We start from the raw sequence: 55,726 nt of genomic DNA on the forward strand, positions 1-55,726 counted from the left end.
TAAAGAGGCTCCAGGTACTTGCAGAGAGCGTCTATCCAGAATCGCAGTGTGGATTCCGAGCCAACAGGTCCACCACTGATATGGTATTCTCCCTTAGACAACTGCAGGAGAAATGCAGGGAACAACGACAGCCACTCTTTATAGCCTTCATAGATCTCACAAAGGCTTTCGACCTGGTCAGCAGAGACGGCCTCTTCAAGATTCTCCCCAAGATTGGATGTCCACCCAGGCTCCTCAGCATCATCAGATCCTTCCACAAGGACATGAAGGGCACTGTTGTCTTCGATGGCTCCACATCAGACCCTTTTGACATCCGAAGCGGAGTGAAGCAGGGCTGTGTTCTTGCACCAACCTTGTTTGGGATTTTCTTCGCTGTCCTGCTGAAGCAGGCCTTTGGAACTGCAACAGAAGGCATCTATCTCCGGACCAGATCAGACGGAAAGCTCTTCAACCTCTCCAGACTGAGAGCAAAATCCAAAGTCCAGCTGAAATGTCTGCGTGACTTCCTCTTTGCCGACGATGCAGCTGTCACTACCCACTCTGCCAAAGATCTCCAGCAGCTCATGGATCGTTTTAGCAAGGCCTGCCAAGATTTTGGACTGACAATCAGCCTGAAGAAAACACAGGTCATGGTTCAGGATGTGGACTCACCTCCCTGCATTACAATCTCTGAGCATGAACTGGAGGTTGTCCATGACTTTGTGTACCTTGGCTCAACGATCTCCGACACTCATTCTCTCGATGCCGAGCTAAACAGGCGCATCGGTAAAGCAGCTACCACGTTTTCCAGACTCACAAAGAGAGTGTGGTCCAACAAGAAGCTGACGGAACATACCAAGATCCAGGTCTACAGAGCTTGCGTCCTGAGTACACTTCTGTACTGCAGCGAGTCATGGACTCTTCGCCCACAACAGGAGAGGAAACTGAGCGCTTTCCACATGCGCTGCCTCCGACGCATCCTCGGCATCACCTGGCAGGACAAAGTTCCAAACAACACAGTCCTGGAACGTGCTGGAATCCCTAGCATGTATTCACTGCTGAAACAGAGACGCCTGCGTTGGCTTGGTCATGTCGTGAGAATGGATGATGGCCGGATCCCAAAGGATCTCCTCTATGGAGAACTCGTGCAAGGAAAGCGCCCTACAGGTAGACCACAGCTGCGATACAAGGACATCTGCAAGAGGGATCTGAAGGCCTTAGGGATGGACCTCAACAAGTGGGAAACCCTGGCCTCTGAGCGGCCCGCTTGGAGGCAGGCTGTGCAGCATGGCCTTTCCCAGTTTGAAGAGACACTTTGCCAACAGTCTGAGGCTAAGAGGCAAAGAAGGAAGGCCCATAGCCAGGGAGACAGACCAGGGACAGACTGCACTTGCTCCCGGTGTGGAAGGGATTGTCACTCCCGGATTGGCCTTTTCAGCCACACTAGACGCTGTGCCAGAACCACCTTTCAGAGCGCGATACCATAGTCTTTCGAGACTGAAGGTTGCCAATACAATATACTCACTTAATGACACCATTGACGTCACATCCTGCTCAATCACGTCACTTCCGGCCGTGACGTTATGTTATTTGTAACAAACCCTGTGCTAGTCTACTAGAAAAAGAAAGGCGGAAGTCCCGCCTACAGAAAATCGGATGAGCGCTCTAAGACTTGTATCAACTCTATGGCCTGCGTCCATTCTCCCCGGCCACCAATCTTCCAGCACAAGCCTTTGCGAGGCGTCCTCGCATTGATTGGCTCGCTTCCGGATCGTCCCGCCTCTTCTTGGGCCATGCCTGTTTGGCAATTGGTCTGTCTGACCGGAAGAGGCGGGCCAGGATAAGAAACTGATGGCGGCGGGTGCGCGCCCTGAGAAGGAGGGCGAGGAAAGCGTCCTGCGATTGGTCACTCGCGAGGCCCGTCTCCCTCAAGGGCGGGCGCGATTGGGTCGGGGAGGGGGCGGGGCCCCGCCGCGGTCAGGTTTGTTGTCAGGGGTCCGGTTGTCAGGCAGCGGCCAATTAGGGCGGGCGATGGAGGCGGCCGCGAGCGGGACCCGCGCAGTCGGAGGCGGCCGGGAGGAGGGCGAGGGGCTCCGCCAGGCGAGGGATAGTTTCGACAGGTGCCGCTTCTCCCCGGTCTCCGCCGCCTACTGAGGGGAGGCTGGCCGCGTGCACGGCGCTGCCTGGAGGTGCGCTCCGGCCGCCCTCGGCGCTCGCACGGGGGTCTCTACCCCGAGGGGCTGAAGCGCGCGCCCCTGCATGCGCAGACGCACCCACATATTGTGTGGGTATGCATGCGTGTGTTTGTGTGTATACCTATACATACACATACATGTGTACCTGAGTCTGTGTACATAGTGCGTGTGTATATTTGTATATATACATGTGTGTATTGTGTGTGTACCTGTGTCTATATATAGTGTGTGTGCCACCTCTGGGCAAAGAAAAGATTTGCCTGAGACCTTTGGCACTCTCCTGCTGGGCACTGTTGACAAGGCTGAGTTGGATCAAGGGTCTGACCAGTGATAAGGTAGCTCCCTAGATAAGTTGAGGTGTGAAATAAGTCACTGACTCAGGGTCACCCAGAGAGTTGTGGTGACTGAGTGGGGGGATCTGAACCCAGGTGTCCATCAATCCCTTAGTCATACTCTGAGACTGTTGGCTGCTACTTGTCTGTTGTGATGTGTGCTGCATGTGATAATGTGCTTAGGTTGGGCTGCGCATTAGGTTAGGCGGCACGTTAGGTGCTTAGGTTTGAATTCTTTCTCTGGATCTTAAAGCAGTTTGTTGAGGTGCTTGTTGCCTTTAGCGCCTGTGTCTTGGAGGAAACCTTTTAAGTTATGAGTGTGGCAACCTTTAGTAGAGACCAAAAAAAATGACTGTGTTGTGTTGCAGCCCTTAGGCCACACCGGCTTCTGTGATAAATGAGGCAAGATTGTCCTCTGTGGGGCTGGTGATCAGATTCATCTCGACAATGTAACTTCAGAGCAAGCTTGGCTGGGGGCAGGATATGTTCTTGCAATCTTGAGACTTAAGGGTGTCCTGGGACGTGGCTCTGTGCTTCGTTGCATACCCCTGCCCCACATTTTTTCACTCACAGCTGCTCTAGCTCTTCTTGAGCATGAGGAGTGGTAAGCAAATGTACTTGTGCTGTTCTTCCTGCATCTCCCCTCCCCCCATCAGCTGAATGCCATGTGGTGTCCTAGGAAAGAAAAGTGGTCTTTCAAATGTTTGCAGGCAGATAAAAATAGGAATGTGCTGCTGTAGCTTGGGAACATTTTTATTATACGTTCTGTGTTTCCGAATGACATTGGAAAATAGTTACTTTAATATGTTTTTGGTGAATGAATAATAACCCTGCCAGTGTATAGCAGTTCTGCTGCTCTCTTTATTCCAAACTGACTGATCCTTTCCCATTTTCTTTACTTCTAGGTTCCTCTAAGAGTTGCTTCCCAGGATTGAACTTGCTTGTGTCCCCTGAATACAGCCAGAGGCTGCTGTATAAAAACTTATTTTTAAAAGAAGAGTTGCATTGATTAGACTGCCACAGGAGCAGACCTGATATCTGCGGGGTTGAACCCCACACATGCTGATGAAAACAGAGCTGAGCAGGAGAGAAGGGTGCTACTTCTCTGTAGCTGTGTGAGAGCCACTGGGATGGCAGCTGCTGTTGCCACCAAGACTGCTTGGAAGCTGCGTGAGTGATGTTGACTTTGGTGCCCTTGTGATCTAGATCTGTCTGTCAGTAGCCCCCCTTATGCCCACTCTATCTCCAGCTCTGTTCTTCCCCATTTGTCTTTTTCTGCCTATTTTTTCTTTTTCACCTTGCCAGCGTAACCTTTTTTCTCCCATTATGCAACCCCAAAGCAGCTTTTCTAGAGATGCTTGCTTGTGGGGCATCTAAGCTAATGCTGTTGGCTACATCATCCCTGGCCCCCATGTCAGTGTTTGGTTGAGAGATGGGAGGGCCCAGGGCAAGGCGGGCTGACTTCAGTGTATTAACATGCTCAGAAGGCACAATGGACAGCTGCTTATATAGAGTTGTATATCTAAGTATTTTCAGGATGGAGTCAGGAAGCAGGTTGTGCCTCCCTGCACACCAAATGCCATATAAGCAAGTTCTGTGTTTGCCTTTCTTTGAAGGGCCGTTGCACAGGACGGGTGTCATTCCTTTCTCGCCACACTGCCCAGCAGCTTGTATTTAATTCTTTATCCTTTGTGAAATTTCTAATAGAAAGGGAGGCACCAAAATATACTGCTCCATGTGGAACTTGGAGTGTGGTGTGCAGAGTTTCAAACAGAGCTGTGCTGCAGGTGCAGATCTTTGCCCCTTGCAGTTCCAAAGTTTGACATTGGAGAGTCTTCTAAATAATCGGCAGCAATAAAATCTTTGGTCCTCTAGAAGAGTGTGGGAAACAAAAGGGAACTCTCAAGTGTCTGGTAAACATTTGTTAGAAAAGGCAGTTTGTGCTGGGAGTGCAGCGTGTTTGAAATAGTCTGATTGACTTCTGATCTGAACCAGCTTGCAAATATGCAACAACGTGACACTGGAGTTTCTGGTTTTTGTTTTATTTTAAAATGCTCATGTCAATAGTCTTTTCCTGTGTATTCAGAAGCCGTTCTTTCAGCTGGCTGTCCTAGATGCACTTTTCTTAAGAGTGCAGCCTGCATTTGTTTTAAAAATCCTATGGGACATTACGCACACAGCTAAAATAGTCCTGCTTTATCAGTAATTGCATGGAGTAGTGTGTGTAGGGAGGGAGAGTTGTGGAATTCTGAGGGATGGTGCTTATGACTGCCTTTGCTTTCTCATGCAGAGGAAATCACTGCTCACAGCAGCAATGTTTCTTCCCTTGTGCTGGGCAAAAGTTCAGGCCGGCTGCTGGCAACTGGTGGAGATGACTGTCGGGTTAATATCTGGTCAGTCAACAAGCCTAACTGCATTATGGTAAGAACTGGTTGATCTGGCTTTGCCTGTGGGCAGGATGAACCAGGAAAAATGGTTTTACCATGGAGAAATCTAGGCCAGTGTTTCTCAACTGGTGGTACGTGAGCTGCTATCCAGTGGTACACGAAGCTGATCATCATTGTGAAGCTCTGCCTTTGCTGCCGAAGCCAGTTTTGGCTAGAGGTTCAGCTTCTGTCTCAGGCAAGCTTCTGCTCATCAGATGATTGGTGGCAGCACTGCCAACTATCAGCCAGTGGGCTGCCAGCTGGTTGAAAACAAAAGTTTTCCTCCTGCCCCTGGAGCTTCCATGTGGCAGGATCAGAAGGGGTGGGGCCATGGGTTGAAGTCACTGGTATTGGTGGTACTTAAGGTAGACCATGATGCGTACAGGGGACCCTTATTATCCATGTGGGCTCTGGAAACAGAACACCTGTGGATATGGAAAACCGTGAGTATTCAAACCTGTGGTTTTTGCCCCTGCCCCATCCTCCAAATCCAACCAGAGCAGGGCTCCAATCGGGCCTGAAGGCTTTCTGAGGCCTGCAGAGCTGTGCATAGCTGCTGCAGGCCTCAAAATACCTGAAAATACTAAAAAAAACAGTGACTTGTATTTTCGGGCATTCTAAGGCCCACAGTGGCCACAGGTAGTCGTGCGCAGCCTCTGCAGGCCTCAGAAAGGATCTGGGCCTGACCGTAGCTTGGGTGTGGGGGCTGTTCAGCACCTGCAGATATAGGAGTTCCATGGATACTGAATCCGCAAATAACATGGGCTCGCTATAGTGCGTTGGGGAACAAAGGTTGAGAACCACTGATCTAGCCTCTACGTTAGCTGTAGACACTTTAATAAAAATGGGAAGGGACCTGTTGCTTACATCTGGTTAAATACAACTATTTAGGCCAATGAATAGAGGTGTTTGTTTCTGGTGAGTAAGATAGGCTGTAACCCTAAATCTTACTGAACACAATGGGCTTACCTCTGAGTAAAATGTTTTCAAACACCTCTAACAGTGGATTTTGCAGTTAAAGGAAAAGTCATTTCCTGCCTGGCCAGGAAATTCAGGTCTGTGCAAATGTCTATGACTGTCCACTCGGCTTTTCTCCAACTATTGCCCTACTTTCCTTGTGGCACAGAAGGAACAATAGTGACTATGACCAGTCTAGAAATCCTTAAAGTTGGCATCTCAGGTCTTTATTTGGAGGGGGTCTTCTTGCATTGGTTCAGTGTTGCTTTTTCATTTCTCCAGAGTTTGACGGGTCACACGACACCAGTAGAGAGTGTGAAAATAAATACCAATGAAGAGCTGATTGTTGCAGGGTCCCAGTCAGGCTCCATCCGCATCTGGGACCTGGAAGCTGCCAAAAGTAGGTTGAAAGGCGGTTTCAGCTGCATTGCAACTGCCCGCACTCTGTGAATAACATATGACAAATGGTAGAATTCTGAAAAAGACAGAGGCACTTTTCCTTTGCACCTTCAAATCCCTGCAATTGTGAGGATTACATAAGTGACCCATCACACTTTTCCCAGTTAATGCTGGGGTGCTGAGTTGACCACAGTTCAGTAAAGATCTCTGGGACTGTAGGTTTCCACTTTGCCTTAAGAAATTCTGATATGGGAAAAGTTGGGCCATTCCTCTTGTTGCTACTGAAAAGATGTAGCTCAGTGTGCTTTCCCAAGCTTCGAGAAGAGATTGAACCCTGGTGTCTTCTTCTGGAAGAGAGGTGTTTTTGCAGTTAGCATGTTCTTTGCAAAATTGCTTTTTTAATAATATTTGATCAGTCAATTAACCCAAGGGAGTGTGTGTGTTTTAATAGGTCAGATGCAAACCTGAACAGAAAGTAAAAGCAGTCTGTTTGGCACTCCTAAATGTTCATAATTGGCCATAATAAAGCACAGCCTGTTGTGGGGGAAAGAGATTCAACTTTCGAAGTTATGCACTGTAAATACAATATATAAAGTTGTATTTCTTTCCCATGTGATTTGTTGTAGAAAAACAGACTTTAAATCACATGTTTGATTGCGGATTGTGGGTTCAGTTTTAAGATGTTGTACATAAGACATAAACCAGTTTATCTTTTAAAAAAGAGGTACTTAACTGAAGTGTTAAACAAATTTGGATTTAAATTTATACCTTGATCACTAGTAGAGCTGCTGGCTATTTTTAGACCATTCCTGCTTCTCGGTTATTTTTCTCCCTTTTGCACATAGTTCTCCGTACACTAATGGGCCATAAAGCAAACATCTGCAGCTTGGATTTCCATCCTTTTGGTGGCTTCGTAGCCTCAGGATCCATGGATACCAACATTAAGGTAAGGATTCCTTCACTTTCAGCCAGGCTTCCCTTGGAGATGTTGCTAAGACATAACCTGCATATTTGTTAACGTTTATAGATTCTTCTTACACTCGTGCTTGACACTCTTTAAACTCCAGTTGCTAAATGCAGCTCCTTTAGCAAACTGGTAAAAAAATTCCTGTCTATGGTGTCTTTTTTTTTAACCCCAGTGATATGGCAGACATGATCTGTTGATAGTTTGGATGTTTCTGCAAGCCTTCTTTTTGTAGTGCAATTCATATTCTTCCAGGACCACAGAAAAGAATAAAAGTGGTTGTATAGATTTGTACTTCAGTTCATTTCGCCATTATTATGTGGGGTCAGGATGAAAGAAGATTGAAAATGTACTTGCATATGCCTTTTGTCCGTAGTTATGTAGAGCAAACAACATTTCTGTTGTTTGAGCTAGTCCGTGTCTTGTATCCTTATTCTGTGGAATCCCTGCAGCAGCACCCAGATGGCCTTAAAGTGGAAAGAAGTTTGCACATATTTTGTGGGGGGACTAATAGGAATTTTTTCATCGTATTCAGATGTGAGCCATGTTCGGAATAAGTCTGGGGGTATTACAGCACTCTTGTCTTTGATAATGCTTGCTCAGTACCAGTGATGTTTCATGTGGGGAAGAGCTTGAGAATGTGGGGCAGTGAGGTGGGATTCTTACTGCTTTTGCTTGCCCTGAAGATCAATCTTGTGCATGTGTGAAATATAATGTATGAGAACATTATCAACACAGGTTGCTAGAAGTGGTTTCAGTACAGTCTTTTGAGCTTCTGTTCCTTAAGCTATGTATATACTTTCAACCTTCCCCCACTCCCCCCAAAACGAAAATGTGTATATGATAGGATTGAATTGCAGATCATTAAGAAGTGGAATGCTTTCTTAATGTGTAGTAAGTTGGGTACAAGAGTTGCTTTCTTCCAAAATGTCACAGTTAACTTGTGTAGCTCTGCCACCAGACCCAGGGTGGATAAAAGCCTCATGACATTTCAAAAAGGGCTGGACCTTGGTGGATGCAAAAAAAACTGCTTTAGGTGAAATTAGAACTGGGGCTCATCTGTCCTAGTACTACTGTTATTGTCGACTGGCAACAGATTTACAGTGGCTTTGGTAGGAGTCCTTTCTCCACCCTTCCTTCAGTCACCCTTGAACTGGTGATGCATCTGGGATTCCATTCATCCAAAGCATGTATTCCACACTTTGACTGATGGACTTTTTGAATTGTAAATAGTTGTATACTCTTAGAAAATGTCACTCCCAATGTCAGATGAGGACTATTTAGTTTGGGATTGGTGGTTTGAGAGGGCACTTTCAGGGCACTTAAAGTACCCCCTTCTGAAAATCGCTAAACTTCTGTTCCTTTTCTCTCATGTAGCTTTGGGATGTTAGAAGAAAAGGCTGTGTCTTTAGGTACAAGGTAAGATGCTTTGTTGCCATAATGGGGAAAACATGTTTTGTCTCAGCAAGTCTTGTTGGCAGCAATCATGAACCCCTCATAAAGTGAATAAATTATACAGTGAAGCTTGTTTCATTATGGAGAGTCTATTATAAAGTGACTGCAGCTCTTTCTTCCTTTCATTGGAACTGACTGGTGGATAGTGATGAATTCTGACATTGCTTGTGTGAGCTACCTCTGGGCTCATAAAAGTGGAGTTCCTGCTGGCATTGTCCTATATTAAAGGAGACCAGCACTGCTTCTTGGCCCATTCTAAAGAGCCAAGCTATGCCAGAAATATGCAGTCTTCTCTCTCTTTTCCTTTATAGGGTCATACTCAAGCAGTCAGGTGTCTCCGTTTCAGTCCTGATGGGAAGTGGCTGGCGTCATCTGCAGATGATCACACAGTGAAGGTATGTGTGTGTCGGTGCCAAACCTTTTCATCCTTCTTCTCTGGCACTCACGTTCATTTTATAGCAGTTCAGACTCCTTGTGTTTCCTTTCCTCCTCGTGGTTAATGCCTACGTCAAGGAGGGTTCCGTTGTTCAGACGGCCTTGAAATAGGCTTGGGCAACCTTCTGGTTCTTTCTCTGTCTAGCTGTGGGACCTGGCTGCTGGGAAGATCATGTTCGAGTTCACGGGACACGCAGGGCCAGTAAACGTTGTTGAATTCCATCCCAATGAATATCTTTTGGCCTCCGGAAGCTCTGACAGGTAAACTGCTGCTGGACCTTGGCACTGCCTCCTATAAGATTAGAGCACTGCAGGAGCCTTTTCTAGAACTGCTTCTGCTCTGCTTCCTACTTTCATTGCTCAATTTGCAGAAGGTTGCAGTGGTGAAGTGTTATAAGGGTTAATGCTGAGGATTTGGGGCTCAAATTCAAAGAGAATGAACTGCTGCCCACCTCCCCTGTAGTTCTAAGACTCAAATGGGCAGTGCTTGTCTTTTCTGTGTGTGTGTGTGTGTGTGTGTGTGTTTGTAAGCAATGCTTGTTTGTAATATCAAAATCAGCCAAGGAAATCCTTCATGCACAAAGTTACCACTCCAATTTAGGGCACAATCCTATCCAGGTCTACTCAGAAGTAAGTCCTATTTTGTTCAATGGGACTTACTCTCAGGAAAGTGTGGTTAGGATTGCAGCCTCAGTTACAACAAAACAACTTGTTTCACCTTCCACCACTGTATTATCAAAACTGCATGTCCGCAAGTAATAACAGCACTCTGCTTCTTAGGATTTCATCCTTGTTCTTAACAGAAGCACAGCCTGCCCCTAAAAAGGGTGGTGGTAATGGGTGGGGTGGCTGTCATTGTTCTGCATATTCTCACTAAGACACTCTGCTCTTTTTATTGTCTTGCAGAACTGTGAGGTTCTGGGACCTGGAGAAGTTTCAGGTTGTGAGCTGCATTGAAGAAGATGTCACTCCCGTCAAGTATGTGCAGTTTGGGCAGTGGGTTGCGTAAGGAGGTGGTGCTTTGTGCTGTTTTGTTGTGTGAATCTTGACTTGCTTTGAGCTGTCATTCTTTGGCAGCATTCATTGTTAAACTCTGGTCTAGCTAAGTGGCTGTGAAGTGTCCTTCAGGAGATGAAGGATGCATGCAATTAGTCTAGCAGAGATCACAGTGGTTGCCTGGCCTGGCTGACTACATACTTATCTAAGAACTTGGTTGCCAGAAGCATTTGGAAGAGCTGCATACTCACTCCTACCCTATCTGTTCTTTGTCCCACCTCTTTTCAGGTGTGTGCTGTTTAACCCTGATGGCTGCTGCTTATATGCCGGCTGCCATGATACGCTGCGAATATATGGCTGGGAGCCTGAGCGCTGCTTTGATGTGGTCTTAGTGAATTGGGGCAAAGTGGCTGACCTGTCTATATGTAACAACCAGTTGGTGAGTGCCTGATGCAAAAGTGGTACCTTGAGTCTTCTGTCCTGCTTTTGGGCCTAGTAGCCAGCCATGCTGAGAGTTGCAAGGGGTGGTCGTCTTTGTAGCAGCAACAGTGTGGCATTCCTAATGCACAGCCTAAACTTGTATGTAAAATTAAAATTCCATAAGTTGGGGAGTGCCTGGTCAGAGAAATGTTACTGTTGTCACTGTTGTTCCAAGTCCTGTTGAATGTACCAACAGTTTTTGATTGCAATGTGATTCTCTCCCCTCATGCTCTTCACAGCTCACCTGATAGATTACTGTTGACTCCATGAATCTCTTGGAGTCATTTGGTTGCAGGTCTGATGTAAAATTTGCTGGATGGTGACAGTTTCCTTTTGCTGATTCTTGAAGATGCCCTGGAATTCCCCAAATGCTCCTCTTTCTGTTCTTCATAGATTGGTGTTTCTTTCACGCAAAGCACAGTCTCTTCATTCGTTGTGGACCTCAGCAGAGTTGCCAAATGTGGGTCTAGTCTCCATGGACCAATGAAGGAAGACGAGCCTCTTGCTCAGCCCTTGCCTGTGGGCTCCTCCCTCAGACGGATCTATGAGAGGCCATCAACCACATGCAGCAAACCCCAAAGGTGAGACTTTTTCCTGGGGCAGAGCCTAGAGCTGGTGTGGATGTCTGCATAACACTGGTGGTTTTAGGGACTGAACTGAGAGTAACTGTCTTTCTAACATGCTACACCTCTGTGACTCAATGGCAGAGTGAAACACAGCTCTGAGAGTGAGAGGCGCAGTCCAAGCAGTGACGACGACAAGGATGATAAGGAATCCACTGCAGAGATTCAAAATCCAGAGGACTACAAAGAAATCTTCCAGCCAAAGAATTCTATTAGTGAGTGCTACTGAAGTGATCAGGTTGAGCCTTGATCTGGTGCACCTGAGATGTGGTGACTTGTGGCATGTTCCACTGTGTGTGTTTTAAGTTCAGTCTTGTGTGCATCATAATGATAAATGATTTGTTTTCTTATTTTTGCCCTGCCCAATTATTTTAATTTGCTGTTGCCCCAGATGCTTCAAAAGACTCTCTAATGTCTTGCAGGGTCCTGCCTACTGGCTTGGACATCTGGAGCTACAGTAATCACATCAAAGGATGCAGGATTAAGCTGTGGAATTGCTCCTGTACATGGTAGTTGTGCCTTGATTTGGGGAAAGAGGAATGACCTCCTTCCAGTCCAGCAAGGGCATAGGAATCCAAATTGGGGCAAGCTCAAAACAACTGCCTTAATTCACAGTTCTTAATCCCTTGGGAAGAGCCACTCTGTCCAGTTTAGTTACTCTCTCACTCCAAAAATCACAACCAGGCAACTAGTCTGCTGTCAAGAGCAGAGTTGTTGGGTTCAGGCAGCATGCTCTCTCATCCTCAAACTGAAACTGAAAGGAAGAGACAAGGACAACGTCCTTAAGGCTCCCTCTCTGGAGAAGCTGAACTGATTGCAGCAGACTTCCTTTCTGAGAACCTGTCAGCCCCTTGAGGGGGTGAGATCTGCCACCCTTGACCCCTCCCACAGAAAGTCTACATCTAAGGCCAATAGGTCTTGGCAGGGTGATTGGCAAAGGTGTCCCCTCACCCCTTGGAAGGGAGCAGGGCCAGCAGCAACTAAAGAGAATGTGGCAGGAGCAGCAAAAATGTAGCCCCTCCTCTGAGTGGTCTAATCTTGGGTAGCTTCTGAACCTGAAATGGGTCCAAACCTGGGCTTCTTCCTCTTGCAGCTCGAACACCACCCCGCAAGAACGAGCCTTTTCCTGCACCTCCAGAGGACGGTGAGTCAGAACTTGTTTTTTCAGTGAAGTGGCAGGTGGGCCTGGCAGAAAGTCAAATAACAGTGTCATGCATCAATTGCATTCCTAACCACGTGGATGTGTGGAATGTCCAGATCTTTAGAGAAGGTTTGACTCCGTTTTATCTTGACTTTGACTTGACCTACAAACAGGTAGGCCTGGCATTCTTTGCTACCAAGGAGCAGAGGATTGCATCTGCTGAAAGGGGCAGAGACTTTCATCCAGTGGACAGTGCAGAGTAATGGGTCTTCTGTACCTTCCATTTCCTCACACAAGGTGGCCTTTGATTTGCAGGGAAGGGCTCACACCAGCCTTCATTTGAGCAACCTTGATACTAAGAGAATATAGTTTTTTTCTCCTTCCCTCCAGAACCCACGCCTGCAAAAGAAGTATCGAAACCCAAGCAAGCTGTGGAAATCCAGACCCCGTTGTCGAGCCAAGAGAATGTAAGTGCCTTACAGCCATCAGTTTCAAGCCCCCTTCCTGTTCTCCTCCTCCCCTGCCAACTACTGCCTTCCGCTTTCCCAGCAAAAATGCAGGGAGTGTAGAGCGAATGGCGGTTGTGTTCTAAGCAGGGCAGGCCACTCTCTGCTTAAGTCTGCTGCCCAGTCTCGGTTCTGATGGATGCAAATGCTGTTAACTGATGTCTGTTTCTGAAAGAAAGTGAGGGGATGTTGGGGGTTCTTCGAACAGAACCACAATTGTATTCAAGCTTTCCTTCACTTGGAGAGTTGCAGATACCGCTGGGCTGGCTGCTGCCTTAGTTTCTAATGCTGCTAGTTCCTAATGAGTTATGAACAGAGAAGGAAGAGCGTCAGAACTTCTGCCAACCAATTAACTGAGCCTTATAGCAGCAACACAGTGACAGGAGTGGTGATCCTCTGTTGTGTCAGGAAGCTGTGAATCTCAAAGCCTACAGGATAGGTCTGCTCTGATCTTCTCCACTCCCACTACAGCCTGATCCTGTTCAGAAGCCACCAGTAGCTTCCTCGACCCCCTTGCCCATTGTGGAGCCATCAGTGATCCCTGCTGCCAGGAATGAGCCTATTGGACTGAAGGCCTCTGACTTCTTGCCGGTAAGTCGTTTGCCAATACGACAAGTAATTGGCTGTTTAGGCAGAAGAGAGGATCTGATAATTACACGACACTCCTTGTCTGCTTCAGAGGTGGAGGGTGTTCTAGATTTTAACCTGCAAACCACTCTTACCTTCACAATCTCTGAAGGAAGACATCTGTTTCTAGAGAGAGGTCCGTATCTGAGAAACGCTTATGGGTAATGCAAAAATGTTGAGGATTTAAGGTCTCTGGATGACTGACAGGATAAAGTTGGAAAGAACAGCTATAGAGCTTCTCTGGGCAAGAGCCCAAGAGCAATGATTTGTGTAATGGAAAAGGAGAATTTTGCCAAGCAGTCAGAGTACAGGGTAGACTGGTCTAACAAAAGCCAGACTGTTTCTCCACTGGTTCTGGAGTGCGCCAGGCTTGTATGAGAGGAGGAGATCACCCTTCCTCCCAGATGGTATCTGCAACCAGAGAAACCCCACTATATTCCATGCTGTTATACAAGACCTGTCTGGATCCACAGAGAAAAGGAAGCTCACATGCTTCCCTGTTGGTGTGTCCTTCAGAGTAAGATTGGTTTCTCTCTTCCCCTGCTAATGGTGAAGAAGCCACCTCACCTTCTCACTGGATAACTCCTGGAGAGCCTGGTTTCTTAGGGAGTTTCCATAAGGACGGCTTTGCTCTGAGAGGAGGGAAAAACAGGACCAAGGTAGGGAGCTGCCACAATCCAGTTCCCAGTGTTCCTCCATCACCACCACAGAGTTGGCAAGGATCATTTTGCTTCAAGGGGAGGAGAGAGGAGACGAAGCAGCTGCTCTGATAACCTTATTGAAGAGTACAACTTGGAAAGGTCTGACTCTTCACAAGTTTTTCAGCTGCTTCTCTTTGCCAATTTGATGTTTTTATGCATACTGCTTTGTGAGGCTTGTCAGAAAAACAGCCTCTAAATACCTTCAGTAAACAAAGCAGCTTCTAAGGGTAGAGTTTGAAAGTCACCATCCCAGAGTGTCTGTCTAATTACAGCTGTCCTGCCTGCAGCTGCCTGATTCCTCTGCAGTTTTTACTCTCTCTGGGGGAGAGGAATGTGTTGGACGAACAGGAGAATTATCTGGGAATGAACGTGGGCATGGCTGGAAAGCCCATTTTGCCCTGGATGGCCCACTTGTGGCTCAGCTGGTTCATCTGTATTTAGGATTCCCAGGGTCTGCACCTTTTTGAGAAACAACTTTCTGCCCATGTTGGCAATCTGCTGGCTCCCATGATCAGGTCAGATGCCCTTTGGGTGCTCCCTCTTTGCCTGTGCTGCTGTGTTGTGTACACCTCCTGATGGTCTTGAGGAATTTGATTGAGCCAGCCTTGGGAGGCGTGGGGGAGGCTTAGTGTCTTCCCACAGATGCTCTGCTGGCCTACAGGAGACTGACAACAGGTGAGTCTGCAGAGGAAGGAGCAAGGCTACCAAGCTGGTCCTCATAAGAACAGCCCCACTGGATCAGGCCACAGACCCATCTAGTCCAGCTTCCTGTATCTCACAGCGGCCCCACCAAATGCCCCAGGAAGCACACATAACGAGAGACCTGCATCCTGGTGCCCTCCCTTGCATCTGACATAGCCCATTTCTAAAATCAGGAGGTTGCACATACACATCATGGCTTGTAATGGATTTTTCCCGTTATTGATTTTTCCTCCAGAAACTTGTCCAATCCCCTTTTAAAGGCATCCAGGCCAGATGCCGTCACCACATCCTGTGGCAAGGAGTTCCACAGACTGACCACGCGCTGAGTAAAGAAATATTTTCTTTTGTCTGTCCTAATCCTCCCAACACTCAATTTTAGTGGATTTCCCCTGGTTCTGGTGTTATGTAAGAGTGTAAAGAGCATCTTTCTATCCACTCTGTCCTTCCCGTGCATAATTTTGTATGTCTCAATCATGTCCCCCTCAGGCATCTCTTTTCTAGGCTGAAGAGGCCCAAACGCCATAGCCTTCCCTCATAAGGAAGGTGCCCCAGCCCCGTAATCATCTTAGTCGCTCTCTTTTGCACCTTTTCCATTTCCACTATATCCTTTTTGGGATGTGGCAACCAGAACTGGACACAATACTCCAGGTGTGGCCTTACCATCGATTTGTACAACAGCATTATAATATTAGCCGTTTTGTTCTCCATACCTTTTCTAATGACTCCAAGCATAGAATTGGCCTTCTTTACTGCTGCCGCAAACTGGGTCAACACTTTCATCGACCTGTCCACCACCCCAAGATCTCTCTCCTGATCTGTCACAGACAACTCAGAACCCATCAGCCTATATCTAAAGTTTTGATTTTTTGCCCCAATGTGCATGACTTTACACTTACATTGAAACGCATCTGCTGTTTTGCTGCCCATTCTGCCAGTTTGGAGAGATCCTTCCGGAGCTCCTCACAATCACTTCTGGTCTTCACCACTTGGAAAAGTTTGATGTCTTCTGCAAACTTAGCCACCTCACTGCTCAACCCTGTCTCCAGGTCATTTATGAAGAGGTTGAAAAGCACTGGTCCCAGGACAGATCCTTGGGGCACACCGCTTTCCACCTCTCTCCATTGTGAAAATTGCCCTCTCACTGTTTCCTGGTCTTCAACCAGTTCTCAATTCATGAGAGGACCTGCCCTCTAATTCCCTGACTATGGAGTTTTTTCAGTAGCCTTTGGTGAGGGACCGTGTCAAACGCCTTCTGAAAGTCCAGATATATAATGTCCACGGGTTCTCCTGCATCCACATGCCTGTTGATCTTTTCAAAGAATTCTAAAAGGTTTGTGAGGCAAGACTTACCCTTACAGAAGCCATGCTGATTCTCCCTCAGCAAGGCTTGTTCATCTATGTATATAATCTTGATGCAGTTCATGTAGGCACCTTCACGCCTAGAGCTGGACAATCCCCATGACCCACAGCTTGATGTATGTCCTTGGGTCTCTGTACTTGCAGGCTATGAAGAACCAAAACCTAATGGAAATTGTTGACGAGGAAGCCATGTCCCAGATTCGGAAGGGCCACGATACCATGTGTGTGGTGCTGACCAGCCGCCACAAGAGCTTGGATACAGTGAGAGCAGTGTGGAGCACTGGAGACATCAAGGCAAGCCATTTGTTTGACTTGACTTTTTTTTTTGGTATTTTTAATTATTGTTGTGAGCTGCCTTGGGTCCCTTTGGGGAGAAAGGTGGGATATAAATGTAGTAAATAAATAAATAAATTATCCAACCAGTGTGAGGAGCTGGGTGGGTGCCTGTCCATTGTTCTACCACTGCACATTTTTATGCAGAAAGGGCAACATACTGAGTTCCCCCAGCTGTTCATATTGGTTATGTCTTGTCTCCTTTGGTTTAAGCATCGCATCAGTGGATGTTTCTTGCTACTCAGTTACTGTCATAAAGATCAGAACTTTTATTTCTATTGGGGGGGGGGCGGCAATATGACTATCCATAATTGAAGGAGCAAGTTATTCTTTGTGTCATTTGCCCAACAAGGATTATAGTAATTCTGTCCTTATTGTGAGATACATGGGAAAATGTGCAGAAGGTGCATTCTGAAAGCTAGGAAACCAAAAGAGTATTGAGAGGAGCAGGACATCTGCCTTGAAGAAGCCTCCTGTTCTTTCTTCACTTTCCTGGCCTTGGTCAGCCCTTGCGTTGCCTGCCTGGCCAAAGTGCGGGGAATTCTGGACAAACACAAATTGTGCAAGGGATAGAATACTTCAGTGGTTCTCACACATTTAGCACTGGGAACCACTTTTTAGAATGAGAATCTGTAAGGACCCACCGGAAGTGATGCCATGAGCAGAAGTGACATCATCAAGCAGGAAAATTTTTAACTATCCTATCCACACTTACCCAGGAGTAAGTCCAATTGACTATCGTTAAAAGAGTATACATAGTAGCTTGTTAAAAGTACAGGTCTGTAACATTTCCCCAAATGCAGTCACATACCATGGTAGTATCAAGTCTAATATATTAAAAATAAAACATTGAAATGAATGGGGACCCACCTGAAATTGGCTCATGACCCACCTAGTGGGTCCTGACCCACAGTTTGAGAAACACTGGAATATCTCATGCATATTGGTTCCCATGATATGATTGCATAATAAACAGCAGTTCCCCTATCCCCTGGAAGGTGAGAGCCTTACTCCAGACTTTGGCTTAAGAGTTGAGTTTACAGTGGGCTGTTTCCATACTCTGTTGTGGGGGATTCCTGGTTGGGGGTGGAAACTGAAGAACACAAGAGCATCCTGGAGGCCAAGATGGTACCTAAAAGCCCCTTTTAGGCTTGAATGTTCTCCTCATGGACGCTATTCCTGCTATAGGAGGCTCTCATTTCTGCTCTAGGTCCTATTCCCATATGTCTTCATACTGCATTGATGAGGAATGGGGGAAGGAACCATGCAGTTGTAGATGGCACTAAGAGAGGGAGACTGGCTTCTGGATAGAGAAGGAAGGATTGTTGATCCACTCAGTAGACAGGCACCCAAAGGCCTCCCCTTCCCATCTCAGCTGCCCAAGCATTGCTCCTGGGCCAGGCAATTCATGACCATAATTGCTCAAGAATACTCCCCTCAAAGAGAGCAGAGTAATAACTCTGACATCCTTTGGCTGCCTCACCTCCAAGGAGCACAGCAATTCCATTCAGGTCCAAAGTGCTTTGCAAATGTTTCCAGTCATTCCTATGCCTTTCACTGTGTAGACTGTCCACTGGGTCCCAAAATATGGGTATTGAGCCATACTGACAATAGAGAATGTCTCCAGAATATTGTCGTCATTTTCTGTCACCTTGCGCTTTGCTAGGGCAGCCAAGTACTCAGCTCAGAGATGCTCCTTGGCAGAGATGCTGCCAAGAGGGCAGCTTCCTTATCCTACCCATGGCAGAATTGAGAACCACCAAGTCCCTTGTTCAGACATGGGGGGGGGGCAGCAGCTGTGGCAGATTTCTCAAGGTACTTGGCAAACTCTTTAGCCAAGTATTAATGTCTGAACTAAGTGTGACCTGGATGGAAAAAGAACTGCTTGCCTTTAGAATGTTATGGTGCTTGCATAGTTGGGTCACTTCCTTCACCTCTACCTATATTGCCCTAGGACCTGAACACTTCCTTTATATTATGTGTGTGATCCTAAAGAGGGGAGAGAGAGCAACACTTGCTGATAGGTCTTGAGGGCTCAGTTTCTCATAGATGGACCAGATCCTGTAATCTAGCAGAGGAGAACTGCTTTTGTGCGCCAAAGGCCAAGCTAGCCCTTGAGTTGGGGAGTCAATGTATGTGCCTGAACTACCTCATACCTAGAAGTCCCTTAGTGGCTCTCTGTTGCTGTTAGACTGAGTACCTCTGTGGGCTTCAGAGCATACTGCCAGCTGCCTCTGCTAACAGAACATGGCAGCCATTGTTTCTGTCTGTGGTCTGTCACTGTTGCAAGTTTTTGTTCTGTGAATTTGGCTGGAAGAGTTCCCTCCTTCACAGGGACATGGCTCTTTACCCTTCCTTCCTGCTCCAGAGACCAGATCTTCCCTGGAGTTGGTTGCTTCCCCAGCAACTTGCTGTGCATTTGAACGTGGGCAGTTGAATGAGAGCGGCAACTTACTCAGCAGTTGAATGTGGTACTCTTGGCTTGACAGAGGACAGACAGCTCTTCTCTGCCACTAGGGCTGACACATGCTGACGTGACACACCAAAGTCAGTAGCCATTGCTTGAGTCCCCACTCTGGGCATTCCGCTTCACTTGGGGTTATGTGTTTTCTTGTTCCTGCGAGACAGTCATGATGTCAGCCTATGAACCTCCCCATAACTCTGCTTTGCCACTCTCGCTTTTTCTTAGACATCTGTGGATTCTGCTGTGGCCATCAATGACCTCTCAGTTGTTGTGGACCTTCTGAACATTGTCAACCAGAAGGCGTGAGTTTTCAAAGTGTGTTCCTTCTACAATGAATGTTTGCTGAGCAGACTTGTCCTTTTGTTTGCTAACCATCATAATCCATTTGCCTCCCACTAGCTGCTTAGTTGCATCCGTTCAGACTCACCTTTTGCTTGGCAGTGTTGTTGTGGCAGGTGGGGGGAATGTTCATTGAGGGCAAGTCTGTTTCTGGCTGCTAGTCTTGATGGATGTGTGCTACCTCCGGGGTGAGAGGCAGTGTGCTTCTTAATGGCAGTTTCAGAGGAGGAGTTTCAGAGGACAGGGGCATATAGCTGGCCAAGACAACATAGGTCACTGCATTCTATGCTAGTTGCAGTTTCCAGACTAGTTGCAATTTGAAGACAGAATCTTCAGGGGCAGCCCCATGTAGAGCACATTACAATAGTCAGGTGTGACTAGGTCACACTTCTAGTGCGCTACCAGCAACAGCTCTCATGTGTCTCCCACCACTGCTACTCAAATCCTTTCTAGCAGAGAGACAAGCAGCTGTGCCTAGAATCCACTGCACAGAGACAGGACCCAATCCTATCCAACTTTCCAGTGTCAATGGAGCTACAATTGAGGAAGCCTCCATGACTGTCTCCTCCCTCAATTGGCACAGCTGCATCAGTGCTGGAAAGTTGGATAGGATTGGGCCTAAAGTTTGCAGGTTCATGTCCACATTCTTGTCCTGCTCTGAGAGTGCAACAGGCTGAGGCATGTGGCAGTTCTCTGGAGCTCACCTCCTTTTTTCCAGGTCCCTCTGGAAGCTGGATCTGTGCACTATCATCTTGCCTCAGATAGAAAAACTTCTGCAAAGCAAATATGAAAGGTGAGTCTTCTGAAAAAGCTCCAGTCCTTGAGGGTTCAGGGAGTCCTGCATTGCGCAGCTGGTGGCCTTCTCTGGATGTAAGAGTTCTTTAGCACTGCTTGTATGATGGTCCTGCTGACATAGGAGTTGGCTGTCTCCATTGGTTCAAGCCAACCTCCTGGGAACTGTTTTTTCTCAAAGGGAATGGAACAGATCAACTTATCCAAGTGGAATGAGACTCCTGAGCCTGTTGGGACCAGCAGGGGAGGAAATGTGTACACTTTGGGCAGCCCCTATAGCATTGGGGAGCATCTTGCTAAAGCATCCGTCGGCTTTGCAGGTTGTTCAGGGGTGTCTTTCTGCTACAGTTGCTTTCTTTCTACAGTTGCTGTAGTATTAGTTCACATTGAGGTGATTCTTCTTTGATCAGTCTGTTTGAAGCTCAAATTGTGGGCACATGTAGGGAATTGTTCAGAAGTTGGATTTATGTAGAGGCTATTCTCAGTGCAGACTATTCCCCAGTCTTGGAGTCCTTAATGTTTAATTTGTGTCTTTCTGTGCTGCAGAACAGATGTTCCCAGATTGTGACTGGGTCAGAGCTAGCCCCATCAGCATGTGTTTGCATCTTTTTGCACTTTGAACCTAGCCTGCCTGTGAGGTTCAGGGGTCCTGCATTGCTTGTTTGTGAAGTGAGTCCTTATCTCAATCAGTGTCCCTTTAATGGGGCCTCAGACTTTGCAACAAAGGGAGAGAGTTCACAAGCACTCAGTTGACCCTCCTCTTTCCTGAGGTCCCTCTTCCCAAGTCAGGAACAAGTTTTTTCAGGGACAGCAGTCCTTCTGTGCATGCTTTGTTGGGTAAGGCTGATTGCTTACACCTGTTTGAATGAGACTAGGCTGATCACTTGTACCTGAAGCCAGGTTGAGATTTTCATTCTGTGGGGAATATTCTGGTTGTCCCATCAATGGAGCATTTGTTCAGAGACAGCTGATGGTGCCTGCTCCTTAGTTGCTTGTTGGAGGGTTCTGGCAAGGTCTTTGAGGCTGAGAGCAGTGGCCAGACCGACTGGGAGAGCCCATCTCAACAGGCGTGTCAAGACACTGCCATCTGGTTGCCCTTTCACCTGATTGCAAAGAGCTCCAAAGGAATCCCTCTGGTCTGTTTGGGATTTCACCATCCTGAAGAACTGGATGTTATCCATAAGCTTAGCCATCTCACAGCTCACTCCTAACTCCTGATAATGTATAAGTTAGTAAAATAGCACCAGTGCTGGCAGAGAGCCTTTGGGACCCCACTGCTTGTTTCCCTCATAGCGACTTCTGTCTGTTTGTTCCTCCCACCTTCTGCTTCCTGATCTAACTAGCTACTAACCAGCTAGAGGTCCTGCCCTCTAGCCTGTTTCCTGGCAGCCTTTGAAGAGACTTTTGTCCAAAGCTGTTTGAAAGGTGTTAACGAGTGTAGAAGAATGACTCATTTTTGGCACTCCAATTCTTAAAGATTGAAGTTTTTGATACAGTCCTTTCCTAAGTGGCCACATTGAGCTTTTCCTTCACGGTGATGGGGGATTTTCCACAAATTTTCAGTGCAGTATAGAGGCACATGTGGCCTGTTCTCTGCAGTGGAAGGAACTATGGACAAACTTTGGTGCAGCTCTTCAGAAGCTGTGGAAGTGGCATGGCTGCTTCCAGAGCTGGGGCAGGTCAGCATTCTGTATGAGCAGACTCTCCATGTAGCTCAGGTTGCCTTTAACAGCTGCATTGTTCAGGGGACTTTTTCTGCCATCTGTCTCCTTGCGGAGGGGAGTGCTTCCTGCTGAATGTGTGCTATTTGGGCCAAGGGGCTAAAGCAAGTAGCTGTCTTATCCGAGGGGATCAGATGAGTGCACAGAAGTTGCATCTGTGATGGTAAGAACAGCGACTTCTGTGTTCAGAGACGTCTTGCCAGATGCTGAAGACAAAGGGCAGGAACAACTGTAATCCTATGCCTCTGAATGTTCTGACTGTGTCCTGTCAGCCACTATTGGCCAACAGGGTGTTAAGCCCACAGTGTTGCAGTTCTTTAGGGAGCAGTGCGGTATGCTCAGAATAATGCTGCCTTCACAGTTCCACAGTAGCAGAATGTCCTCGAAGGTGACACTCCTGCACTTGGCCATGGACTTGCAAGAGCCACTTGTCTGGCCACCTGAACAGTAGCCTGTGGCTCTGTGGTTGCTCTGCCTCCCCCCTGATGTTTTGAGAAAATGTGTGCCTTCTCTGTCTTTCTGCCAGTTATGTCCAGACCGGCTGCACTTCGCTGAAGCTGATTCTCCAGAGGTTTCTTCCTCTAATCACAGACATACTTGCTGCTCCCCCATCTGTGGGCGTAGACATCTCCAGAGAGGAGAGGTAATTGGGCAGATGACCTTTTGACACTTTCAGGCTTCCACAGTTGTTACATTGCTCTCAAAAGAAGGTACATCCTTTATTGGCTCTCCTTGAGCATGTATATGCCCACACTCCACAGCTGTCCAACAGTGATGGGCAGCACCTTGCTTGGTCCGGCTTGCCTCACAGGATCCTGACATGCTCAGCATCTCACCTTTTCTCTCCTTTATTGCGACAATAGCAACATTGATGACTGAAAAACAATTAAGTGTCCTGCACTGCCCATACTAGTCTAGTCTATCTGTAGCAGGAGGGGAAGAGAGGCACAGTTCTGTAGAAGGGAAAGTTCTGGTCAGCCAGGCTCACTGCAAGAGCTGAAGACCCATTGATGGACTTTGGAAGCATAGCTCCTTCACCACCTCTTTTATCCACCCCACATCACACTGGAGGATCTTAGCCCTTTGCAGATTCTTCTGAATTGCTCTGTAGTGCTCTGCCCTTTGCATGCCCTGCATTCCTTGCTGGAGGGATACACATGTTTGCAGTCTGTCTGTCTTTTCTCTGCAGGCTCCACAAGTGCCGTCTCTGTTACAAGCAGCTGAAGAACATCAGCAACATCATCAAGAACAAATCTGGACTCAGTGGCCGTCATGGCAGTGCCTTCCGTGAGCTACATCTCCTGATGGCTGTCCTTGAGTGACAGCTGCTGCCTCCTCCACCCACTCAAACACACCACAAGGCCAGCCGTTTCATGGCTCCCACTCCAGTTAGCTTTGGGTATTCTTCTTTGGCGTTCCCCTCGCCACACATACTCCAGGAGGTGGCAAGGGCTGGCTGGCTGGCTGCTGCATCTCCAGTGCCTTAGTAGCTGAATTGCAAGGCAGGTGGTTCTGTTCTACCATAGCCACACATGCTTCTTTGTGTGCTGGGGGGGCTGGGAAAGCAGTGGCAGAATCTGTGGCCAAAAGACCTTTGGTGGACAGTTCCCCCTGTCCCTGGTGGCCAGCTGTGCCTGGACTCTACCCCTTAAATTGGTGAGCCCTGCTTCCTTGCCAGTCTTGCTGCTGTGACTCCAGACGGACCCATCTCTAGCTGTTCCGTTTGCACTTGAGCCATGGCTTCTTTACATTTGCCTCTTGAACTGCAGGAGTTGGGCACGGAAGGACCAGCCCCTTCTGGCACCCAGGAGGTCTGCCCCTTCTCACATTTTTCCTGTGGTGGACATCTCAGTGCCGGGGAATGGGGTGTTCATTCCCCTACATCTCTTGTCATAAGCTGGAGCTCATTGTTCGTAAAATTGTAACTTATGTTGACTTTTATTAAATGCGTTTGTAACTGTCATTTTGGAAAGCTGTGTGGAATTGTTTGTGAATATATCCTGCCCTTGTCTTGACCAAACTCAAGGTGTTGAAGGTTTGTGTAAATGCAGCTATGAAATCTGTAGCAAAATGTGTCAATGGCTCAAACATTGTTGGAGATCTGTAAATAAAAGCAGCCTTGGTGGAGATGCTGCTGCCATCATTTCCTGAATTCAGCTCTCTATATTAAAGGTCATGTTTGGAGACAGGCCGAGAGCCCATTTTCAATGCCTTGAGTGTAACACTACAACCAAGGCTAAGGGCGCAATCCCAACCCCTTATGTCAGTGCTTTCCAGCTCTGGCGTAGTGGTGCCAGTGGGCAGGTGCTGCATCCTGCAGTTGGGTGTTACTCACGGAGGCCTCCTCAGACTAAGGGAATGTTTTCTTACTTCAGAGCTGCATTGCCCTTATGTCAGTGCTGGAAAGCACTGACATAAGGGGTTAGGATTGCGCCTAAGGTACCAACCAAGTACAGGTTGATGAGCAAGGCCATCATGCTGCTCAAGCAAGGAGCAGGATTAGCTCAACAGTTGTATAGTGCCAGCCAGGCCAGGTTCTTGAGATTATTCAAGCCTACTGAGCCAAGGAGAATCAGGACTGACAGCCCAAGGCTGCAGTATAGGCAGGTCAGGCTAGACACTGGTAGCCTTAAGAGGATTTCCACAGTGTACTGTGCTCTTCTGTTCAGTTGGGGGGCCTTGTGAAGAATGTCTTGCTTTTAAGCATGCTTGTTAAGTTTAAATTGGCACTTAAACTGGCCCCCCACTGTGTCAGGGAGAGAGGATGGAAAGCAGTGGGAACTGGGAATAAGATTGGGGTGTGTGTAGCATGAGGCATCCCCCATCTCTGATCTGCTATCTTCCCCAAGTCCAAAATGCAGAAAACTTTTTGGGGTGCTCACTGTTTTGAAACTAACAAAATATTGGGTGGACACTTGGGTGGAGATTTTCTCTGATCCTCATTGCACCAGGCCTCTTGAGCTGTGAAGGGGGAATGTCCAAGAGAAATGAAATTATGTGGCTCTACATACACTGTAAGACACTCTTCTCACTCCAGTTGTTTTCCTATCTCCCTGTTCTCCCATGCATATCTGGAAGGAAAATATACCTCCCACACACACACACACACACCCCTTTTGCTCTATCTCTGCTCAGGACTGTTTGAGCTGTTTCTCAGCAGTGCAGGCAGTGACACAGCAGCCCTCAATGGGTGGGGGTTTGAGGTTCGGGAGAGTGGCAGACTACTTGCCTTGCCCTAAAACTCCAAAGTCTTGTACTATTATGCTGTGTGTGGTGGTGAGAAGAATTTCCCAATAATTCCATCCATTGGCATCCTTCAGTCTCGAAAGACTATGGTATTGCACTCTGAAAAGTGGTTCTGGAACAGCGTCTAGTGTGGCTGAAAAGGCCAATCCGGGAGTGACAATCGCTTCCACACTGGGAGCAAGTGCAGTCTGTCTCTGGTGTGTCTCCCTGGCTAGGGGCCTTCCTTCTTCCCAATAATTGAACACACACATTTCCACCCACCCCCACCCCCCACATATGTACACTCTTGCAAGTTCTCACCATATTATTTCTATGGTTCTATAACTAGATGTTTGTAGCTGAATAAGGCCACCAGCTGGCACCATAATGGGTCACCTGAAGGATAGGAGAGATGAGTTTGATGTTGACAAGTGAGCTATTTGTGGCATTAGATCCAACTGAGACCAGGCTTATCTTCCCTGGCTGGTGTCCCTGTGGGGATAGAAATGGTGTCACTGCTCAGTAAAGGCCTTTGTTCCTCTGGCCAATGGCCCAAGAGTTCTGCTGGGGGGTGGGCAGCGAACTGCTGCTACTTCTCTGACCAATGCCAGTCCTTTGCTTGCTGTGCTATCCTTGCTGGTTGGGTGGTGGTGAAGTGCAAACACCTCCTGGACTTTGAGTTCAGTTCTTTCACACAACTATCTTTGTGTGAGTTCAAGGAAAGCTTCACAGTCTGCTGAGTTGCACGCACTGGACTGTTGGGGAAGGTGTTGGGCATCTGATTTGCTTAATCATGCCAGCAGGACAGAAGATGCTTCTGGCTGTCTTGATTCTCCTGGTTTGTACTCCAGATTTGTCAGCTCATGGTGAGAGCTAAACATCTTGCATTTCCTTCTTGTTCCTTAGAAAAAGGGACATGGGCTATTGAGGGGTCAGGTGGAACAGAACATGCTTGCTGTTTCTTTCAGAACATATGGAAGATAAAATCCTAATATTGTTACAGGGGCAGACTGAAAAAGGTGGGCTGCATCTTGAAAAAGCTCCAGTGTTGCAGAGCAGCACTATGTGTTTCCCTTCATCCTTCAATCAGGGTCCCAAATCACAATTCTCTTCCCATATATTCAACTTGCCATTGTTTTCTCCAAGATCTACATGACCATGTCTGCAAAAATTTGGATGCGTGTTGAGGGGCCTGAGTCATATGCCTGTCAGTGGGCCTACCTGGTTAGAGTGACTCTTGAACCTGGACTACTAGCAGCAGTGCTCAATGTACAGGGTGGGGCAGTGCGGGACTCTCGGGAATCTATCATCAGATTCCTGTCATTGTAATTCCAGCACTGGATGGGATTGTGCAATATATTGGCATACAACGGCTATTCTTGTTTTAATGTCTTTTCTTGCACACTAACAGTAACAAGCAAAACAGTTGCGACTGCCTCAAGAGGAACAGTGCATTTCAGTGGTCATTCTCTGACCTTTTTAGTATATAAACGCAGCTCTTCTCTGCTCCAGGAATGTGAAGCAAGAAGGACAAGTGCGTTCTGGCATAGCTGTTGCACAAATGCTGCCCTTCTGCAGGTTATCCCATGCAGCTGTGAGCAAAGATGGAATGAAATGTGTGCTCAGATGAGGGGGGAATCCACAAGCTGAGCCAAGTGCCCCCCTTAACCAAAGCGTGGCCTCCCTATAGCTTGTAGTGGTTAATGAGCTTGTTGCGGAAGGTCCTTGTAATCCCAGCACTGGATAGGATCTGATTATGGTGCAGGAACATGCTGGTGTGTCAAGGAATAACGCTCTGGAGCAGTGTTTCTCAAATTGGGTTGGGACCCACTAGGTGGATCGTGAACCAATTTCAGGTGGGTCCCCATTCATTTCAATATTTTATTTTTAATATATTAGACTTGATGCTACCATGGTCTGTGGTTGCATTTGGGGAAATGTTACAGACCTGTACTTTTAACAAGCTGCTATGTGTATTCTTTTAACAATGATAGTACATGGGACTTACTCCTAGGTAAGTGTGGGTAGGACTGCAGCCTAGGATTGTAAAAAATGTTTCTGCTTGATGATGTCACTTCCGGACATGACATCGCTTCCAGTAGGTCCTGACAGATTCTCATTCTAAAAAGTGGGTCCTGGTGCTAAATGTGTGAGAACCACTGCTCTAGGAACACGCATTTGCTCAACCTTGTGCCACTCCTAGAACAGGGTGGCTGTGGCTTTAAATATGCTTGAACAAGCGCAGTGCAAAAGTTTCAAGCTTGGTATTTGAGGTGTTGTGTTGTGCTGTTCAGGGCACAATCCTGCTTCACCCGAAGTGGTTACCAAACATGGGAGGCTCCGGGGCCAGCAGATCTACATTGGTGAGGCTGAGAGAAACGTCAGTGTGTTCCTTGGAGTTCCCTTTGCAAAGCCGCCCATTGGGCCTCTGCGGTTTTCCCCACCTGAGCCGCCTGAGCCGTGGAGCAGTCTCAGAAATGCAACATCCTACCCACCCATGTAAGTTGACGTCAGCAGAATGGTTGGGGTCTCTCTTCTCCCAAGATGCTTTGCTGCCCCAGGCAGTGAGGGAAGTGCAGCCCATGACCTTTTTCAGTGTTCCAAGGCTATTGGGGCTCAGGCTACACCCAAAACAGCTGTTTCAGCTGTCTCATTCAAGTGGGAATATGATGCAATTGATGATGCAAAGCCAAGTACAGTCACAGGTAATCTGGTTATCAGTAAATGGCTGGTCTCCAGCAGTTTTATTTTTAAAAAGTGAATTTCAGCTATAGCATTTATCTTTATTCCACACAATGAGCATTGCCCTTTGCAGCCTTAAATATACGAGAGCCCTGTCCTCCTTTGCATCAAGTCACCACTCTTCATTTCGCAGCCTTGTGCAAGTCAAAATTGCCATCTGTAAGTTGGTGCAAAAGTGACCTTCTTGCAAGGATGTCGTGAGAAGGCACGGAAGAGAGAAAAGTCACTGCCTGCCCTGAGCCATAGGGCCAGGAAGGACTTTAAACCATTGTGCGTGGGCACTGGCACACACGGGTTAATACCTTGGTATAATCAATAACCTCCGATACTTTCAAATTAAGGTGCCTGCAGGATCGAGCAACGGGGCAGCAACTATCAGATGATTTTACGAACAGAAAGGAAAAACTCTCTTGGACAATGTCTGAAAATTGTCTGTATCTGAATATCTACACACCTGCCACTTCAGATATGAAGGAAAAATTACCTGTAAGCCAAAAAAAATTTTTTTAAGAACTAAAATTGACAAATTTATTTCGCCGTAGTTTGAGATGATGCCAAGAGGTGCGTGAAAACTCTCCTCTAAATTTATCTGCAGCAAAACTCACGATGTGGAAAAACAGTAAACGTGTCCCTTCTTTCTTATCATGTATGTGTGTTGGATATGTGAATTTTTTGTGTGTGAACCCCCATAGGCTGTTGTCTCATAGGGCTTCCCTGATTCAAGTCACACCTCATTCAATGGTCTTGGGCAAGCCACACCCTCTCAACCTCACTCTTCCCCATCTGCAGTATGCGAATAATAATATTATTTACTATACAGCATGGGTCTCTGGAGGGCCACATTTTATATTTTACACATTTTTGTGGGCCTAAAAAAACAAATAAATTTGTTTTGTTTGATAAATAAATGAATGAAATTTGAATGAATGAATAAGTTTTACTTGGCTCTTTTTTGTAATCAGCATGATATGATTCAGAGCAAAAGAGGAATGTGACAATTACAAAGAAACAATGCCATGCTTAGACTGAGACATAATATATAATATGTACAAACAAACATATATGGTTTGTCACTGCTTTGTCACTACATATAATATGTACAAACAAACATTTGCAAATACTGTGGCGAGAAATGAGTGCTATACAAAAGGTTGTTCATTATTATTACAAGTGTTCAAATGAAATATTTAAAAAAAGGAAAATGATTACAAAATGGTGTGTTCTTGAGTAGATTTTATTTTTCTTTCATAAAATCATTTACTACCAAGCTCATTCCTAATGTACTTTGAACATGCATTTTTTCCTGGGAGAAAATCAGAGTAGGAAGTAACCTTCTAGAACAGGGGTGCTCAAAAGCCGGCCCTGGGGCCACTTGTGGCCCTTGAGGACTCCCAATCTGGTCCTCAGGGAGCGCCCAGTCTCCAATGAGCCTCTGGCCCTCCAGAGACTTGCTGGAGCCCACACTGGCCTGATGCAACTGCTCTCAGCGTGACAGCCAACTGTTCAACCTCAGCGTGAGCTGTGGGACGAGGGCTCCCTCCACTGCTTGCTGTTTCACATCTGTGATGCTGCAGCAGCAGCAGCAAAGGAAAGGCTGGCCTTGCTTTGTGCAAGGGCTTTCATAGGCCTTGAACTATTGCAAGACCTTCATTCATTCATTCATTCATTCAAGGTCCATCTCTAATATGTTCATTTATGTTAATTTATTCAAATTTGAAATGTAAATTAATTCTTTTTCCCCCCAGCCCCTGACACAGTGTCAGAGAGATGGTGTGGCCCTCCTGCCAAAAAGTTCGGACACCCCTGGTCTAGAATGATTCGCTTTCTTTTAAACCATGTCAGAATAAGTGGACTTTAAACAAATATGTTGACAACATATCAAAATTGCAAGAATGTATTCCTCCCTCTGCATTTACCATCAGGTGATGGTGTGGATCCACGGAGGTGGACTGGCAGTTGGCGCAGCCTCTACTTACGATGGATCCGCCTTGGCAGCCTTTGAGAACGTGATTGTCATAACACTTCAGTACAGGCTTAACATCTTTGGCTTTTTCAGGTAGGGCTTAAGGCTTAATGTTTCCTAAGGTTGCTTCTGCAAATTTTGCACAGAGAAACCTCAGCCAGGAAATTCATACAGATATTACTACCCTCGTACCTTTGATTGCCCCCACCAAATTCCAGCCCAGTTTTAGAGCCTGGGTTTACCCTTTGATTTCAATCTTATTGTAAAGGGACCTGTAGGCTGCTTTCTGTGCTGCTGCTAAAGTACTCAGATGTACAAGTCCCAGTACTTGCACTACTGTAGCAGGATGAAACTACCTAGGTGTTTGCAAATACATGGAATAGTACCCTAACAACTGCAAAAATCTAGGAAAAGTTTGAGAAGGGCAATGCAGAGAAACAGTGGCAAATGTTTGCTAACTTTTGCTTTCCTGCCATTTCTCTGCTCCAGAGAGAGAGAGAGAGTGTATGTTCTAGAGACTGATCTTAATTAATTTCCAGACTTGGGGTGGGGGAAGAGTGGGTGTTTCAGAGACTGAGCTTAAGGGGGGAAGTGGGGGCGAGAATGAGTTTGTCTTGCCTCCCAGGCCTGGACCTCACTGCACATCACTGGACTCATGTGCATCTTGCTTTCCTTTCAGTACTGGTGATGAATTTGCTCGTGGAAACTGGGGTCTTTTGGATCAAGTGGCTGCTCTGCGGTGGATCCAGGAGAACATTGCAGATTTTGGAGGAGATCCGAAATCAGTTACTATATTTGGAGAGTCATCAGGGGGATCAAGTGTCTCTTTACTTGTACGTTCTTTAAAGTTTTTAAAAAAAAAAACAATTTATATTCTTCCACTTATTTTGCTCTTCAGGGTGAATGGCTAATCCGAAACCCTGAGATGAGGGCCCAAGTCTCCCTTGCTTGCATTTTCAGATGCTGAGAAGCTGACTCTGGGGAGCAGCTGAGATGCATCTCTACCATTCTCTACCTGTGGTGGGGTGTTGGCAGGGTCTTGCGTGACTACAGAAAGTGTGAATAGTGTAATCGTCAAAGTATTCCGAAAGCCAAATCTAGTCCGTATAAGGTCCATCAACTGTAAACACAAATCTCTTATTTACTATTAATATGAATACAAGTCCATTCCACAGCTTAATGACGTATACAACATATACATATACACTGTTGCATATACAACAGTGGTCAAAGCACAACAAAGAGGCTCTCAATGAGGCAATCAGGTCTCCCATAGCCTGCAGCAGAGCGTCTGTTTACACAACAAAGAGGCTCTTCATGTAAAGAAGAGACAATCAGTCTCCAGTAGTCTGCTCAGCCGGCCAGTGTCTGGTAGGGAGTGTATGTTTACACAACAAAGGTGCTAGATTGTGTTGAATGTTTGCTTTATGACCTGATCACGTAACAGGGATAGGAGAACATATCCCCATCCTTAAGTGGCGCACACTTGTACTTGCAAATCAGCTTTCAGTCAATAGTAAATGCAGGAGAAATGATTACAACCAAAGCAACAGGTGCAAAACCACAGATCAAAGTGCCTGATGAAATGCGCGAGGCCTCCCAAGGCCAGAGAGTGCTACTGTACAGCCATTGTACTTCATAGTGTCCAGAGGCTTCTATGGGCCATTCTGAGGCCTTGGAGGCCTGACACAAGCTGAATGAGTCCTCCTAAGGACACCATCAACACTAAGGTAGAGTTTCAACTGCTTTTTCTGAGTAAACCAACAACTGACCATTGTATATGTGATCCGTCGTTGGTCGGAACATCACTAAGCGATGCACACCTGTATAGAAACTTTTTTTGAGATTCCAGAAAATTTTCAGCTCCCTTTTTTTGACCCTGGGCCCAGGTACAATGTATCCCCTGCATTCCCTTTCATGGGCTCTGGTGAGACTGAAAAATGTCAAAGCCCAGGAAATTTGGGGGCACTTTCCTTTGGCTCCAGGATCCTCTTTTGGACCTTGGGCCTGGGTACAATTTACCCCCTGGACCCCATCTCATGGACCCTAATTCAAGCCAATTTATTTAAATGATTTAATTTAATAATTTAAATTAAATTTAACTTGTATGTGGATGTGCTCTTGCAGGAACATACACTGAAAAAGACACATCCTGCTATTCCAGAGCACACTGTGGCTCTTTCAGCAGTGAGTGTATATTATGATGATCTCTTAGAATCTCTTCCTGTTCTCAGGTTCTGTCTCCACTAGCAAACGGCTTGTTCCACAAGGCCATCTCAGAGAGTGGAGTCGCGTTCATAGAACCTTCAACTTTCCATCCTGCAGAAACAGCAAAGGTGAAATCCTTTTCTACTAACATTGATATAACTTTAAAAAAATAACCCTAAACAAGTTTTTCTCAAACTGTGGGTTGGGACCTACTAAGTGGATCGTGAGTCAATTCCAGGTGGATCCCCATTCATGTCAATATTTTATTTGAATATATTAGACTTGATGCTACCATGATATGTGACTGCATTTGGGGATATGTTACAGATCTGTACTTTTAATCAGCTACGATGTACAGGTCCAGCCTATTTATACACGGATTTGACTCAACATGAATTGCCCCTGCAAATGAGAAGGAATGTGCTGATCCCTGGAGAAGGGGAAAATGCACCCCTTTAAAATCAGTTTAAAAAGCCTCCTTAATGAGAGAGAGAGAGGGCAGCTGGCTGACAATCCATCAATCCTTCTCTCTCCAGGCGACCCCTCCCTTCCCCCTGAAAGAAAGATACTTTGCATTGGTGAAGGGAGGGGTCCGAGTGAAGCCTTTCTAAGCACTTTGAGAGAGACTGATTGTTGGATTATCCTCTTAATGACTCAATCTTAACATCACAAAGGTCGGCAAGGCTGTTTTTAAATTACTGGAGCAAAGAAACTTTGTTTTTTAAATTGATTTGCTATAGTGAATTTTTTGCCATCCATGTGAGTGCTTGGAACAGAACCCACAAGAATAATGAGGCTCAACCTGTATATGCTTTTAACAAGGATAGTAAATGGGACTTCCTCCTGGGTAAGTGTGGGTAGTATTACAGGCTAGGATTGTTAAAAAAAATTTCCTGCTTGATAATGTCACTTCCGCTTCTGCTGGGTCCTGACAGATTCTCATTCTAAAAAATGAGTCCCAATGCTAAAACTGCCCTAAACAGTTTGTTTCTTTTGCCTGACTTCATACCAGAGCAGAGATGGCTTGATCAAAAGAACCTCCCCTCTGGCCAAAAGCCGATTTTACTATAAAAGAAAAATGTGATAAAACTTGTAATGAAAGCCCCTGTCCTGCTTTTCAGGGGACAAAAGCTGATTAATTGAGGGGATTCCTCATTGATTCCCCTGACATACTGATCAGGAAGCAGTAAACGTTGCTACAGCAGGTTTATGCAGTGTGTTTTGGGAGACATCTGTGCAGAAGATCACTGGCCAGGCTTGTGGTTATAAAGAGAGAAAACTTTATTGAGGAAACTACATAACTGGATAGGAGAGTGAGCCTAACTGGCTTGCTGAGCATATTGGAAGAGAGAAAGACAGAAGTCAGCTTGAGAATGGCAGTCTGCACACTGAAGGAGACTCACAGGAAAAGCAAAAACTAGAGACATAACCCCTCCAGCTAGCTCACTAGCTCTGTTGCTCCCTTTTGAGCAGGATGTTTGTGCAGGGCAGTTGTACCCACTTCCACACTAAGTAGGCAGAACCTGCAAAGATGAAGTTTTTAATTAACATGTTCTTGGCCATTCCAATCCGCTTGTTGCCTCTGCCTGCGGCTACTCAGCCTGGCCCCGCCCCTCCTCTGATACTGCCTCTATCTTACGGTTTCCATGGCCCGTCCTTGGATCCTGCATCCATCTGCTGGTCCTTCCTCCAACCTGTTGTCAACTGCTCTTGCTCCAACCCACCCCTCAACCCAATCCTGCGAAGATTCATCAGTCTTGATCCCTTATTATAGTACTTAATTGTGTTTTTGCTGACTGTAGAAAACAGCGGCATTGGCTGGATGTGACCCTGCCGTCACCACTGCTGAGATGGTTCATTGTCTCAGAGAAAAGACTGGGGAAGAGATTCTAAATGTGACTTTGAAACTGGTGAGTGGTGCAGCGAAAGATTCTGTCTCTCTTTTTTAGACTGCAGCTTGTTCACCCCCAAATTTACAGTACTGCTACTAGATTAGGTTAAAGCTGCCAGCAACTAATGCTTTTGTCACACAGGTTACTGATGGAGGGCCCAGAGATTTAAGTAAGGAGCTGACCGATCCCCTCATAGCAGTGGCGTAGCTAGGGGGTGCGGGCTGCACCGGGTGACGCACATGGGGGGATAATGCGCACTGGGGGGGTGACATGTTAAAATTGCAGTGGTTAGGAGTAACATCATCATGTTATATACTGTTGGATGTGGAATTTCCAGCAGAATGCAATGCAAAAAACCAGAGTGAAATATCTCCTTTCTATGAAAAGTTATGGCCAAAAACCCAGAGAATAAAAATGCATGGAGCCCTTTGGAAAGTGAAACTGAGCCATATCCCGTTATTACTCATGAGTAATCAAACTTGCCTTAGTCGGTCAGAAAGGGCAGGCTGAGAGGAATCCAACAACACCAGAATAGTCCTGATCCAATGAATGCAGCCCCCAAAAACATCTGAGAAGGAAGTCCTTGCCTCCAAGCAGGTGAATGTATTGAGCCCTATGGAAAGCGAAACTAAGCCTCATGGTTGCGTTTACTTGCAAGTAAGCAAATGTGCCTTGGCTGGTGGTCAGGCCAGGCAAAGGGGAATGTGAAGCCACCAGAATGGTCCTGATCTGATGGAACTGGAGCTCAACAAATGTGCCAGAAGGCAGCCTCCCCGCCCCCCCCCCCCACTAAAAAGGATCAAAACAGAGGCTTTAGCTGATAAGGTGAACTTTTTTTGAGACTTGCAAAGCCAGGTGGATCCTGACAGTGATCTGGTTTAAACAGAAGTTCTTAAATTGAACTAGGCACTGAGTTTTCTCAAACTTTTTCTCAGTATTGAGAAACAATCCAATAAACTTTCTCAGTATTGAGAAAAGTTTGAGAACTGCTGCAAGTTGACACCCTGGGTGTGTGTGTGTCACCTCTAGTGACCAAAATTACTAAAATCACAGTTTGGAGGAATAATACCAACATGTTATATATCAATCAATGCATAATTTCATGCAGAATGTGTTCTATCTTTGTTCTATCAAGAGGTACAGCCAAAAAACCAATGGGGGCAGAGTGATGGTACATCACCACGCCCACCACCTGGAGTGTTGCCCCGCCCACTGCTTGGGGGGTGACGCACTGGCATCCCGCTCTGGGTGACATGAACCCTAGTGACACCACTGCCTCATAGACCAGGATGCTTCCTTCATGGGGGGGGGGCATGGAAAGCTGGTCAGATCCCACATACCTGAGAGGAGGGGCTGACGTGAGAGTGTCAAGTGATTCATTCTCCCCCTCCTCCTCCATTAAGTGCAGGCAGGCAGGCAGAGAAATTTGATCTGACTCCCTGGAATGGAAGCTAAGAGAAGGAACTGGGAGCTGGCAGTGCCACAGGCCCATCCATGTGGACACATGATGTGGGTGCCATCAGTGGCAAACTGAGAGGTGACTTAGGGGGGCAGTGAATTTCACCTGAGTTTGCTGCTGCCCCTTTCTTCCAAGCCAGTGCAAGCTGCAATCTGCTTCCCACTTTCTCATTCCTCTCCTTGCCATGCTCCTTGTGCACTGCTATGAAAGCCAGAAGTGTGGGACTTCTGGCTTCAATTACAGGGACCGCACATTTGCTTTGTCCCTGTACATAAAACCAGAAGTCCCACAAGTCCAGATGTCACAGCAGTGAGCAAGGAACACCGTAAGAGTTTGGGGAGGGGTTGGGGGGTTTGCAGCACAGTGGTGGCAGACCCGAGGCTGCATCAGACAGCATTCTGGGTCGTGCCACCTCTTGCCTAGGAGCATCTTTTAGCATGCAGAAATGCCAAAAGAAATGGTCATGTTTTGTTGTTTGTAAGAAGTTCCCTGCTGTCTACGTCTAGCCATGCTCAACCTAAGGCAAATATTGCTAAGATTCCTTAAGTATCAAGTGATCTCCCCTTCAAGAGGCACCAGAATCCAGGCAGTGAGCCCCTGGAACTTACTTATTTTTAACATTTCTATACTGCCCTTCCGAGGAGCGCAGGGTTTGGTTCCTTCCCTCCTTTATCCACACAATAACCCTGTGAGGTAGGTGGGCCTGAGAGATAGTGACTGGCTCAAGTTCACCTAGGAAGCTTCATGGATGCATGGGGACTTGAACCTGCCTCTTCTAGGTCCAAGTCCAAAACTCATCACCGGCTGCAATTATCCTTAGGAAAATGTTCTTTTCTGCTGCACGGACTCTCCACTTCCATGTTGCTGGATCAGAGCTGGAGCCAACATAGCAGCAAGGGAGAAGCCACTCTCCTTGCTCTGCTCTCTATTCAGAAGGCCTTTATCTAGTTTTGGAGAATGGCTCAGAAAAGCTTTTCTAAATATTTAGCATATTGCCCCACTAGAGGGTCCCAGGTCTGTTCTGCAGTGCTGCCTTCCTAATTAAATGTCCAAAGTGAAGCAGTAAATAGAGGAACCCCTCATGAACTTCTCTGTTAACATTTCAGGGTTTCCTGAAACTGGATCTGACGGGGGAACAGGTACTGCTTTTTTGCCTTTCAGCTGTGCACATACCAATTCTGGACTCCTGTTGCTTGATTTGCTATTGCCAGACCATGCGAAAATAGTTGTTTTGGGTGCTCTCAGTTGTATACTGGAGTGCACATCAGGAAATACCCCATGGAAAGCCAGGGACCTGTTCCATGCTCGATGCAGGAAGCCGGTTGTGCAGAAAGCATAGCCCTCTGCTGTTTATCACGCTGTCGTGTGGACCCTGTGCAAGAACTCACAGAGTCACCCCCAAGAGACCCCTTCTTGCAATTTGTCATCCATGTGGCCAAAGAGTGCTAGGGACTCCCCATCCTCTAGCTTTCTGAAAATTAGACAACGCCATATATTTGTGACTAGTGGAAGCACAACCCAGGACACCGCCTGATGCTACCCTGAGTCCACTGCATTTGCACTACAAAAAAATGAAAAAAATCACAAACCCTTTTGTGCTGCTGCAAAACCTGGAAATGCATTTACAGAATGTGCTGTTCCTGAAAATTAAACCAGAAGTCCTGCACTACCAGGTTTCACAGCAGCACATGAGGAACATGTTAAGAAAGGGAATTATCTGCTTCTCGCCTGAGCAAGTGGGAAGCAGATCATTATGACTTGCATTGATGGCAGGTTTGAGGGAGGTGGTGATGGCAGCAGATTTGGGGCACCTCAAATCTTCCACCACTTCAGATCCCTCACAATCTGCCACTGATACAACATGCATCGGGTGGCCTCATGTTTTGGCTGGCAGTGTACATTATATATGTATGCCTACTGGTTCATGCAGTAGCGCAAACTTCAATGGAAGTTGAAGAACACAGTGGCAGGGCTCTCTATCCCTCCTGCCCACCCATTATAACCATCTCATTTATTGTGGTGGTGACAATATGTCTGGTGGTGGTGACAATATGTGGTGGTGACAGAATGTCTGATGCAGAAGTCACTAGCTTGCACTCTGATTTGCACAGATGTGTGAACACTCCAGAATGGGCAACAAGTGTCTTTAAGTCATAGACACTTGGATAAGTGGATAAGTGATGTGTCTTACTTGCTTGTGGCATCTTGGATCATAAGAAGAGCCCAAATTTGGACTGCGCCCAAAGCACATCAAGGCCAGCATCCTGTTTCCTACAGTGGCCCACCAGATGCTTTGTGGAACCCAACAGGCAGACAGCCTTTGCCTGCTTGTTGCTCCCTTGTAGCTGAATTTTAAAAACATCACCTTACCTTGTTGCAATAAATTTAATGACAGTTTCACATTTTCTGGGTTATAACTTGGTGATGGGCCTGAAACCTGCTTGCTTGATCTTTCATCAGTAACTTTCATCAGTAACCCCTGCTAATTGGGTAAGAGGCACTTTTTCAAGTGGGTGCTCCTTTTTTTAACAGGGAGAGAGTAACTGGCCCACCTCACCCCAGCACTGTCTGTTCTAGTGGCTGTCTGCTGGTATTCCTTTGCATCTTTTTAGATTGTGAGCCCTTTTGGGACAGGGAGCCATTTAGTTATTTGATTTTTCTCTGTAAACCGCTTTGTGAACTTTTAGTTGAAAAGCGGTATATAAATACTGTTGTTAATAATAATAATAATAACTGAGGATATCGTTCCTTCTCAGAGCATAATAATGATGCCTCCAGTTGTGGATGGTGTGTTTCTTCCGAAGAGCGGCCTGGAACTGTATACAGCAAAGGAGATCAATGAGGTCCCTTATATGATTGGAGTCAATAATCACGAGTTTGGCAGGCTGCTGCCTATTGTAAGTTGCTGTTTAGAGCTTTCTGCTACAATCCAAATCTCAGCAAACACTGGTGTGGTGACCGTTGTGCCAGCCTAGGGTGCTGCAAATGTGCCATAAAACACATTTGTGGCACTTGGAGGGTAGGCAGTGCTGACAGGATGGCTTGCGCCTTCCCACCAGCACTGAATTTTGCCAGCACCTGACAGAGTAGGTAAGCTCCTGCTGGATGGTGCAGGGGTGGGGGAGGAGGCTGGACAGGGTAGGGAGGGGTGTAACAGGGTTGGGTGGTGGATCTGGCTGGGCCTGTATGGGATCAGCAGCAGCAGCAGTATATGCCATATCCTATTCCCCCTCCCAGGCTTAAAAGCCTGACATGGGGCTTCTCGAACTTGTGCCAGTGAATTTGGTGGCACAGATCTGTGTAGCCCCATTGCGCAGGCTGGGACTCTACCCAGGAAAAGGGGGCAAATGCCCCTTACTCTGATGAGACCTCCAACCTACTCCTAAGCAGTGTAGAATATGTGCACAGTGTGGACTGTGCAGCCCAGCTGCACCAGTGCGGGTTAGGATTGATCTGATAGAGATCCAGGGCTAAAGGGATGGCAACAAGGTGCAGAGCCTTCTCTGTTGTGGCAGTGAGTCTATGGACTAAGCTTCCACAAAACCTCAGCACAACTCCCTCTCTGTATATTTGGTAAACCCAGGTGGATTTTGAAAACAAACCTATTTCACTTAGCCTTTGAGGAGGGATGATCCCCCTGGTTGTCCTTTTTAGTCTATGAGTTTTTGTGTTAATGCTGCTTTTATAGTTTTTATTCTATTATTATTATCAGCTACCCCTGATAATAATAATAGATTATTATTTTATTCTATTTATTATTTTATTCTATTATTATTATCAGCTACCCCTGGGGGCTGGGGGCTAAGAATAGGCCCTCAGTTTGGCTGTACTTGTCGTAAGAGGCGACTAAACAGCCACCGGGTAGATGGGACTCGTCAGCCTAGGAAGGCAGCTCATCTAAGAGAAGGAAACTCTGACCTCAAACCTCCACTGCCTTGTGGCTACATCCAGTTCTGGAAAAGGCTTCAGGAGTCAACCTCGAGGCAAAATCAGGAGCCGGAGACCCTGAGGCAGTTCATGGCTGAACACAGTCACGTTCTGGCAACTCCTGCGACGCCGCTGGAACCAACCGTATTGGCTTCTGCCTTTCCATTGGACCATTCCAGCGACGTGGAGAGGGGGGATTTGCTGCATGGGTAACAGCCTATCCTCCATACCTTCTTTACCCAGGCTTCGCGCACTGGAGAGGACACTCCAACTTCGCCATACGGCGTCGGCACAACACGGGAAGCAGCAGTTTACCGGTTATAAGTCTTTGCTCGATTGGCGTAGAGCATGACGCCAGGGGCTGCTTCCGACGGTGGGAGAGATCATTGCATCTCATTGGGCAGCTACCGCCCGCCTTAAGCTGGGCAGTCCCCAGCCAGTAAGGTGTTGCCTCGCCACGGTCCGTTAACCTCATGGGGTGCGTGGGGTTTAGGGTGAAAACCGACAAGCGGATCGACAACTCTGCACCATGCAATAGAAAACAGAAAACTCCTGCCCTAAAGCTGGGCACCTGGAACGTTAGGACAATGACACCTGGCTTCTCTGATGACCTGCAAGAAATAGACGACGCACGCAAAACAGCTGTCATCGACATGGAGCTGAGCAGACTGCAGATGGACATCGTCGCCCTTCAAGAGACTAGGCTGCCAGATTCCGGATCTGTCAAGGAGAGAAATTTCTCATTTTTCTGGCAGGGAAAACCACCAAACGAAACCAGGGAACATGGCGTTGGCTTTGCGGTCAGAAATACCCTGCTGAAATCCATCATCCCACCTACTGTGGGAAGTGAAAGAATTTTGTCCCTGCAGCTCCAGTCATCAGCAGGACCTATCACTCTCATCAGTGCTTATGCACCGACTCTGTCGTCTCCAGCAGAAGCCAAAGACAAATTCTATGATGACCTGGCCACCACTGTCAAGAAAATCCCTGTAAAAGAGCCATTGTTCATCCTCGGCGATTTCAATGCTAGAGTTGGTGCTGATAACAGTTCATGGCCCACTTGCTTAGGTCAGTTTGGCACTGGGAGGATGAACGAAAATGGCCAACGCCTGCTAGAGTTTTGCTGTCATCACGGTCTCTGTGTCAGCAACACGTTCTTCAACACAAAGCCCCAACATAGAGTCTCTTGGAGACATCCAAGATCAAAGCACTGGCACCAGCTCGACCTGATCCTCACCAGACGCTCCAGCCTTCCCAGCATCAAGATCACACGCAGTTATCATGGTGCTGCCTGCGACACTGACCACTCCCTGGTGTGCAGCAGAGTGAAACTGCAAACAAAGCGACTGTATCACACGAAAAAGGAAGGAAGACCTCGCATTGATACCAGCAAGACCCGGGATCAGAGAAAAGTGGAGGAATTTGCACAAGCGCTTGAGGAATCTCTTCCAGGCCCGGCCGACGCAAACGCATCCAACAGATGGGAACATTTCAAGAATACCGTTTACAACACCGCCTTGTCCATATTCGGCAAGAAGACCAACAAGGCGGCAGACTGGTTTGAAGCCCACTCTGAGGAGTTGACACCAGTCATTGAGGAAAAGAGGAGAGCTCAAGCAGCATACAAGGCCTGTCCCAGTGAGCGCAACCTGCAGGTCCTCCGAACTGCTCGCAGCAAAGTCCAACAGACTGCCAGGAGATGTGCTAACGACTACTGGCTCCAGCTCTGTTCCGAGATACAGATAGCAGCTGACACGGGCAACATCAAGGGGATGTATGATGGTATCAAGCAGGCCCTAGGTCCAACACAGAAGAAAATTGCCCCTCTGAAGTCTGCCACAGGCGAGGTCATCCAGGATCGGGCGCAGCAGATGGAACGCTGGGTGCAGCACTACTCTGAGCTATATTCCAGAGAAAATGTAGTCACCGAAGAAGCACTGAACAACATTGAGTGCCTGCCTGTGCTGGAAGAGCTTGACAGTGAACCAACCCTAGAAGAACTTCACGTGGCCCTGGACTCCCTTGCCTTTGGCAAGGCACCTGGAAAAGACAGCATCCCTGCTGAAGTCCTAAAATGCTGCAAAGAGATCATAGTCACTGAGCTGCATGAAATCCTCTGTCTCTGCTGGAGAGAAGGTGGAGTACCTCAAGACATGAGGGATGCAAACATCATCACGCTGTACAAGAACAAAGGTGACAGGGGTGACTGCAACAACTACCGCGGCATCTCTCTCCTTAGCGTTGTAGGAAAGCTGTTTGCCCGAGTTGTACTAAAGAGGCTCCAGGTACTTGCAGAGAGCGTCTATCCAGAATCGCAGTGTGGATTCCGAGCCAACAGGTCCACCACTGATATGGTATTCTCCCTTAGACAACTGCAGGAGAAATGCAGGGAACAACGACAGCCACTCTTTATAGCCTTCATAGATCTCACAAAGGCTTTCGACCTGGTCAGCAGAGACGGCCTCTTCAAGATTCTACCCAAGATTGGATGTCCACCCAGGCTCCTCAGCATCATCAGATCTTTCCACAAGGACATGAAGGGCACTGTTGTCTTCGATGGCTCCACATCAGACCCTTTTGACATCCGAAGCGGAGTGAAGCAGGGCTGTGTTCTTGCACCAACCTTGTTTGGGATTTTCTTCGCTGTCCTGCTGAAGCAGGCCTTTGGAACTGCAACAGAAGGCATCTATCTCCGGACCAGATCAGACGGAAAGCTCTTCAACCTCTCCAGACTGAGAGCAAAATCCAAAGTCCAGCTGAAATGTCTGCGTGACTTCCTCTTTGCCGACGATGCAGCTGTCACTACCCACTCTGCCAAAGATCTCCAGCAGCTCATGGATCGTTTTAGCAAGGCCTGCCAAGATTTTGGTCTGACAATCAGCCTGAAGAAAACACAGGTCATGGTTCAGGATGTGGACTCACCTCCCTGCATTACAATCTCTGAGCATGAACTGGAGGTTGTCCATGACTTTGTGTACCTTGGCTCAACGATCTCCGACACACATTCTCTCGATACCGAGCTAAACAAGCGCATCGGTAAAGCAGCTACCACGTTTTCCAGACTCACAAAGAGAGTCTGGTCCAACAAGAAGCTGACGGAACATACCAAGATCCAGGTCTACAGAGCTTGCGTCCTGAGTACACTTCTGTACTGCAGCGAGTCATGGACTCTTCGCTCACAACAGGAGAGGAAACTGAGCGCTTTCCACATGCGCTGCCTCCGACGCATTCTCGGCATCACCTGGCAGGACAAAGTTCCAAACAACACAGTCCTGGAACATGCTGGAATCCCTAGCATGTATTCACTGCTGAAACAGAGACGCCTGCGTTGGCTTGGTCATGTCGTGAGAATGGATGATGGCCGGATCCCAAAGGATCTCCTCTATGGAGAACTCGTGCAAGGAAAGCGCCCTACAGGTAGACCACAGCTGCGATACAAGGACATCTGCAAGAGGGATCTGAAGGCCTTAGGGATGGACCTCAACAAGTGGGAAACCCTGGCCTCTGAGCGGCCCGCTTGGAGGCAGGCTGTGCAGCATGGCCTTTCCCAGTTTGAAGAGACACTTTGCCAACAGTCTGAGGCTAAGAGGCAAAGAAGGAAGGCCCATAGCCAGGGAGACAGACCAGGGACAGACTGCACTTGCTCCCGGTGTGGAAGGGATTGTCACTCCCGGATTGGCCTTTTCAGCCACACTAGACGCTGTGCCAGAACCACCTTTCAGAGCGCGATACCATAGTCTTTCGAGACTGAAGGTTGCCAATACAATACAATTATTATCAGCTCATATGATTATGTTGTTAGTTGGTTTAAAGTATGTCATGTTATTGTTGTTATACAACGATAGATAGATATGTATTTGTTAGACATTTATATATTTGTATCAGTTATTTGAAATTATGTTTTTATGATATTGTTAGCCAGTTTGAGCTAAGGAAAAGCAGCATAAAAATCATTTAAGTAAATACAAAGGTAAATGTATTTTTCTGCCTTTGGAGGTGGGGCAGCACATGTTTTGTGACTGCAATGTTCTGTTTAATAATCTCTCTCTCTAGTTGTTAAAGTTTCCTGATCTCACCGAGGGATTGGACAAAGAAATGGTCATTTCTGTCATAAAAGCCATGAAGCATATGACGGTAAGAGACTGCTGTGAATGCTGCCGGCTCATCCATGAGGCCACCTGATTTGGTTTTTATCGGTGGCAGACTGAGAGGGGTCTGAGGAGGTGGGAGATTTCAGGGTACCGTTCACACGGAATCTGCTGCTGCCAGCACCAACCTGCAGCCAATGCATTCTTTGGAACTGCTTTCCAGTTTCTTGAGGGTGAAACAGCTCAGTCTTCTTGCACACTGCCGTGAAACCCAGCAGTGTGGGACTTCTGTTTCATTCAGTGAATGCACTGTCCCTGAAAATAAAACCAGAAGTTCTGCACTTCTGGGTTTCATGGTAGTGCACAAGGAACACAATAATGGCTTGTGTTTTTTTTAAATAGCACAGAGGTGGTGGTCCCCAAGGCAGCATCAGCTGGCGTTCGGGGTCATGCTGTCCCTTGCTCCAAAAAGGAATTCTGCAGCTCAGAATAAGAACTTGTGCACTATAGCTTTGAGTAGAGTTGCTCCCCCTCCAAAACTATCCTGGAGTCTTCAGGAATCAATCTCCAGGTGACGACTGAAAGTACTGCTGGAGAGTTGATGGCCTCCAGGAGTATCCAGTATGACCTTATGTTGGAAAGGAAAAAAAAGGCCTCTAGGAATATCTTTAGTCAGAGTAGGCAACCCCAACTTTCAGCAATTAATCGTTGAGTGGAAAAAGGCCCTGCCTGCTAAAGGTGGAGCAGAGACATTGCCGTCAGGGAAATTTAACATACCTTAAACACTGGAATGTGCAATAAATGAGCAACTTGTATTAATCAGCATTGTAGCCATAACCCTGTCTTGCAACATGGGACTGGCTCCAGACATCTCACTTTCCATCACATCAGCCGTCTGTGACTTTTAAAAATAAGAACATAAGAACAGCCCCATTGGATCAGGCATAGGCCCATCTAGTCCAGCTTCCTGTATCTCACAGTAGCCCACCAAATGCCCCAGGGAGCACACCAGATAACAAGAGACCTCATCCTGGTGCCCTCACTTGCATCTGGCCTTCTGACATAGCCCATTTCTAAAATCAGGAGGTTGCACATACACATCATGGCTTGTACCCCGTAATGGATTACGCAAAATGTATGATTGCTATTTTTTTTGCGTAATGATTGCTATTTGATTGCGTAATGGATTACGCAAAATGTATGATTAGCGCAAAAATGTATGATTGCTATTTTTTTTGCCATTAATGGCATGGACTTCAGTTCAAATGACATTAACCTAACATGTTTACATTCTATATTGCTGGACACAATATTTTTTTATTAAAAGATTTATATCCCACTTTTCCTAAAAAATTAAAACAGCTTTCAATTATTATTGCACTCTCATTCTAATAGAATCCTCAGCACTTGTTATTTCAGCAGAGCAAATTCCAGTTTGGCTTCACCCATCAGACAGAGAAGCGGCAGAGTTTGCTTCTCGGTCCCCAAGTCCCAGCCAGGAAGAACCCACCACCGCCTGTAGTGTGTCTGTGTTGCTATATCTGTTTTTAGCCACCTTGGGGATCCTTTTGATCAAGAGGGAGGGTATACATCTTCAAAACAAATACATAGTTACAAAAAGACCTTGTGTTATCACATCTGCCATGTATACTCTTCCTTCTAGGGTGTGCCCCCTGAGCATGTTCACATCTTGGAGGAAGAATATCTGGTGGGAACAGAGGACCCTTCCCAGCTCCGAGACCAATTAGCCGACTTGTTAGGAGATTGCATGTTTGTTGTTCCCTCTATCAAGATCGCCAAGCTCCATAGAGGTAAGATATCTACTATTGAGAGCCAAACCACATGTGATTGCAGGAAATCTGTGGTCTGAACTGATTCTTTTTCTAACAAGACATTGCTATGGGCTCCAGAAACAACAGGGCTGGGGAAGGGGGGGGTTTAACCCTTCCCCATGCAACTTCCGTGATTTATAGAACTTCCCCGATTTTAAAGAATATTATCCACACATTAAACAAGTAAATGCGTTATATGCAGATACCTGCGTTTTTCCCAATGTAACCAAACAACAGTTTGGTGGATGAATAAGAGCCATGAAACCATGCATGGGGGGAAGAGCTAAACACTCCTTCCACAGTGTTTCCATAGTACCACTGCTTTGGTCAAAATCAGATCTCCCAGTAGCTGCTTTAAAATCAGGTATAAAAGCTGGACAATCCAGTTCATGGATCTTGTTTGTCCTCTGTGATTTGACCCTAATTTTGTTAGTCAATCAGATCACCTTCAGTTCTGACAGCCCAATCCTATGCCGGCTATAGCTGGCAGGATAAGCACGCACACTGTCGCAAAAGTGCCATTGCGGCTGTGCAAAGGATTTTCATGCCAGTGGTGATAGCCGCAACCAGTTGGAGGCCAGCACTCGCTGGAACACGTAGGTGGTCCATTGGCTGGCAGGAGGTAGGGGTGGGCAGGGAGTGGGTAGAAACAGTGGCCCTGGCTACCAAAGTATCCTATCTGACTTCCCAGGTTGGAAGTCCAACATGGGGTGGCTCAGATTTGCACCAGCAATTTTATGGCACACATCCAAGTAGCTCCATTGCAGCTGTTGCAGTTTTATCTGGGGTCAGTGGACAAATGTCCCCTTACCCTGAGGAGACCTCCAGCAACCACAATTCTTGTGCTGGATGTGGTGGAGGCTGCACCGGTGCCACTGCATTGCAACACAAGTCTTTTGTTAGGATTGGGCTGCCTGTTGCTACTTCACAGTTAAGTTCCACACTTAACAAAAACTCAGTGGACTGCATTTCCCTGTGAATACTGTTGGGAGTGGTACACAAGATTCCCCTGGGGGCTGGGGATAAGAATAGGCCCTCAGTTTGGCTGTACTTGTCGTAAGAGGCGACTAAACAGCCACCGGGTAGATGGGACTCGTCAGCCTGGGAAGGCAGCTCATCTGAGAGAAGGAAAACTCTGATCCCAAACCTCCACTGCCTTGTGGCTACATCCAGTTATGGAAAAGGCTTCAGGAGTCAACCTCGAGGCAAAATCCGGAGCCGGAGTCCCTGAGGCAGTTCATGGCTGAACACAGTCATGTTCTGGCAACTCCTGCGACGCCGCTGGAACCAACCGTATTGGCCTCTGCCTTTCCATTGGACAATTTCAGCGACGTGGAGAGGGGGGATTTGCTGCATGGGTAACAGCCTATCCTCCATACCTACTTTATCCAGGCTTCGCGCACTGGAGAGGACGCTCTGTTCCAGAACCACCATTCAGAGCGTGACACCATAGTCTTCCGAGACTGAAGGATGCCAACTACTGGTACACAAGACTACTTCTCCAAGAAAATTTTTTCTACCCGTTCTGCTGGTGCTCTCAGTTTTTCAGCACCTGTTTTTACATGATCTCAATCCAACCCTCTTGAGCAGCCAGCGCAAGGCTCCTTAGAATGCTTGGGATGGGGACACAGAAGCCTGCTGGGGCAGTGGCTACTTACCTATTTAATACAACAAACACCCTTTGCTCACTTCACTTTCCAGCCAGTGTGGTGGCCTAACTAACTTTGTTCCTAGCAATGGAGTGTCTCCTCCAAACTTGGATTGCTACAGTACCTCTGTGGATGAGGGCTAGGATGACGGTTCCCAGCCTGCCCACTGGATTCTGTTCCCCTGACTCCAGGCACGGTCATAATATCGCCTTACAGCAGCATTTCTCACTGCTCCCCTGACATATCACTTGATCCAATGCTCTCCGCAGAAGTACCACTGGAAGAAACTGGTGGTGACTTCACAATGGGAGCTTCCAACTGTAGTAACAGGCTCAGGGCGGGTTTTTTTTAAGTGTGCAAAAACCATGCACTGGAGCACTGCCTGCTGGGCCGAGCCTTCTTCCGCTGTTTGAAGCTCACATTGCAGTCTCCCTGCTGGGCAGCATGTACCACCCAACACCACCTGCCCTAACGCTGGTGGCATATGTACCACTGTTTTCCAAGATGTCACCCTTTTGGAACATTCTTTTCCTGCCTCCCTTTGACGTAGATGCTGGCTATCCGGTTTACTTCTATGAATTCCAGCACCAGCCAAGTGCATATGCAGGCGTCAGACCAGATTATGTTCGATCAGACCACGGTGATGAAATTGGCTTTGTCTTTGGAAAGCCCTTCTTAGCAGGTAAGGTTGTTGCGCCTCCTTAAGGGGCCTGACAAGCAGCGCAGGCATGGAGACAAGCCATCTCTCAGGAGGGTATGTGGGCTGCCGTAAGGAGCCACAACCTTGGATCTGATTCTCACTTTCTGTTACTGGGTGACTGTGCAACAATTGGGCTGAAGATCAGGCAGGGTCCACGTGCCTCAGGAGTTGCATCAGTATGAGTCGCACTCAGCTCAGTCAGCCGCTCAAGTTATCCTGACCATGAGAAAGGTGTGGTTGTATCTCAGTTCTCAGTGCTACGGTTGTTGGCCCCTGCCACTGTTGCGATGGAGAGCCAGGGGACCAAGCAGTGCCACTTCTGCCACTGAGTCTGCTGCGGAAACATCTCTATAGTGCTTCTGTGGACTGGTAGTCTTGCAATTAAAGAGATTCTGAGATGGTGCTGGTGGGGCTAGCCCCTCCAACTGGTTGCTGCTGCAGTCATTTTGGCATGACACTGGGTCAGCCACGTAGAATGTTTTACTCATTGATCGACTGCCCCCAGCGTGCGTGGGGGCTTTGCAAAAGAAGGGAGGACAGGCCCCTTCCCTGTGGGATTCACAGTCTAATGCAGATATAAAGGAGGCTATACAGAAAGGGCAGAGGAGCAGTGCTGGGGGTGGGGGGAAGGGGAAGAAAGTGCCATTATTTTATGCATGTACGCTTGAGTCTTTCAGAGCAATCCTACACATTCTATTTGGGCATAAATCCCACTATGATAATGGAGGTACACCCAGTTTGGAGGTCAACAGCCCCATCTTTATGCTGCGGACCCAATCTAAATTGTGCCCCCAAGACAACTGCAGCACACAGAAAAGAGTAAGCCTCTAATGATGCCCTGGTGGCATTTAGCATGGACTAGTAGTGGGATGCTCAGGGCCAAACAGTGTCAAACTCAGAGAAAAGCCTGGGGTATAAAGCCCACCCACCAACTTTCTAATGACCTTGCAGTCTTTTAACAGTCTGCATTGTCCCAACAGGGGATGCTACGGAAGAAGAGCAACATCTCAGCAGGAAAGTCATGAGCTATTGGGCCAACTTCGCACGTACTGGGTAAGGGCCATTTTTCATCCATCCGATAAATCAGTCCATCATGCCAAACATTCATCAGGGTGCCAGAATCTGCCAGGGCTGTTGAAGGCAACATAGTGGCTGATTTCTGATGGCGCAATTGCTTTGTGCGTGTCTTAAGTCTTCCACGTGTGGCTCCCTTGTCCCTTCCTCCTTCCTGTCCCATCTTGTTTCTAATGCTGACTTTGTGATTCTTTTTAACACATTATCATTACTCCATGCTCAGGGCAATTGGCAGTACCATTAAAATGGGTTTGAAAAATACATAGTTTGTTCAGCCTAAAAATAATAAAATTAAGACAAACCCATACATAACCCTGATCACAAAATACCCACTTACAATTTTTACTGGCATAACCATAATGTTTATAACATTATGGTTATGCCAGTAAAAATTCTAAGTGGGTATTTTGTGTTCAGGGTTATGTATGGGTTTGTCTTAGTTAATAACAAGTTTCATTTGTTTGAAACATAATGCTGTTTGATGAGCCTGGCACTGGTAAACCCTGCATATGTAGGAGTTTCTGGAGTTACGGAGCAGCCACTAAGAAGCTCCCACCCCTTTAATCCTGCCATCCATATAGGTGCATCAAAACCAACCTTTAGCTATTCCAAGAGATGAATGAATGAATGAACCTTTATTAGGCATAGATAGAGAAATCATAAAAGCAAACATAATTAGTCCTAATCCCATTTATCAAAAACGGAGTTAAGATACTAAATTACTAATAAAACATTTACAGTTCAACATAAAATATCAACATTTTTGACAAATTACATTAAGAAGGCTTAGAAATCACCAAAAGTAAAAATTTAGAAATTCCCTCTAGCACATCAGGTGAGCAGTCATTTAGGAGACACTTCAGTTTTGCCTCATCTGAAAGCCCATTCATTTTGCCGAGAAGTGGAGTCATGTAAGTGTGGCGGGATCTAGTGTGCCGAGGACAATAAAAAAATGTGTATGATTGATTCAACACTTCCCAAATTACAAGGGCAGAGGCGTTCTTTATATGGTATTTGCCTATATCTGCCTTCGGTGACCTTGGATGGAAACACATTGAATCTTGCCAAAGAGATTGCACGACGTTCAGAAGGGTTGATCAGAATACTCAGATAAGGAGCCATTTGCCCATACTTTAGCGGGATAGAGAAATTAAGAGGGGAGCAAATTCTAGAAGCAAGTTCAAAGAGGTTTTGTGCCTCAATGTCTAGCATTCTTTGCTTTACCCTTTGATAAACTCCAGGGAATTGATAGAAACTTAAAAAATCCAATGAAAAACCAATTGATTCGATTATTCCAAGAGATTGTGATGAGATATATGAGAGGAAGCCAACCTCTAATGCACCTCCAGACCACATCATTTTGGAATTTGCAGATCTAAAAACTGCACAAAAGTTGGGTAAAACTCTGGCTTCAGGGGCAACCTGAGGTGGTCACCTCAAGAGACAAATGGCAAGAGGTGCCTGCCTTTATCGCTTTGCCCAACTCCACTGTTACTCCACCTACTTTCTGGATTCAAAAAAGGAGGAAATTCTTTTCCCTCTCGAACAACAGTAGAACCAGGGAACACCCCCTAAAATTGACTGGCATGAGAGTCAGTGCAGACAAGAGGAAATATTTCTTTACCCAGCATGTAATTAATCTGTGGAACTCCTTGCCAGAGGATGTGGTGATGACACCTGAAGGCCTAGAAGCCTTGAAAGGGGAATTGGACAGATGGATGAAGGAAATATCCATCAAAGGTGACAACCAATGATGAATGTATGCAACCTCTGGGTTTTAGAGTAGCTCATAACTGAATGCCAAGTGCAAGGGAGTGGAAATAGGATGCAGGTCTCTTGTTGCTCTGAGTTCTCTCTGAGACACCTGGTGGGTCACTATGAGATACAGGAAGCTACACTCAGTGGGCCCTTGGCCTGATCCAGCCAGGCTCTTCTTATAAGAGGGGAACGAAGAGGAAATGTGATGGAGAGTGGTGATCTAAAGAGTGGGAGACATTCTAGCCCACTGCCCTCCTGTCCTCCACATTTCTCTTCTGCCCCCCCTCCTTTTTGAATCTAGGGAAGAGGAACAGCGGCGGCAGCTGTCATGCCACTGGTGTCTGGGCGGCATTCAGTGTGCTGCACTGGGAGCTAGAAAGCATTTGGCTTCCCTTCCTAGCGTTCCACTACTGTCAGGAGGCTGCACAGGAATGGCTGTCATTTGGCTTCAATAGTAGACTAATGCTTCACTGTCCCATTGTGAACAGCGATCCAAACAGCGAGGGCCTGGTCACATGGCCAGCATACGACCAGAACGAGCAGTACCTGGAAATTGACTTAAAGCAGAAGGCAGCCCAGAGACTGAAGGAGAAACGGGTGATATTCTGGACCAAGGTTCTGCCCCAAAAGCTGGCTGAAAGCAAGAGAAAAGGCAGTGAGCTGTGAAGTGAACCCTCAGTGGGATCACTGGAAAGAAGGGGAGGGAAAGTCATGAAAATAACCCCCTTGGTGCACTTATACACTTTGTGAGGAGCTTTGTGCAGAAGAAAGTATGCTTGGATTGCATCTCACAAATCAAGAATTCCTGCTTCCCACGAAGATCCCCAGGCATGGCATGATCCAGAATGCTTCCCGATACCATCTTGGACCCACTATCTCTGTGCTGGAAGAAAACCCCAAATCCTTATGATGTTCTTCATGTGCTGTTGCAAATGAACTACCCCTGTAAGTGAAATTATCTGTCTCTCGCTTGAATGAGTGAGAAGCAGATAATGGCAGCTGGCATTATCGGGGTGAAACTGCAAAACCGGCAGCCTCTGGCCTCCGCGAACAAGTTCACAGACGGTTCCTGGCATGAGCAGGGAGCTGCCGCAAGGGAAAGCAAAATGAGAAGTAGCCCTGCAAAAATCATAAAAGTTTCTAGGATGCCCTAAGAGCAAATGTGAGTAGGGAAGATACCCGGGTGGGGGATGCAGGAGGACAAAGAATTGACCGATTCAGTTCAGCCTGAATCTCTACTCATCAGGTGTATTTCAAGTACATTCTGGTAAGCTGATATCTGCAAAAAGGAAAAAAAAGGAATAAATCTTTATTAGGAGAATAGTGAGTGGTGTGTTAGTTATAAATTCTCCTTTTGATGTTTTATCCTACCCTCTCTCTGAGGAACTGAGGGCCGTGTACACTTGTAACAACCCTGGTTTAATTTGGATGATCCCGTTATTCCCCACAGCAGTCCAGTGGGCTTACAGCCCTGTGTGCTTGTACCATGCATGTTTACTGGCACTTCTACTCCCTTCCTGGTTAGCTTGATGCTCACTGCCTGCCTGCAACTTCACAAGCAGCTTCAGCAGTGTTCTGCCAGATTTCCAGTCCATGCCTCCCTTAGGGAACTTATGCCAACTCTAAGCTCAGTAGCTCCCCTTTCATTCCCCAACAATGGCCCCAGTTCTCTACTGCAGTACTGCTAGACTCCACCACTAGGGTAGCTTGCCTGTTTAAACTGCAGGGACCCAGTTCCTAAGGCAGCAGTCCATCCAGGTATAGCAGCACACCTCAGCTCCCCAGCTCTCCACAGCCTGTTTGAGTAGTCTGTTAGTCAGTGAGCCAGATAATCAATTAGCCAGAAGGTCAGTCCACAAGGCAGAGCCATAAGTCAACAGTATAGTAGGTCCATTAGCCAGAAAGTCAGTCAGAGTATCCAGGCCAAAGTCCAGAGTCAATAAGCCAAGTCACAGTCCAAGGTCAGATTCCAAGTAAGTCAGTCAAATCAGAGTTGCCAAGCTGAAGTCCAGAGTCAATAAGCCCAGTCAGTCTCCTCTCCTACCTGCACTCCTTCTACAACCCACAAACCCTTCCTGCCTCAGGTGCTCCTTATATCCCTAGGGACCTCATTGCCTCTAGTGGCTGCAGCTGTGCAGCACACCCTTTGCTGAAAGCCCAGACCTTAACTCTTAAAGGGGCCACTGCAGACACCACATTCTACCTCCTCGCCAGATCTTCCACGATTCCAGTACAGGTAGAGGTAGTTTGTTTGAACCTGTTCCACATAAATGATTCAGGGCAAATGTCCCAAACTCACCTGCAAGAGCAAGGAGGGGCCGTGGGTGGGGTGGGGGGATGTTGCAGGGCCAGTCAGGCAATTATCCTTCAAATCGGCCTCCAGTGAAGTAGATGAGGCTGAGTGGCAGCAACTGGGCCAGGATCACCCAGTGAGACCAAGATGGAACTCGAGCAAGCCTGGCCTCCCTGGTTCTAGTGCACAACTCACACCACTACACCCCACAGCTATAAGAAAGAGAATGGGAAAAGAGGCTGTTTCAGTTGACAGCACTGAACATTTTGGTCAGGTCCTCATTGGGTCCCTTTGGGGAGAAGGGCGGGATAAAAATTAAGTTTATTATTATTTTATTTTATTATTATTGCAAACCCCTCTACGCAAAAAGAGGCTGGAGCCTTGTGGGAGCTTGAAAATGCCCCCAGACTTTTGGGCCAATTTTATCTACACTGAAGGTGCCGTCAAAAGTGCTCTGAGGCATCAGAGGGTGACAGTTGGGTTTTGCTGGATGTTTTCACAGTGGCAAAGTACAAACTCACACCAGGCAGATTCAGTTCAGAAATGACATGAGCCTGACAGAAGGTGACAGAATGACCAGGGTAACATGCCATTAGGGCAAATGCTTAAAAGCTTTAAAAGCCACACTATTTTCATTTAGGGGAAAGCTTAAAAATTGAAAACTGGCTGCTGTGCTGAATTGGCAAGCTCTGCTAAATGTCAAGGTTACTAACTGGCAAGAGATAAATTTTAGAAGAACAACACATATTTTAGACAAGGCTATTCCCTTTGAAAGTAAGGAGGAGAAGATAAGAGGAAGGAATAGAAAATACTAGGGAAACTTCTGCCTTTGAAGGCTCTCTGTTTGAATAGCAAATTAAAACAGATAACAACAAGCAGATGGGCGTTATTTGGCAGAAGAATACCCATCTTAGCAAAGACAGTTTACAGTTTTAAAATTGTTATTCTTTCATGCTTTTTAGAGCAAAGGACAGTGTAGCTAGAAGCCTTACATTAAAACACTGGAGGAATTATTTTGGAAGCTGTTTGCTGTTTTCACAGAAGTCTCACAGAAGTGCCAAGGATATCGCCATGTTTGCCTGCCAGTTATTCTTCCAAGCTTTAAAATAGTCTTTGTCCTTAAAGTGTAACCAGCATATATAGAGATATGGTAGCCATTAAAGTAAGTTTTAACTGCCTGATTTTATTAAAGGTCTGACTAAAGCACAGAAACACACAGAATAGTAAAGAGCTATTTGATTTTATTATTAAAGATGCTTGAGCCTCAGAGTCTGAAATCTAATTCAGATAAGTACAGTTTCGGGCAAACAACCTTGGCAGAGGCAGATGTCTTGGCAAAAGCATTTGCTAAACCTGTATCTCTGTAGCTTGTAACTCAAAGATAGATAAAACTCCTTCTTGGCAGAAGTATATGGCCAGCCAAGATAACACAAGCAGTGGGAAAATACACATATATGCAACATTGCAGTAAAAAAAAAGCCATAGTATTACTGGGAAAGCTTATCAGTTGGCAGGCTGAAATAGGGTTTAGCTGGCTGGACACAGAAACCTGCAGAGATGAGTTTAGAAAAAGAATACATTTAATTAGATAAGCAAGAACATTCAGCCTTTGTTTGAGTTGCAACTGAAATGGAGAACATGTAATGTGTTTGAAGGTAAATGGGAGAAGGATTTCTTAAGAGAAATCCTATATGCAGTGAAAGTTTGGCTTGTTTTGTACTAAAGTAAGGTCACTTCTAGCAAGGATATATACCACTATAGACCCCGTAAATGTACTCAAAGTAACTGGTCACAAATAGAATTAAGGCATAGAGAAAACTGTTAAAAGCAAGTTTAAAGGACCTTGCTTAACAGAGGTTGGCAGAGAGCCCCACAGTGTTTTGCTGAGAGCAGGAGAGATAAGACAGGTGGCTCAAGCAAGGCCATCCTAATCAGGAAGGGAGATGTATGCCAAGAAATAGGTCTGAAGTCTTGCCAAAAAGGTCAGTCCTGAGTAAAATAAGGTTATAGTGCACTCTACTGGTTCTTGAAAACTTTATATTCAATATGTTTAATGGTTTAATTTTACTTTATTTGGAAACCTGTAATTGAAGCTCACCTATCAAGTGTCTCTAAGGCTATCTACAGCCTATTAAGAGTTAGCCCCATCTATGATGTCAAACTTCAGCCAATGGGAAGTTCAAATCTTCAAACAAAGGACCCAAAATATTATAAAGGGTCTGGTTAAGATTGATACTCCTCTCAATGCTTTGGACAGGAGTCCCATGAGATGCCCATTGCTAGCAACGAAATAAAAGCTTGCAGATGATCACCCTTGACTACTGAGTCTTGCTTTTGAACCTTGCAACACCTTGCAACAAGCCCTCTGCAGCTGTTCTCCATGTTCAACCTGAATGCGGAGAGGGAGGAGCATGCTGGCTAGCCATGCTGCTGCATCCCTCGATATGTGCCAGATGGGCTATGCCCGCTTTGCTGCCTTTCTGTACTGAAAAGGAGGGGGGATTCTAGCAAGCAGAATGACCAGCAAAAGGCCCCCTTTCCACACTCTGCCAGTTTGCATCTATTCATAAAAAACACACAGGAGCAGAGACAATTCAGGTTTCCAGAAAAAAAATGTTGCACAACTGTTTGCATTTCCTGGGATATCAGAAGCTTCTACAACTCAGGGAACAGAGAACCCTTTGCATGAATGGAGGTGGGGGGTGTTCCTCAGCAATGGGGACAGACTGAGGCAGCCTTGATGCTGCTGCTTCAGTGGTTAGGAAGGGAAGAAAGGAACATGAGGGAGAAAGGCAGTTGAACAAGGGACCAGGGGGCAGGCAAGGGGTAGCATGCATCTGGACAGTACATTGTCCCCCAGAGTCTTGCAGGTGGCATTGTACCCATAAGCCAACACTTTCTCAGTGTTGCATGCAGGAGGCCACAAGGTTCATCTTTGCTCGAAGATTCTGGGAAAGATCTCCTGACGGGCTTAGTCAGGATTTCTGCTG

The 55,726-nt window shown here is 46.7% G+C and overlaps 2 protein-coding genes across 8 annotated transcripts; both read left to right on the top strand.

The window, feature by feature from the left end:
- Nucleotides 1-1,930: 1,930 nt before the first annotated feature.
- Nucleotides 1,931-24,045, top strand: KATNB1 (katanin regulatory subunit B1). 7 transcript variants are annotated; one of them, XM_066636809.1, is made up of 20 exons: nt 1,931-1,960; nt 3,412-3,676; nt 4,797-4,927; nt 6,172-6,289; nt 7,134-7,234; nt 8,630-8,671; nt 9,019-9,102; nt 9,288-9,403; nt 10,049-10,120; nt 10,427-10,577; nt 11,012-11,199; nt 11,326-11,456; nt 12,335-12,385; nt 12,773-12,849; nt 13,360-13,479; nt 16,422-16,571; nt 19,300-19,376; nt 20,132-20,206; nt 22,453-22,569; nt 23,116-24,045. In XM_066636809.1, the coding sequence occupies exons 2-20, from the start codon at nt 3,637-3,639 to the stop codon at nt 23,246-23,248; spliced, it is 1,974 nt and encodes a 657-aa protein (XP_066492906.1). In that variant the 5' UTR covers nt 1,931-1,960; nt 3,412-3,636; the 3' UTR covers nt 23,249-24,045. The 7 variants fall into 7 exon arrangements, with proteins under 7 accessions (XP_066492906.1, XP_066492905.1, XP_066492903.1 ...); XM_066636808.1 differs by lacking the exon at nt 1,931-1,960 and adding an exon at nt 1,967-2,168; XM_066636806.1 differs by lacking the exon at nt 1,931-1,960 and adding an exon at nt 1,967-2,099.
- A 1,899-nt stretch (nt 24,046-25,944) lies between these two features.
- LOC136660621 (fatty acyl-CoA hydrolase precursor, medium chain-like) lies at nt 25,945-51,623 on the top strand. The gene is made up of 13 exons (XM_066637928.1): nt 25,945-26,017; nt 27,446-27,650; nt 28,235-28,379; nt 29,816-29,949; nt 30,536-30,689; nt 32,091-32,192; nt 33,867-33,974; nt 38,172-38,312; nt 43,396-43,476; nt 45,094-45,241; nt 47,462-47,593; nt 48,592-48,664; nt 50,932-51,623. Exons 1-13 carry the CDS (start codon nt 25,945-25,947, stop codon nt 51,107-51,109), a joined length of 1,674 nt encoding a protein of 557 aa, XP_066494025.1. The 3' UTR covers nt 51,110-51,623.
- Nucleotides 51,624-55,726: the final 4,103 nt, after the last annotated feature.

Source organism: Tiliqua scincoides, chromosome 9 (assembly GCF_035046505.1).
Source record: "Tiliqua scincoides isolate rTilSci1 chromosome 9, rTilSci1.hap2, whole genome shotgun sequence".
Taxonomy (NCBI): domain Eukaryota; kingdom Metazoa; phylum Chordata; class Lepidosauria; order Squamata; family Scincidae; genus Tiliqua; species Tiliqua scincoides.

Coding starts and splice junctions, on each gene's coding strand:
- LOC136660621 (XM_066637928.1), top strand. CDS start 25,945: ATGCCAGCAGGACAGAAGATGCTTCTGGCTGTCTTGATTCTCCTGGTT. Junction 28,380..29,815: donor ATATGAAGGAAAAATTACCT/GTAAGCCAAAAA, acceptor ATTTACCATCAG/GTGATGGTGTGGATCCACGG. Junction 32,193..33,866: donor ATCCTGCAGAAACAGCAAAG/GTGAAATCCTTT, acceptor TGCTGACTGTAG/AAAACAGCGGCATTGGCTGG.
- KATNB1 (XM_066636809.1), top strand. CDS start 3,637: ATGGCAGCTGCTGTTGCCACCAAGACTGCTTGGAAGCTGC. Junction 3,677..4,796: donor CAAGACTGCTTGGAAGCTGC/GTGAGTGATGTT, acceptor TTTCTCATGCAG/AGGAAATCACTGCTCACAGC. Junction 16,572..19,299: donor GGAGCACTGGAGACATCAAG/GCAAGCCATTTG, acceptor GCTTTTTCTTAG/ACATCTGTGGATTCTGCTGT.